The sequence below is a fragment of the Ziziphus jujuba genome, chromosome 4 (assembly GCF_031755915.1).
Source record: "Ziziphus jujuba cultivar Dongzao chromosome 4, ASM3175591v1".
Taxonomy (NCBI): domain Eukaryota; kingdom Viridiplantae; phylum Streptophyta; class Magnoliopsida; order Rosales; family Rhamnaceae; genus Ziziphus; species Ziziphus jujuba.
In genome coordinates this window covers 7661337-7722284 of record NC_083382.1, presented here as the reverse complement: position 1 = coordinate 7722284, position 60948 = coordinate 7661337, and the positions used below count along the sequence as shown (strand labels likewise).

At 29.8% G+C, this 60948-nt stretch overlaps 2 protein-coding genes, 1 long non-coding RNA gene and 2 pseudogenes across 3 annotated transcripts; 2 read left to right on the top strand and 3 right to left on the bottom strand.

Annotated features, from left to right (window-relative positions):
* Positions 1–3384: 3384 nt before the first annotated feature.
* On the bottom strand, positions 3385–6673 carry LOC125423751 (uncharacterized; annotated as a pseudogene).
* A 6113-nt stretch (positions 6674–12786) lies between these two features.
* LOC107416592 (phytoene synthase 2, chloroplastic) lies at positions 12787–16765 on the bottom strand. The gene is made up of 5 exons (XM_016025108.4): positions 16171–16765; positions 15097–15147; positions 14068–14240; positions 13727–13962; positions 12787–13310 (listed from the first exon to the last, which is right to left on the bottom strand). Exons 1-5 carry the CDS (start codon positions 16541–16543, stop codon positions 12941–12943), a joined length of 1203 nt encoding a protein of 400 aa, XP_015880594.1. The 5' UTR covers positions 16544–16765; the 3' UTR covers positions 12787–12940.
* Positions 16766–34980: 18215 nt separating this feature from the next.
* Positions 34981–39005, top strand: LOC107416586 (protein JASON). Its single transcript, XM_048472301.2, has 7 exons — positions 34981–35365; positions 35826–35871; positions 35998–36077; positions 36476–36723; positions 36983–37766; positions 37845–37927; positions 38630–39005. Exons 1-7 carry the CDS (start codon positions 35165–35167, stop codon positions 38736–38738), a joined length of 1551 nt encoding a protein of 516 aa, XP_048328258.2. The 5' UTR covers positions 34981–35164; the 3' UTR covers positions 38739–39005.
* Positions 39006–41507: 2502 nt separating this feature from the next.
* LOC112491300 (uncharacterized) lies at positions 41508–43255 on the top strand. The gene is made up of 2 exons (XR_007240453.2): positions 41508–42837; positions 42922–43255. It is a non-coding gene; the product is annotated as an uncharacterized LOC112491300 (long non-coding RNA).
* Positions 43256–46655: 3400 nt separating this feature from the next.
* On the bottom strand, positions 46656–56869 carry LOC107416585 (uncharacterized; annotated as a pseudogene).
* Between the last annotated feature and the right edge of the window lie 4079 nt (positions 56870–60948).

Here is a 60948-nt window from a genome sequence, read left to right as displayed (position 1 = left end):
TCATGGAACTTATAGATATAAATCTATCATCAGCCATGTTTTATATATGATTAATTTTCTGACCACCATCATTAGTTTTTGAATCCAACTCCAGCTTTTAAACCTTTATGCATCCATCTAGAAGGTTTAATTTTAGGCTCTGTAAATAGATGGGGAAAAAAAAAATCGAGGAAGGGTAAATTGTGAAGTCAAAGAAGCATTATTTGAAACACTATTGCGTCAGTTGAATCAATTACTCCTAGTGCATGGACATATACATTCACTTTTTCTTTTTTTCTTTTTCTTTTTATTTGGGGTTGAAACACCAACTTTAAAAATTGTTTGACAAAATAAAATTCAAAAACAACATATAATGTTCCTATTCAATTAGACTCGTACCATATGGACATGCGTGCTTTTAAGAGTTTAAATTAAAAAATGCATCAATAATTTTTTGGATTTTCATTTAATAATATTTTAAAATTTTACTAAATTTATATTATATTAAATGACAATCATTGTAATATGAGCCAAACATTGTAATATGAGCCAACATTATGTGTTCAATTCGTACATATAATGTGAACTAAAGGTGCCGTATGTGATGATTTAGGCAGGAGCGAGATATATAAAAGGGTCCATTTATGGTCAAGAAGTGAAGACTTTTGTGAAAGAAAAAGAGGTGTGGAAACCTGCGGATGACACTTCCTCACTGGTAAAGTCATAAATAATAATCAAGGTCTAGTACTCGCTGGAATCTGGACCAATTCAACGGTCTAACATTTAACATCCATTTTTGATTCTTCACAAGCCGCACAAAGTCAAATTTGAGCGAGCCCATACTTTCCAAGTTGAACTTCTTCAACTAGATTCAAATTCAAAGAGTTTGTGATTGATTTTTCCTTTTTCTTTTTTTTTTCTTTTTTTTTTTTTTTTCCTCTCCGAGTCAATTTTTTTTTATCATTAAAATAAATTTTCTTTTATTTCAGTATTTTAAATCAACTACTTCATGGTTATAAATGTAAATGACTGTCGAACTCACTTGATCCTAGAAAATCAAGTTTGAGCTAACTAATAAAACATGGATTAATTTCAGACCAAGTTCGAACTGTGTTACAAATCCACTTACAATACTGATCAAAATACTAAAGTGGATTAGGGATGTGAGTGAATTTTTTTTTTTTTTTTTTTTCCAATTGAGGATAGAAATGTTTTGTTAGACTACTACGTACTATACAGCCCACTTTCCATGTTTAAAAAAATATCCATTAATTTTTGGACTTTACGAAAGCCCAACAAGCAAAAGATTTTCCTTTCAATTGGATCTTACGTGTTTGGGAAATCAGAAGGTGCTTCTTTTTACACTGTATTTTTGCATAAAATTACTAAAAACAACTTACTATTTTTATTATAATTTTTACACGGCATTTTTGCTATTTGAAGCTTAATCTCCTTCTTCCTCCGCTTAATCGCATCGGAAAACAGCGAGACTGTAGAGGTGGGCATAAAGTCCTATATGTGCCTCTCCATTTTCTAAGAGTGGAATTTTTTAAATGGAAAAGAAGGATGGTTTCCTCCATTGTTACAAATAAGATGACAAATGCAAATTAAGCTTGTTGCTGATAATGGAGTTTGGTTTTGCTCCTTTCTCAATTAGATGGAGCTTGTGTGGTCTGCTTCGCCTTTGAGTCTTCATTGCACTTAAAAGTGAACTAAAATATTTTAAAAAAAAAAATTTAAAAAAAAAGGTTTTAGAGATTAACTTTTTATAAAAATGCAGTGTAAAAGGAAAAATGGATCGTGTAAAAAAAAGCACCGAAATCAAAATTTTACTTTACAATGTTTTAAATCAGAATTTGTTACTATTAGTTTAACATTAATCTAAAGCCCAAACACTTTTTTTTCTTTTTTGGGATTTGAACTTGAAATTTTTGTTCGAAAAGTAATAGCTTTCCTTTTGAATAATAATAATAATAATAATAAAAAGAGGAAAAGAAGAAAGTAATAGCTTTCCCAAGCTATTCCTAAGATGCCAAAAGTTATCCTTATTCGGTTGATTTTTATACATATTGTATAATCAATATATTGGAGGGATATCCATGATGTTTTAGTACTCTCCATTATCTTAACAAAACATACTTTATCGTATTTGGCAATATTATTTTTGGGGGTAATTAATTGAAACGTGTAACTTTAAACCTTAAATTGTTCAATGATTTCTTTTTTTATTGATCCCTTCCATAAAACACTATAAAGTGTAAATCAAATGTGGACCATTACTACTCCAATCAACATCAACATTTTCAAGAAAAATGAAAACCTTATTCATGAGATTGTTTATATCTATATATGTATGTATATTATAACAATTCTCTTATTTATAATTTCAAATTTACTATATACGTACTTTGTTCATTAAAAGAATTAAGATATAAAAAAATAAAAATAGGATATTCTATGCCAATTAAGTATCAAGTTGCCAACGAGCTCCAAACTTTGGACCCATCTAAGTGTTGTTACAATAAGGCACAAGCCTATGAAAACCAACAAAAACTTTTGGGTGTAATTGATCAAAATAATTAATTAATGGCAATGATGTTATGGTTTGGCCATTCATTTTATTTTATTTTATTTTATTTTATTTCATTTTTATGTTGATATATTATGTTTTTGTTGTGATTATGGTAATATCTTATTTTTATGTTATTAATATTATATATGTTAGTAGCCATATCTCTTTCCGTCTCTCTTCGATTCTGTGATCTAACTTATGTGAGGGGGCGTTTGGTACACAGGATAGGTCCGGATCGGACAGGATAGGTTCGGATCGGACAGGATCGAATAGTGCAGTACTGTGTTTGGTATAGTTCTGGACTGAATGTTGGACTAGTTGGCCCATGTTTGGTACAGGATCGGACTGGATTGGATTATTTTATAATTATAATATTTATTTTGTTATATATACTGATTGATCACACTGATTCAACATTAGTTGTTGGGGGAAAACTTTTTTTTTTTTTTTTTAATCTCTCTGGGTCTGAATTGATCAATGAAACTGATTATTGGTTCTAGCCAGACATATACATGCACAACATAAAATTAAATAAAATAATTCAGGTTTTTTGGTGATGCACCAAGTTCTTCAGTTCCTTTGGATTAAAAGATATGAAAATTCATTAACTAATTCAAGTGTTTTCTTCAAAAGAGTTGAACTGATATTTTATTGAGGAAAAGAGAAGAGCAGATGGTGATGAATTTATTTTCATTGGAAAAACATAGAATTTTAATGCCCCAAATCAAAGACAATCTATTTACCCAAAAAAAATATATATCATAGACAATCTTAAAGGACAAACCATTGCTCTGACTCAATATTTTCTGTTGTTTTTCATGGCAAACTTACAAGAAAGGAAAATTTTAATCTTGAAATTCAGTTGTGATAATAAAATTCATACATTTAAGGTGATTAAATAAAAGCATTCTGCACTATCAGCTACCAAAATCAGTTTCAACACTAAGCTAATAAAGCATTATGAATTGTCCTATGCTGCAACACACATCTCTTTAATGGTGGTACTAATACATTCATATGACTGATTACTCGTTAAAACAATGGTGGAGCTGTTGTAAGAAGTGCTGAGCATGCAGATACATTTCTTTAAAGATGCAACAGCCTTGGAGGGTAGGTAACTGTGGGCGGGTTCGGGATGGAATCATTCAGACCAAGATCATCAACAGGTGGTCGCTGCCTATGGTGATCAGTGACTGATTGGTAAGCCATTGCCAATGCAAGAACCTGCATATGAAAAAGATGGTATTAGTTGAGTTGGAATTGAAAATCAAGTTGTCTTTCTTTTTCTTTTCTTTTTTTTTTCTTTTTGGGCAGAATTAAGCTTACAATGCTGTCTTGGTAAGGAGGAGCATAAATGCCAGTGGTGACAGCAGTTCTTCGTAGACAGTCAGTAGAAGGTGGATTAGATATGTTGGTAAATGCTGTTGGTACAACAATCACAGGCAAGCCAACAAGATTTCCCATGCAAACTCTTTCCCAATCAGTTGCACTGCCAATCAATGCATCGACAGTAAAACTCTCTCTAACCTCTTGAATCAACTTTCCTCGAGATCGCTGTGCCTGTTTTAGGTGTTGCAAATGGTTCAAGAAGTAATAATCATAAATTCAACCTATAACAGAAAACCTGTCAAATATGAACCCCCATATGTTGTAATTGAAATTTCAAGTTCTCTTCTCCCTTCTTCTACACCTCGTTATGTAACTTTTCAAACCATCTACACATCATGGAATACAATTTTGGATTCAACTTCTAATAACCAGCCTCAATTAGTTTCTTTTTCTCTTTTTAAGTCTAACTTAGTTTCATTTTTTTCAGATTGTCATCAATTCCAAAAACTTAAACTGTACATCAAAACCCAAAAAACAGTTAGAATTTACCATTGTTACCAAAAGATTAGTTAAAAAATGAATATGCATGTATATAGTATATAAAGTTTACACGAACATATACTTAATATATTTGATATTTAAGCCAAATATGAAACTATTAACAGAAAAATGTCTTTAGTTTCAAACTGTAAGCATATGTAGAGAAAATCCACTGTCATGAAAGTTATCCAATATTTTTAACATGTTTATATGATAAAACATGAGAAGAGACTTACGTGAATCAATTAGAAAGCAATTTTCAAAAAATAAGCTCCTAAACACTAAAAGCTGATTAAAAAGTAGACATTAAAAAAACCTGCACATAGTCTACTGCTGGGAATACACGGGCACGTCGCAGTTCAGTAGGCCATTGATCTTGGCTTTCATAATCATCATCCTGTCCCAACCGCTGCCACTCATCAAAATGAGCCAACATATCAACGTCCATAGTAAAGTTCACAATGCCTTGAATAGAGTCAACCGCATACTTCAGCTCGAAAGGGACCATCTTAACACCTTTTGATGCAAGAACATGTACAACCTGGAATGTATTTCCGAATTAGTATATTTTTGAGATCCACATAGTGGAGTAACAGAAAAATAATATATCTTGGATTTAAAAAAAAGAAAAAAGAATTATTACCTCCATATCAGCATCATCAAGATAACCAACACTAAGTTTTGTAATGTCAATCGAGAATTGATCATCAAGGGAAATGTCTTTTGATGAAAGATCATCTGGATCTTTTCCCCTAATAGCATCCAGAATAATTGCACAATCTGTTGCACTTCTGCAGAAAGGATACACTCATCACACCGGCTCGACTAACAATGCCAAATGTTGGGCGCAATGCTGTCATGCCACAGCGAGCGGCAGGCAGAGTCATCGAGCCAACTGTTTCTGATCCAATTGCAAATGGAACCATACCTGTCAACATTTCTCTAGTAAGTCAATGAATACTCCTTAAGAGTCACGTGGAATGTGTTGTACCTTAATCAATTGTGGGTTTAGCAAAGGTACTAAGAAGTGAGCATAATATTTAAAGCTCAACTTCTTTATACGTGGTTGGGAATTTCCACTATAAACTCAGAACTTCCAGCATTATCAGTAAACTTAACATTGCATTAGAACTTGGTTGTTTAAAATAGTCTTGTGCTTTTGACCTCATTAACTCCTGCTAATGATTATTTTTCTGTCCATGTTAAGAGGGTCTCCTGATAGCTTAAGTATATTTTTTCATAATTTATTAAACACCATGAAAATATTTTTGAAATCTAGAAAGATAAAATTCTAAACAGCTGAAAATGATACCAGCAGAAGTACAGGCAGCTGGTCCAGCTGATGAACCTGTAGAGAATTCCTCAATGTTCCAAGGGTTCCTTGTCCTACCACCAAACCATATATCATCATATGCCAGTGATCCAGAAACAAGCTTCGCAACAAGAATTGTTCATGTTTAATTCAAAAGCTACTTTCATATGTCATTTTAGTATTTTTTTAGTATGAATAAGTTGCAATCTTTATACAAATTTGTTCGAAGACTAAGTTAAAATCTTTTATAATCATTTTTAAGTTTTCTTTTTGAACTTTTGCAGCAGATTAACAAGAGACTAAGACCAGCAATATCGATGTAAATTGAACAAAATGCCTATGACAAAGCAAAAAACTTATTTCTCATATCTAGATTTATGGAGGTTTTTGGACTGTAAACGAGACACCATATTTACCAGGTGATGATGGCAGATCGATGAAACAGAGGAAGGATGCAGCAGAAGATAAACTCACCGGCCAGAAATGCTTCGAAGGGTAGTTTGCCTCCAAAATCAAGCTTCTTCCTCCTGAATATCAAATCAAGCCCTAACATAAATAGATCGAAGCTTATTTCGCAGATCAACAAATGACATTTCCCAAAAATATTTCATAATTTTTTAGCTAAAAATTAAGGTAAAAAACAAAGAAAAATAACAAGATGATGATGATGGAAGATTGCCGAAATAGAAGAAGAAGACATGCTCACCGGCCAGATGCTTCGAAGGGGATGGTGATGCGAGATCGACGATGCTTCGAAGGGGGCGGCCAGAGATGCTTCGAAGAGAGCTCGGTGGGACAAAAGTGACCCAGTCTCCAGATGGGTCAGATTTATCCCCCTCATTTGGGATAAAATGATCTACGGGACAAAGCTGTCCCCCTCCCATTTTCACTTTCCAAACACCGGACTGGGACTGGGTCCTGTCCTGACTTGCCCAGTCCGGCGTAACAAACACGCCCTGAGTGTCTTGCTGGATCTCTGAACCTCGTCTAATGGTCCTTTCGAAACAAAGACAGGAAGAAACGTATATAGTACAAGCAATAAAAATAAATTAAATAAATAAATATGTTCAATGAATACTTATCCTAGTTCAAAAAAATAAAAATAAAAATCACAATGCACCCTGCAATGCATACAATTACTAAAGTAATACTTTTTTCAGAAATTAAATCATTAAGTAAACCGCCAAATTACTCTCATTCTGGTTTAAAATTTTTCACATGTATTTTATGTTTTATAATAATTTTATGATATACTTCTCTTTAGAATTATGAATTTGTTTTAGCAAACACCCTTCAATATTAATTAATGCTGTAAACAATTTGATCACTCTAGCTAGCATCACTGTTTTTCCTAAAAACTTTAACTTTTAATTATTATTAAGATGTATGTCCTAAAAATTTTAATTATTATTAAGATGTATGTCCTAAAAATTTTAACTTTTAATTATTATTAAAATCATATACGTATCCTCTTTTAATTATTTCAAACTTCTAAAATATATCATTTTCTTTGTTTATGTATATGGATGATGGAAATCTGAAATGGCAATACGACAACTTTTCTTTTTCTTAATATAGGTGGGTGAATTTGAATTTGAATGTTTATATGAATAGAAAATAGTAGTTTTACAATTCCATTGTCACCAAGGGGATCAATATGATAACTTAATTTCATTTGCAAAAAAGAGAGAACTTACTAAATATATATGTGACAAATAATTCATTATTCAGATTAAAATCTTTTATATAAAGTGAATTGAATTTAGTTGATAAATCATTTATGCTTATATTGAAATGAAAAAGGAAAATTATTGTACTTGTAAGGGAATATTATTGTAAATGAGAAAAAAAATATTTTAAAAATATTAATTAAATTTCAAAGGCTACTTAGGATAAATTTAGTTTTCTTTGAAAAAAAAAAAAAAAAAAGGACATGATAAAAAGTTTAGATCCTATAAATTAGACCTCATATTCCCTTCCAAATAAACATTTTGAAGATAGCAGGAAAAAAATTGTTAGAGTTATATAAGGACCAAACTTGTTTGGGGAAATTCATGGTTATGATGATGGGATTCGTAGTGTTTACATCAATTGTAGCGAAAGCATTTATTTCTCCTCCTCCTCCCTCTTCCTATTCCTCAACCTCCCTATCTTCACCTTCTCACCTTCATTTGATGGCTCTAAGTACAAAAGGCTTAATTTTTTTTTTTTTTTATGTGTTTGTAATAATTGTTTAATTACAATAAGTTGCATGGTCTGCTCTGAACGCTGTGAGGAAGTTCATCAGCAAAAATTTGATTTTGGTGTAATTATTCTCCTCCTTATTTATTAATTTCTAGCCATATAGATATATCTTTTATTTTCCTTAATAACTTATATATATATATATATATATATACACACACATGTAAATTGTTTACCAAAAAAATATATATCGGTAAATTATAAAAAATGGCACTTCCGTTCTTTTAAAAATAGATTATTTTCGTTTTTCTCATTTTCATGATTCATTATCGTACATGAAAGTTTAAAGTTGAGGGTTGTAGATCTAAAGTTAAAGCTTTAATAATCAAGAATACATGATTTATTAACGCTTATATTTATGTTTTTGATTTTTTTTTTCTTTATTTTGGTCTAAGTTGAGAAATAATAATGCATCATCTTGTTAAACTATTTAATGTCTATAGTACTTTTATAGATATATATATATATATATATATAATATTTTATAGACATATAATATGATGGATGTTTATATTTGATCACAATTTTCAAAAGAAAAAATATTATTTGTCATTATTTGTTATCATCATTAAGATTCATATATCATTTCCTAATTAAGTTTTTTTTTTTTTTAAATATTAGTAATTAAATACTATTAATTAGCAATTGCGTAGATGCAATAATCTCATTCATGATCACCATCACTTGTAATACATAGTAATTTTTTTTTTGAAAAATTGATAAATATATATATTTGCTAAACTCTGGATTCAATCCAAACCCATATTTGAGTGATCAATTTTTCAATTTAAGAGAGAGGTTGGAAAACACATACTTATGCACGGTGATCGATTAAAATATCTAGGTCTGGCAAGATGTCATATTAAATTATGTTCGTATCATATAGTGTCATATTCGTGTGGAATTAAATTAATACAAACACGATCCGTTAAGCTTTCGTGTGAAAATAGAGAAATCCAAACTCATTCGATAAATTATCATATAAGCTATCATCCAACCCGTTAACCCATTAACTATAAATACAAATTTGAAAATTTAAATTTCACTTAGTTTTGAAATAATAAAATAATATATTTTTAAAAAATTACAAAAACTCTTGTTTGTTTTTAGATTTTTTTAAAATTAAACTAAAAAATAACAAATTAATATATGTTTAACAATAAATTAAATAATTTTAATATTATAAAACTTATATAATTATCAAAATATCCTTTTTTAATAGGTCTAATGGATTTATCGTGTTTTATCTATTAAAACCCGTTAATTTATTAAATCTTATTAGATGACATTGATAAGGACCGGATACAATATCATCAATCCAAACCCATAAATTATCGTATGGATTTGTGTTATGTTATCGTGTCATGTAAGATTTTGCCAGATTTAAAAATATCCCTTAATCGGTCAATATTCAATAGCTTGTCTTTCTTTAGTTGATTGACCCTTCTCCTGGCAAACAAAAAAAAAAAAAAAGTCTTAAACACAATGCTATTTAAATCTTTCCAAATTCATATTGATAAATTAAGCGTATATTCTCACGACCATGCCATTAAAATAATAAAAAATTATCTTGTGCTTTGCGCTGGTCCCTATAATTTTGTTTAATTAGGCTATTTTTCGTCTTTAAAATATAACATAAACTCAGCGATTTTTCAGTTAATTTTTATTGATATATATATATATATATATATGTGAGGTAATTATATACAACATTTTATTGACATATAGGTACATTAAAACCTCTTTTTAGTGATTCCTTGTATTGGTGTAATATCTATCTAGTTATAAAACATTTTCATTTCAATTTGAACCAATTATGAATAAGAATAAATTATATATCATTTCATTTTAAATAACTTTGCCTCCTCATTATAATAATTATATATATATATTATAAAAAAATATATGGTACATTATATTAAAGATTTAAGATGACATAAAATATATTTATGTAACGTTGTTTGAAATTATTTATATTACATTATATAAAGTTGCTTGGGAATTATTTTTTTGAGTTGGTAAAACATGCAGGTATGCTAGGACTAGCCGATGTAGATACCTTCTTTTTGAAACTAAAATGCTTAAATATCAAACTAAGCTAGTCGTAGATTCTCTCCTAATAATGGAAAAGTAACACTTGATTGATTGAGGATTACATATATTGTATTAGATAATAAGTTATAATTTTGTAACTTCATTTCTACTAAGTTATAATTTTTTAATAATTATAATTAATTTGATCCCAACCTTATGATTATAAAAGGTTTTATTATAATTATATGCAAGGTTTATATGGCAATTACCACTGTGTTAACCCAAAAATAAAGGATATAGGATTTGATTGCCTAAGTTAGAAAAATCACCACTTTCTTAATTTATTTTATGATTAATCACACTTTAGTACCATTTACATATAGGGTTTTATAATTTAGGCCCTCACTTTTCAAATGTTGCGATTTAGGTTTTCAATTTTTAAAATTGTTGTAGTTTAATCCATTTTCCAAATTTGACCAAATAAATTGATAACAGTTTTACCCGGAAACTTATAGTAAAGTTTGGAAAAAGAAGAAATTAAGATGTTGATAAAAAAAATAAAAAATAAAATAAGAAGAAGACAAAATCTCATAAGCAATTTAATTGATAAAAAATGAGGATGGAACCAATTTGTAACAAACTTACAAATTATAACCCTAAATTATAAAAGTAAAAAAATACCAAAATACAATTAATGCTAGATTCTATATATAGGCCCGCTACCGTGGACGAAGTCATTATCCCCCTCTATATGGTGGATAACTTCCCTACCATAACATTTTTGAATATCTACATATATATATATATATATATATATGTCCATGCACTAATTTTAGAGCCTTCATATTTATTTGTATATATATATTAACTGAGTTAGGATTAATTAGCAAGTCATTCACACTTAAAAAGTTATGGATTCCAAATACCAAATAGAAAAGAAAATTATTATAAAGAAAGGTGTTATTGTAAATGATTAAAATATATATATATATATATATATATTTATTTGTGTCTATGTGTACTGTATAGTCATGTATAAAATAGCTAGCACCATCATCAATACGCGAAAAGGTAAGCCAAAGAAACAAGAAAATTAACATTAATATATATTTAGTGGCTTATTATATAATTGGATCAAAACGACATAGAGAGACGTCTAAGATACAGGAGAATAAGCATAAATGGGGATCGACAAGCATGCAATATTGAATGGAGGTCAATTTCAGCTACCACAAAAGGTTGTTCTAGATCATGTTAACATAGTTTAGAAAATATTATTACATATTTAGTTATATCGATAACTATCCATACTATATCTAAATACCCATTGTTAATGAAGCTTTTAATCATACTATGACACCTCGATATATTTAATTATTAGATAGTGTTTGTATATATTTAAATAACCATAAGTCTTCTATCTTGTTACAGGATTAACTTTATCCATAAAGATTAACAAAGTTAAGAATTCAGTTGTAAGATAACGAAATTCTGATAATCTTTTGGTAGTATCCAGGACAACTCAATTAGCAAAATCATTCTATTCTCAAAAAATCATCCAGAATTTTGAATCCCCATCCCAAATAATAAATAAATAAATAAATTGACAACAATTTTATATAATAATAGCTTCCCCCCCTTCTTAGAGGATACCGGTTGGTAAAATTGTTCACTCCATATTTAAACTTAAACGCAATATCAAGATTTTATTAATATTAGAATAATTAGAAAATGCTAATCATCTTCCAGCTTCTAACCTTTTCTTGAAATACTCATTGAGATTTGCTTCTACCTCTACACCATGTGTTTAAGAGAAAAGGTTAAAAGTTGTCACTAAGGCACCGCTATATACCTAAACATATGTGTAAATTAATTATCAATTATTATATGTCCAAACAAAAAATATATCAATTATTCAAATTTTTTTAATGTGGCCGGTTAACTCAATATGGTAGAGAGACATACTTTATGAATTAATCATGGGAGACACATAGATTCACAATAAAGTGGTATATTATTATAATACCAACTGAAAAAAGAGATTATTAGAAAAAAGTTCCTAAGAAAAAAAAAAATATATATATATATATATATCGTATTTAAATTTTTATTAACAAATTTGGTGGCCTAGTATTATTATTCCCCATATAAACAGAGTTTTTAGATTATCCTGCTTTACCTTTTATTCTGACACAATTTATGAATTGGTTTTCTCCACTTTTTTTTCAAAGTGTGAGAGGTAGACACATGTGACAGGAGACAATGAAATGAGCAAGACAGTGTGGGATAGAGAGAGGGAGACATAATTGGAGGTAGAAGAAAATGAATACATGGGAGAGACTCGAAGTGAAACTTGAAATATTTATGCTGAATTAATATATATAATATATATCACATTTCATCTTCCAGGATAAATGGAAAACACAATACACCATCATGATGACGATGATGATGATGTAAAAAATGCTAATCGTTGTTCATCAGAGTTTTAGTTTTGAATTATTAATCGAAATGTTACTCATTATAAGTCGAGATAGTATATTTTCCCTCAAAAAGCTAAGAAAGTTTCTAGAAAACAATTACAATTTTCATATATATGGATAGAGACAGAGAAGGGTGGAGGGTTGAAGTTATGAGTTTGACGGCTGTAGTGGGAGACAAAGTGGAAGTTGGACAAAGAGAGTGGGAGAGAGAGAGAGAGAGAGGATGGAATATGATAAGATAGAGGGAAAGAATGTCGGAAGAGATTGTGTTAGAAGCAAAAAGGATGGAGTGGTAGAGGGAGAAAGTTGGAAATAATTTCATTGAATGAAATTTTATATAAGATTTACAAATTTTTATAAAAGACTCTACTAGATTTAACCTTTCTTGAATCTCTATTAGCAGAAAAATTTACACGTTGGCAGATTTTTCTTTTTAACTACCAAATTTCATCTTGTTACTGGCTCAGCAAGTTTTGAGGACGCCATAAGTGCTCTACCATAGGCCACAGGAAGTGAGAGTAACTTCTTAGCTTTTCCAACATAAGCCCTTTTTGTGAAATTATCATAATCATTTGCTTCAATGGCATCCAATATCTGCCTATATAGCAACAAAGATGCCCATACCGGCCATCTACTAGCTTCATTCAGCTCTGCAACACCTTTCTCAGCCTCATCAAAGAACATCCTTGCTCGTTTTATTTGACCCTTCATGAAAGTCCTCCACTTTTCGGTTACATTTCCCCGGAAGATGTCATCATCTGATAGGCCAGCTCGTGCAAGCTCGTCTTGTGGGAGATATATCCTTCCTCTCCTAGCACTAGCATGACCAAACCAGCAATATAAGGTTTCACATAAAACCACTTCAAAGTTTAGATTGACAACAAACAGAACAAAAACAAATGCAAATAAAGTTAATTATTACTCAATAGCTGCTATTCTCTTACCGTCAAGAACGTAAAAAGATTAAGAACGAAAAGTGTGTGTTACTAAAAATGCCAGTGCAACCATACTTAAAAGCCAGATAAACTCATTTGAAATGTAATCATGAAAAATGGAAAAAACCAGACTCGAGTTTTGTTAAATTTTAATGGACCAATTTCAGAAATTTTTGGCATCCAATTTTATGTAAACTAGTTGATGTCATGTTTATAATGTAGCATTTGAATTCAATACGTCTTTATTTTCCTACTTCTAGAAATCAAAGGCATTTTTTTTGCATTATAAGAATCTTACTCTTCTCCTACATCTCTGAGTATGTTAGTGAGCTGATTAGCAATCCCAAGAGCCAATGCAGCATTGTATACACTCTCTGTTGAAGCCTTTGATTCTGGAGATATCCCCATAACTGGAACACTCATAAGGCCAACAGTCCCAGCAACATAGTAGCAGTAAAGGTATAGTTCATCAAAGTTCATGTATCTTGATTTTCGTAGGTCTAACCTCATTCCTTCTATCATGTCCCTGAAAGGCTGTACAAAGAGAAAATTATGGTAATTTGATTAGCTTCTGGTACATTGAACACGTTGTAGCAAAAATGCATGTAAGGCAACAATGATTAAGATGTGTGATGATACCTGAATATCAACTGGATACTTTGAGACAGTATGAGATAGAGCAGCATCATACATATCATATGGACGGCCTTCAAAAAGATCAGACAATCTTTTCTCCCATCTGTCTAGAGCTTTTGGTGTGATGTGCGAAGCATTAGGTCCGTCAACCAGCTCATCTGTTCTTCTGCACCACACTACAGACAGAAAAATTCTTCAATGAATAATCTAAACCATCAAGAAATATCAAAGCAAAAATGCATGGAGGAATGAAAACGTAGACCAACTGACATCACTGATATATATTTGTATGCATTTTTTTATGTACATATTAATCCAGGAAATAAAAAATGATCTCTCTGAAAAAAACATAATATTAAACAAACTGCATCTACCATTTCATCAACTGTGGTTGAAACAAGGCCATAACTTATGTGTTTCTAATTAATACCATTCTACTAAACGAACCACAGGATCACAATAAATCTAAATCAGATTCAAAATATTTCAACTTCATACTTCATTCTAGCCATTCCAAGGGACAAATTCTCGAATAAAGTTCACTTTTTTGCTGCAAAAGAATTAGCATATATGAAACTAAAGTATATTACACTTAACAGCATCCATTATAAATAAAAGATGGTTAAAAAATATATATATATATATTCTATGCAGAGCCAATCCCCCACATTCTCAAAGAAGGGAGCATTCTGGATCAGAGTTAATTGCTGTTAAATGGCAATGGTAGTTCGAGTGAGGAAATTGTTGTATGCACCAAATAAAAGTATTGTTATATAAGAACAACATCATAAAACAAAAAAATAGAAGTAGATTCCACTTAAAACAAATTTTGCACATCTCAGTAAGACACCACCAAAATTGATAAGCTAACACAGGCAAATCAGAAATAAGGGGGCATTGAAGTGACTCATTACTCCTACAGAAATAGTCAAATATCAAGAACACTCAAGTCAAATATACAGAATAACTACTACAAACTACAGCCAAGAAACAAAAACTAAACTACAAGTTTAATGGGACGATTATACAAACCATATATGGCCCAAATAGCTCTTCTTCGTTCGGGTGTCATGAGCAATGTGCCTGAAAATTAAGGGAAAAGACAACATTAAAGAGTGCTTGCCAATTTCTTAATAGTGCATCGCATAAAAATAGTGGAAGCAAAAAACACCTCAACTTCATAGTCAAGTTGCAATATAATAATCAAGTGTAATTCTACCTGGGAGATTCACGTGAGCTTTAGGCATATGACCATATTAAACTCCTAGTCCTCAGCCAAAGAGGTAAAGGAAGGTATGGGTTTAGAGCAGTTCTATGGGGCCTAACATGAAGAAAATATTTTTATATAAAGGTTTATATAATATGAGGATGTCCTACTTGCTATTCTGCTCCAAAATCCATCTCTATATTCAATAACTTTGAAAGCCTTTCATTCCCTCATAGTCCCTCCAAAACTTCATGGACTAGTATCAAACTAGAACCTTTCAATTGCCCATCTCCTTAATCATAGATTCAGAATCCTTAATCTATTATCGCAACAATTATCTCAGCGATACAGCTGATGACAATTCAAATTCAACCCAGAATAAAAAAGATAGAATACTTTTTTTTTTTTTTTTTTTTTTTGAAATCGATACAAGCACTTTTTTATCCAATAACTTTTGGCTATTCCAAATTTTCTTGGCAACCAAACATGTTTTTTCTGGGAAATAACAGATGAACAGAACAGAAAAAAGAAAACGATATACACTGCAAACCAAAAAAATAAATAAATAAACCAAAAACAAAAACTATACATATATATATATATATATACACACATAATATCAACGTACTTTGGACCAAATGCTTATCCAAAAACGTTATCAAATTAAAAAAATGAAATTAATCAAACACTTAACCACCATTGATTTTTTTTTTTTTTTTACGTTACAAAAAATTGGAACAACACCATAAAAAATTATTTTGGAAAAAATTATAAAAAAATAAAAAAAAAAAAAAAAAAAAAAAAAACACAAACGGATAAATAAGCAGATAAGAAAAAAGAAAACCAGAGCAAATTATAACCACTCAAAAAAGACATCGAAGAAAAGAAAGAAAAAGTACCCAGATAAAATGTCTTGGCATACTCAGCACAGACCTCGCCACAACGATCATATGCTTCATTCAAAAGATCCCGATTGGTAAGACCGTCAGTTTCAATATTAGGCTTATTCAAGTCCAAAGCACCTTTATCTCTGTTCCCCTTCTGTTCTCTAACCAAAGCCGCTTGCTTCAGAACCACTTCGTAGACTTTCTCTTCCGAAGATCTTGATGGGTTTGCCACAGCACCTGAATAGGCAAAAATCCCAGTGGAAAAACTTAGCTTAGAGCAACACATTTTGGACCTCTTTGATATGCCATTGTTTCTGGGCAAAAGAGTGAGCAGAGAGCTTATGTTATCTTTTGGGCAAACCACCCAAAGCAGAACCCCAGACATCTCCACAACAAATAGAGAAATCTGTTTTCTGAAGTGAAAGCTTTGTAGAGCTCTCTCTCTCTCTCTCTCACTCTTTCTCTCTCTTATGGACAAGCTTCAGTTACAGGAGGGTAAGGTTCTTGTAAAGTTGTTCCTGGGTTGGCAAATCAGTGACCAGTAGTTTTTTTCTTTTATTTTTTTGGATTTTGACTTGTTTTCTTCTCTCTCTCTCTCTCTCTCTTTGTAATTTTTTTTTTTTTAACACAATTTACTAAAAGTTTTTCAGTTTATATTGGGATGTTTCCAAATGTTAAGGGATATACTTGGATTCAGAGGTGGAAAAAAAAAAAAAAATAGCCAAATTCAAAGAATATGCTCCACTTGCCCACATCTAACACATGGATGGACTTGTGGATGACCAATTAAGAAATAAATAAATAAAACACATGGACTTGTGTGGACAATAATGTTTTGTATTTGTAAAGACGTATGGTCCTAACAATGTTTTTTTCCTCTTTTTTATTTTTCATCATTTTTCTCATCATTAATTTTACGGGCACGAATTTCAATTCCATTTACCATGGTATTAGATAATATCTTTATCATTTTACCGTATTGGATTTTGGTCAACAAAATTAATCATGTAGCATTTATTCTGATTAAATAAAAGCAATGCTACACATGTATCAAATTTTTTTAAATAATTAATTATATAGTAATTTTCTAATCATGTTAAATTAATATTATTTTATATATATAAATTGATAAATTATTTAAAAATTATCAAATTATAAATATTAAAATTTTAATAAAAAAATTTAATCATTTTAAATTTATCATATAATAAACAATGGCAAAAGGTGTAACGGTCGGCAAAAAGTTTCATACACAAGCAAAATATGGTTATGACCGTTTAACTTCATTTAGTAATTATTTCCAACTTTTATTCAACAATTCGGAAAAATTAAAGAAAATATATAGTTTTTAATAAGAGATAGTTCAAGAAGACGATAGGCTTGTCATGAAATTAGTCTTGGACTTAAGGCCGAATAGAAACAAATAGGTACTCTTAAAAAAAAAAAAAAAAAAAAAAACCAATTCTTATTAGAAGCTTCAAAAAAGTGGCATATTATTAGTTTGATTATATTGAATCAAAATAGAACAAGACAAATAACAGTTACATATCCATGACCAAAACCTAACTATTTGACCATCCTTTTTTAATTAGTAAAAAAAAAGTAATATATAAAAATAGAAAAATTGAAACGAAAAAGAGTGTTTATAGTACTGGCAGTGAAAGGTGTGTATTTTGTAGAAACAAAAGGTTGAGGGTGCATATTTTAGTAAATTTGGCACTACCTAATGTATTACAAGACGTAGGCAAGTGGGGGATCGGGATGGTTTTGTATGGTCTATAATGGTGGGGGAATGACATGGAAGTTTGGGACGTGGGACCTCCAAACATGTGATACGTGGATGAATAGCATTCATTCAATGTGCAATTATGAATGTAACCTTCATTTTTTTTTTTTTCTTTTTTTTTTTTTTGTTTAACTCATTAGAGTCTCGTCATCACCATTTCTAGCAATTTTCTCTACCTTTTACCCATCTGATTTGTGTGGTTCTCTACAAGCAACCCGCAAAATTCTTCCTCTCTAAATGAGTGAAGTATACCCACACACCTTTAAGATCGTTCAGAGGAAAAATTTTGACATTATGCTCCATTTGATTCCCATTTTACAGGAATCTATGCGTTTATAAAAATTATTTTCCAACATACCAATAGTGACATGCAATAGACACTATGTTTAGGTATTTACATATTAAATCTATTTTTTAATCATTTAAACATTTTGTATCTATATAATTTAATATAATATTAAATTTTAAATTTTAATTTAATATAATATTAGAATCTAAAATTTAAAAAATCTTAATGACTGTTTTGTATGGAAACTAAACACAGAAATAAAATAGTTATTTTACAATATTAATTTGTTTTTAAATAAAATTTGTTTGTTTTGCGAGGAATATTTGTGGATTACACGATATTATGAATCCTGTAGGCATCTCTTTTGTTCTTTTTTTTTTTTTTTTTCCTTTGATTATGGTAATTTCCAATGCTCGTGGCCAGTGTTCATTACAAAAAAATACCAATTTTTTTTTTTAATAAAAAAAAAATTGGTGGGGAATTAACAGCTATTGAATGAAGTGGCTTATTCATGGACTAAAAGAAAAGTCAAAAAATTGAAATTGGCATTGCCGATGAGCCAGCCAAAAATCTCGTTTTCTCGTTTTGAATAAGAGCTTTCTTTTTCGTCGCTTTCCTTGACACTATTTGCGACGATTTGCATTCCCACCCTCTTAATGTTAATTCATACAAATATTTTTAAAACAGTACTATATGTATCAAATTAATTACTAAATACCATTAAAAATAATTTATTATTTTATTAATTTAATATAATATAAACATAGATAAATAAATTTTAAAATATAAATTTATTAGTAAACAATATATAATATATGGACTGATAAGGAACTTTAACTTTTATAAAAAAATAATAATAAAAAAAATTAAGAATAGAGGTTCAAATCCTATCGTCACGTGGTTGGAAGATTATCCACGTGATGTGGTTATTTAATTTTTTCATTTTTTGTTTTTGTTTTGAATTCACCTTATATTAAAAAGAGTGGGAAAAAAAAAAAACTATAATATGAATGTGAAGGGTTTACCACTAAATCAATATTCATGTACCTGTTATTAGTAATTGTACTATTTATAAAATGTATTCTTAAATACAAAATGTAAAACACAATTACATGTTGGTTAATTTAAATATTATATTAGTAATGATCGAATGTTTTTTGAGGGTCATCATCGGTAAAATGATTGGGAATGAGAATAGGAAGGTTTAGTTCCTTGATAAAGAATGTTTGGCTAATAAGGATACCGAGCCGAACAAATGGAATGAGGGAACTTTATCTTTTGGCATTAACAATGAACAATTGCATGATCTTATTCGTAGATTTGATTTGGTCTAAACGTTTGAAAATACACTTAGATTTAGGATTTAAACTTTGAAAGAATACATTGGCTTAAACGTCACATTCTTAGTTTGAATATTAATAAAATCCAATATATGAATGTATTTATTTGTTTAGTAGGTATAGAATGGTCCAGATTAAATGTTAAAACATCTTTTTCAAGGGAAATAATGTAGTACTATATTAAGTGTAGATTCAATGTTCATTGGCAAAACTGTTTGATATATTTGACGTATTTTATAAAAAAAAAAAAAAATTATTTGTTATCATTGGTGAATGATTATCGGTGATATTTATATATTAAATAATAATTTAAATAGTTATTATTAAAAAATTAATTTTTATAATTTTAAAATAAAAAAAATTAAATTAAATTATTTTATAAAAATTTCTCATATAGAATAGTGATTGTTATCAATGATGGCAAGTAAAAAAGATTTTTTTTAAGATATCGTTTGATAACATATTTGGTTTGTAGTTTTTGTTCGTTTTTCTCTACTTAATTTTGTGTAATCTGTTTATATCACGTTTTATTTAATGAAAATTAAAATTTGGTAACATTTAAATTAACTATAAAGTCAAATGAAAAAAAAAAAAGTAACATAAAAACATTGAACACAATTTCAAATTATTATTTTTTTCTTTTTTTCTTTCCTTGAAACTTATAGTTGTTTAAAGTGTCTAATAAATTATAACTATCATTAACACTTGATATTAGCAAATTATTCATAGTTAGGTAAAAAAAAAAATAATAATTATATTTTCGAAGGACACCTTAACTTATTCATTTCTCTAATATATATAAATAATTAATTTTATGAAGTCGTGTATTGTGGAATACATGGATAAGTCTATATTGGATTAAGAATTGATCTTTTATAAAAAAAAAAAAAAAAAAAAAAAGGTTTAGCAAAAGCTTGTAAAATCTACTTATTAACCATTGAAAGTTAGCATGCAAACTTGGGTATGTATTTTTAATTTGACTCTTGAGGATTAAGAAAAGTTAATTAGGCTCCTCCCAATAATTGCAATTTTGGAAAAAAATAATTACCTCACTTCTTTATCGTTTTCTCACTAAAAAAAATAAAATAGACATGATCTAAAATGAGTTAAGTTTTAAAAATAAAAAATAAAAATTAGCAATGAGTTGAGTGTTAGAATATATATATATATATATCTATGTTCAATTTTAAGTAATGTTAATCTTTCACAACTATTAAATTTTTATCTAAAAGATAAGATTCAGCCGATAGATAAAATCTAATGATTTCAAAAATGAATTTGGTTTAATAAGACAAACTGAACTTTACTTAAGCTTCGTTGCATGCGGATATAATATATATATATATATATATTTGAATAAAGAAATATATGTAATTCATGAAGAGTACAGAGAAAACTATAATAAATATCAAATGTATATATATGTAATGTGTGTTTTAATATAATAATGTCAAAATTATTAAAATATTTATCTAATTTATTTATTAAATAATATCATAATATTTAATTTATTTATTTTTTGATTTATTTATCCATTTAAAATTTAAATATCTATAGTTAAAATTATACAATTTTGTCAATAAATAATATAAATAAAGTTTTAGCACTGTGGAAAGCATTCCAACAAATCCACGTGTCGGCATCCAAGGCCTAGTATACTGGGAAAAATATAATGGAGTCGTATTTGGACTAAGGCAGGGAATATATAAATTATAATGGACCAGCCAGTGGAGTAGTACGGTACCGTTTGGTGAATGAAAGCGTAGTGAGTGCGTGCATGAGATGGTTTGGTCTAAAGGACGGTGCGTTGGACTTGCATAAAAGCAGAGGAAGTGGGGGTGAAAATAATGGATCGTGATGTGACCAATTGATATTCACATGAAATAGAATGTGTTGTCTAATTGCCATTGGAAGTTTATGGTCTAAAATGTCCATATATAGTGGAAAGTTTTTTAATCAAATACGTGAGTGGTGGTCGGCTGATTATAAGACATTCATTTAACATATAATATTAATTTGTTGATTAATTATAAGATAAAAAGCAAAAAAATAAAATAAAAAAATTATTGATTATAAGATTGAAATGCACATAAATATCCACTGATTAAGTGTTAATTGGAAGTTTGAGGGGTTCAATTTTATATTCGTGGCTATAAGAAGATTGATCACATTTAATAATGATGATTGTTCAATTAAGATCTTTTTCTTTTGAAAACAATGAAATCTCCTAATTTGAAATCCCCAAAAAAGGAAAAAAAAAAAAAAAAAAGTAACAAGAATGATTTAGTGCTAGAATTATAAGAAGCGTGTTGACCTCACTTTTGCACCATAGAGAAGATGAATGCACTTGATGGGCATGAATCTTCAAACTATTTTGTTTTTTATGCGACAAATATTTGTACATGTCTCTTGGCCCATAAATGAACATGGACAATTCAGAAAAAAAAATAAAAAAAATGAACATGGACAAAGAAAAATATATCACAAAATTTGAAATTTGATATTCGATTGAGATCTTTTGTTATTATTATTATTATTTTTAAATAACATGTTTGTTAAAAATAAAATAAAAGTGGAATATATAAAGTATGAGAAAACACTACTTCAATTGAAAACTCAAGTTTCTATGAAACAGCCAAGCGTCATATAATGGCAGATCCACATGGGGTCCCTACCCTTCATAATTCTTTTTGCCTTTTAATTTTTTCTCCACATTTATTGTTATTTTTTTTTCACTTTCATTTTTATAGAACTATAATTATTTAATATAATTAAAATATTTATTTACAAATTTTTAGTAATATAATACTTATTTAATTAATATTTTTATAATTCGTTGACAACAGCAAATTATGTAATTGAAACAACAACAAATTTATGCTTAGTGTAAGTTATCTTCTTCTTTTTTTCTTTTTATGTTTAAATAAAAAGATGTTGGGCTGAAAATTCGTTGTTTTTAATTACATATTTCCTTTGTTTCATATATCTTTTTTTTTTTTTCAATTTTTCAATTTACTTTGGTTGATTAATTTCTAACAAAACCGCTTTTATTGTTTTTGTTATTATTTTTTTTATTTTGCTTCAAGAAGCATGTATATATATGTATATATTATAACCAGTTTATTACAATTCTCAAAAACATTGAATTATATATATGTATATATTTACTAAAAATTTTTGCAATTTTTTTTTAATTTTTTAACCCTACAAAGTTTAGTGAATATTCTTGTATATATTGTCATTTGTAGAAACAACTTAAGAATAGTATATATCAATACTAATTCAAAGTGTGTATTTTGTTGTATAAAATTCATATACATTAATATAATTTTTTATATATTCATTGAGAGACGATAATTGCGCTCCAAACAAATCTTCTTATATTCCCATTTGGTGTTTGGTATTTCAATTGAAAAAACTACCTTCAAGTTACTACCTTCAAATTTTATAAGATTGGAACGTGCATAGATATGAATCAATCCAGTAATAATAATAAATAACAAATCGTGACAATGATAAATAGGGCTATTAAATCAATCTCGGATCTAATATAGAATCATATCAAAGATATTGAAATGACCTGATCTAGGACAATTTGATGATGAATTTATTAATTAGTAAATTCTACTTCTACATTTCTTAAACCTATTTTGTTTTTAATATAACAAATTTTTTTTTTTGGGTGAATGTTTCCAATATAACAGTTGTTGTAATTGTAATCTGATCTCAACATGACCTTAAAAAATTAGCAAGTTTCAAATTTGACAATTGAATAAGAAATATTTTTTAAAAATTGGGTACAAAAAAAAGGGTGGATGGTTTTTAAAGCACACTACCTAGATAACAAATTTATTTCTTGTTCATGTTTATAAGTGCTTCTAGAGCTTCAACAGTGTTTTCAGGAAAAACTATATATATATATATAACTGTATATTTATGCCATAAATTATTTGTAACATACTAAAGATTTTATTCATAACTGTTTATTTTGTTCAAGTTTCTTTAATTAGACTGGATCCATTTTTTTAAAATTAAATAAATAAAGTTTTATCCAATAGATTTTTAGTATGATATCAGTGAACTCGATCTAATAAAAAACTGTCATCAATTTTTTTTTTTTTGGGGAAAAAAGCTAATTAACATCATGTTTATAAATGTATGTATACATACATATTTTAACCATGACTATAAAAATAATTTTAACAACTACTTAATAGTCAGAAAATAAAACTTAAGTTATATATATTCCCCTTAAACCACATAAATAATTTGTTTTATTTTTTATTTTTCCCTATCTAACATGAAATATATATATATATATATATAATTTTTTGCTGATGATATATCATCAAATATGTACAATGAAAGGGACCTTTTCTTGATAAACTTAAAGGGACCTATTTGTTTTTGACTTAATACGAGGACAACAACTAAAATAGTGAGACTGGAGGTTAGGATTGAGAACTTGATAGAATTTGATTAACAGTCGCGTTTCAAAGGGAGCCACTAAGATCCGATCTTTTTTTTTTTTATTATTTCAAAAAAAGAAAGAAAGAAAGAAAACCCAATCTTTTTAAAAAAGGAGCACTTTTTGGTTGCCCTTTTTTGTGCTGGCGTGGAGGATGCTAAAGGGTACGAAAAGAATATCCTATTCCTATCAAGACAGCACTTTTGGCTTAGGATAATGACCCTCCTTTCTTCTCCTCCACTTAAAAACTATTTAATTATGAAATAATTTAGTGTTTGTTTGTTTGGTAATGTTTTATTTTTTTTTATTTTTTTTATTTTTTTTATTTTCTTTCTTAAATGTTTTATTTTAGTTGTATATAATTGGCTTGTATTTTGAATGATAATTTATTAGATTCGTAGCCTACCTACAAGTTTTATCTACAAGATTTAAAATAAAAAAATAATAAAGATAAAAACATCATATTGAAAACCCATTCAATTTTTTTTTTTTAATAAAAATGATATAAACATTTTTATTTTTAATCGTCAAACGAGAGATACTTATTTATTTTTCTGGACAAGTAAATTAATTGAGAAAGCCCAAACCATTTCCCTTCTACGGCTGCATTTGCTTCCAAGTCTTTCAACGCAAATAGAGCTGTTCTACAAGTTTGAGTGGCTCTAAATATTTAAGTTGCTATCATCTATATTGTATCTATCACTTCACTTGCCAACAAAGTAGTCTACCTCCATGAAAGTTCTATTGCGCTCCGTGCCTAAATTCTTCTAGTGATCTCCACTCTCTCTATTAAATTTTTCATTATTTTTCTTACGTATGTACAAGATTTAAACCTCAAATAATATATAATAAATCTGTGTTTATGCATGCATATATAATAGAATGTTTATATATATATGTGTGTGTGTGTGTGTGTGTGTTTGTGCAAATAAATAACAATAAAAAATATGTGAGTTTATTATAAGTTCGATTGGATTAATTAAATTAATTTGAGTCATTCTGTTTAATATGTCATATATTTTTCAACGTTCAAAAATATAAAAATACAGTCAAATTCTTTGATTAATCCACTTAAAATTGAAGTCGACTTGTGTATATTAACCTAAATAAGAAACTATAATTGTTAGTTGAACGGTTACATAAAAACTATATTATATATATATATATATATATATATATATATATATTAGAAAACGAGAAAAAAAAAAAAAAAAAAAAGATAAGCGAGCTACACGAGTCAACTCGTTTGACATGAGTTATATCATTATATGGGAATTGTCAATAATTGATTTTAATGCTTAGCAATCTGCTGTTTGGAATACAGAAGTGTACACCAACCAATCTGCTTGTACCGAACATTTTAATGTTTATTTATTTTGCTAGCTATGTGACTATGTCACACTTTCCCTGTAGCCATAAATATAATAGATATTCAAATCCCCTACTTTTATTTTATTATTATATGGTCCAATACTGCTTAGCTACTCATTTCCATTTCCCATGAGGCATGTATCATCAATCGGTCATGAAATCCCACTTAATAACTAATATTATAATATACACTAATTTATTTTTTGCAATCAATATATTCATACTATATAAAAAAAAAAATTGGTCTAGTTAGGTCGCAATTAATGTAACAAGTATATCCAGCTGCAAAAAATGAATTGCCATGTAAACTTCACACATTGAATTTCAGAAACCAAAAAAACTAATAAATGTTACCATATAAACATGCTGTAACGAAAATAAGATTCTAAAGGGGTTTTCATTCTTGTCATTCTATTTATATTATAGGGTCAATAGCATTTTGCTCTCCTAATTTATACAATATACAATGTCGCACTTTATCTTCCAAATAATACAAATCTTTCACATTGTTCCAATTCCAAAATTTTTTACTTTATTTCCAAACTTAATAAAATCATGCATTTGATTATGAAGTTTATAAAGTTATCTATAAAATATCAACCACCCTTGTTATAAATGTTTTTATGATTTTTATTTTATTATTATGCAATATGTCAAAATTTTTAGACAAAATTGCATAATTCGAGTTAAAAAAAACTCTAGTTTATAGGAGTAATATAAGAATTCCTGTTTTATATATAGGATAAAGTGCAAAATAAGTAATAATTGTGTGAAAATGTTATTCAACCACCTCATATATTTGAGGAATTATATTTTTCGTACAAAATTGTCATCCATCGCTAATGACTGAATGGGCAAAACTTTTTGTCATTTTTTAATATATGCTGTAAAATTAACTAAACGTCATTTTACACAAATTTTGAACCCTAAACCTATAAGATTAAACATCCCTACGAAGAAAAGTTTTATCATGTCAATCAATTTGACAATATGAAACAAGCCCTTCTTAATGCAGAACAATATCTAACTTATTTAAATCTTGTCTGAATAGGAATATATTAGTAGCAAAGAATATATTACTAGCAAAACCACTCGTCCATCTCAATATCTTAAAAAAAAGAAAAAAGAAAAAAAAAAGTTTTATTTTTTAAATAAGAAAAACTTGGACAAATTTCAAAGACCCATTTCGAATGGCCCAAGCTAGTCAGATGGGCCAGCAAGATAGCTACAGAAGGCCGGAAGCCCTTGTAAAAGAAAGCTTGAACATGTCCCAATAATTTAGTCCAAAAATTCTCATTCATCTCCTTAAATGCCCCCTTTCATGTTCCCCATAATTCAAGTGATAAACCAAGCAATATACATTGCGAAAGCTACAAGGATTTGTATTTGCTTATTTTTATTCGTTTCTATACTTGATTTTTAATTGGAAACCCCCATATATATATATATATATATATCTTTAAATATATCATCCGAGCACTTCGTATAATTTATAAAATGTTAAATACTTGCTAATTTGTAAAATGTTAAACACTTGCTTCTTTTATTTATATATCTATCTATATATATATATATATACATATACATATATTATGCTTTTTTCTCTCTCTGAAAATCACAATGATGAGTCATCACTTCCTGGAATTTTCAAATCCACTGCCAATGTCCTCGGCAAATGTAGCATGTTCTTTCTGTGGTCAATGTTAAGCCTAAGGTATACCTACTTTCAGAATTTGAAATCTGTTGGATAAAAATGAAACAAATTAATAATCATTCGAACATTTTTCAAAAATTTAGATTTTATACTCCAAACATTAATATATGCCGATGTCACATTTTCATGATCAATTAATTAATAGTTTTATATATTTACTATATATAAAAATAAGTAAGTATAATAGACTTTTTAGGAGTACAAAAGAATATTTGAATTCTGAATAATTCCAGATAATAAATCCATTATCAATTTCTGACCTAAAAGAGCCATGGATCTAATAGAGATAGAAAAAAAATCCAAAACTATATTATATTTAAGATGGATTAGCTATTGTATATTAATTATATATCCACAACCTAGGAAATGTTTTTTTTTTTTATCCCCCGCCCCCCAAAAAAAAAAAAAAAAGGGAAATGTTTTGACCAAAAGGGAACTCTGGAGAGGAGGTATTTTGGACCAAGATAATCAAGGCCCAATATCTCTTAGGTCGTTCTTTCTTTGAAATTCATCATTGAAACGAATGCTTGAGTACATGGAGAGGCATCTACAAAGCTAGGATGATGCTATGCAAGGGTGTTTGTTTCCAACTCGGTTAGGATAGACCCTTGGACTGATCCATGGATTCCTAATCCTCCAGGATTCAGTTCACTGCCAAGTGAGGGAGTAGATGTCTTGAGATGGAATAAGGTGGTTGATTTTAGGGATATTAATCATCTGGATGGAATGAGACGCTTGAAGGAGTATTTTTGATCCGCAGTCGCCAGATAATATTCTACCTATATCTTGGCCATTGACACCCTACCAAGACAAACTCCTTTGGATTGATAACAACTTAGGGAATTTTTCAGTTCGTGATTGTGCAATTGCTATATGACCTATCGAATGGAGAATATGGTGGAAGAACCTTTCTAGAAGAAACTTTGAGAGCTTAAAATTCATGAATGGTTGAAGATTTTCTTATGGAGAGTATCAACTAGTGTCCTCCTTACAAAATTGTTGATAGCATCATGAACTGGAATTAGAGATATAGCATGTAGCCTATGTGGAGAAGAATCGGAGTCCCTCTTTCACCTTTTCAAACAATGTGTTATAATGAAACTTATCGCTTTTGCCAGCAAATGGAGTTTTAACTTGGACAGATGGCAAGTGGACAGTTTACAAGATTTGTTGGAAGCGTGTATCAATCATTTGAGAGGCCCAACAAATTTATTTTCTAACAAAAATCTTAGTATGGTGATTTTGATGACGTTGCTTTATAGCATTTTGAATCTCATAAATAAAGTCTTATTTCAAAGTAAGCAAAATGTTTTGGAAACAATAGCCCTATATAAGAAGTTGGTTAATGAGTTTTATGCAAAAGGTAAGGAAGAAGTAGTATCTGGTGAATTGGAAGAGTTGAAAAAGGATTGGTCACCTCTGAATAGAGGAGAATGGAAAATCCATGTTGATGCTACTTACAAAGAATGTAACAACCTGTACCAAAATACCTCATTGTATAGGTTTGACCAAGAAGATTATATGTGGATCCTAGGTTGACTTTTTCAATGGTCAATATTTTTGGTTTGACTGAGGTACCATTGTGTAGAGCTCGTCAATACGAGTTCATAGATTACCAGCACGATAAATTCTAAGAAGTTTTAAGCATCAGTTTTATATTAGTGTCCAGACCAATCCTAAGTTTTTGTCTGTTAGTGGCTCAAGGCTGACAGCCTTGGAAAGCATATCAAATAGGAGACAAAATCCCAAAATATCCATTTTGTCCCCCAAACCCCGAGAAATTCCTCCCCAGACCCGTGGGTCTGAAACGAATCGTTTTGAACCCGTTTATCGTCCAACTGGATCATCACCGTTTTTGCCCAATCCAGCCACCACTATATACACGTGCCACCTTAGGGGGAAGCTCACATAACGGCAAGCTTGACCGTAAAATTTCACGGCAAACAGTAGGCGAATGCACCAAGATCGGACCGGCGAAGCTCACGACGGTCGACTAAGTGGGTCACCGGATTTTCGTGTTTTCCGACCATTCTAGGATCTTTTGAACTCATTTCCGTGCTTCTTTTGCCCAGATTTTTCACAGTTTGAGATATAATACAATAGATAGTTCGGCCTAGATTTCAACCAAGTTTCCCGGCCACCGGAGAAACTTTTGGACGGAGGTACTTGAGTTGAGCCTGGAGGCGATCTTGCAGGAGAGCATGAGTGAGCATCTATAATACTGTGAGTGTTTATATTATTTTAAAATGTTTTGGGTATATAATATGTTACATATGTGGTTAAATACTTTACGTATATACCATTTGGTAGAATGATTTGTTTATGAATACATAAATATCTACTTTTACATATATGTAATATCATTTAATATGATTTCTGATAATATTTTAAATGATTTTTCAATTCTAATGAGTTTATAAATGGAGTTGTGGTATTTAAATATCTTGGTATTTGAATTGAGTTTTTAAATCATTTTGTAAAATAATTGATTTGAGAAAGTAGATTGAAAAGTATATGATTTTAAGCATGTTCAAATACTTTATAACTTTATGTGCTTAAAATTGGTTTATGGTAAATATATTTCACTATGGTATTTCTAGTATTAGCATGAAATGATGATATGAAAATTTTGAAATATTTAAATAAGAGGTTGAATTTGAATATTAAATTATGATTTATAATACAGTATTGTTTGGAAAAATATATATAATCTTAGATTGTGTAAGGTTGGTTAGTTTTAATTGATGTACCATATAGTACCAGTGTTTCGGTTCAGTATTATATTATTGCTCATAGACTTGCCATGGTGTCATGAGATTGGGTTCATCCTGACGGTTTATTATGCCACAGTGCCGTGAGGTTGGGTTCATTCGACCTCACGGCACTGTGGCATAATAAACCGTATAGTACATTATATATGTTTTGAGTATATTGTTGGTTTTCAAATATGGTGATTATTACTATACTTTTATAATTATTTCGTGACATTGTGTTTGTAATATTTATGTTCAATATTTATATCTTGATTAAAATATTTTGTAATATTATATTGATTGTTCACTTTATATCCTTTGAGCATAGATTTTAAGATATTAAATTGGGGTACAAATTTGGGTTTTATGAAATAATTTTTAAATGGAGAACTTTTCAAACGAGTGGAATGAGAAGTTTTGAAAAAAAGTTTTATGAAAATAAATTATTATTATTTTTGTTATACTATGCCACTCAGTGAGATTTCTTTATCTCACATTTTATTTGTTTTAAATTCGTTCTCCCAGATCCAAGTAATTAGTAACAGTCTACCTCGCGCACCGCTTGCCACTTTGTTCTTTCCACGACAGCAACATTATTTATCCTTATCTTTCTGGACTCATTTATTATTTATTTGTATTTCTAAACTTTGTTAATACTTTTGGACTGCTCTGATCTAATTATTGGACTCAGTAGAATCTATATTATATGCGTGTATAGCTATGATATGTAGTACGATAAGCTAGTTGTGGGCTGTAATTGTGGAGTTTTATGTTGTTGTGGTTCTGTATATATATATATATATATATATTGAATTATTATTGTTAATGCTTGTGTTTATTTGATCATATTTTTTAAATGGAATTTTATTAGATATTTTTTAGGAATTGTCTAGTGAAATTTCACTGGATAAGATCATCCTTAAGATCCTAAAAGAATTTTCGGAATAGATCCTATCAAAGAAGGACAAGCAACTGGTGCAATGGTGGTGCGTGATAAAAGCTTATTTTCATTGCTTCACACTATTTCCAAAGTGTCCCCCCATGCACTTGAAGTTTACTATTTGTCCTAGGTTTTTGAGGTGGCAGCTCAACAAGAATGGAAAAACCTCCACTGGTCAACTGATGCTAAACTAGTTTTTAAGGAGATTAATGACGACACTGACCCCTACAACTGGAACATCACAAAATATCCTCTGTGCTAGATTGGAAACCTAGGCTTGCTAATAGGCTAGCTGATATGATAGCCAAGTAGTCTTTATCTTTTAATGGTAACCTCTCTTTTGATCTGTCCTTTATGCACTCTCTTCCCTTAAAATTCTTAAGACTAGTAGATGTTGATGTAAGGAGGGAAAAGCCTCTCCTTTAATCCTCCTTTATGGGAGGCTTTTTTGTGCATATCGCAGCTATTATTACCTTAACAAAAAAAAAAAAAAAAAAAAAAAACAATGTTAATGTCCCAATTCATTTTATCTTCCTAAAATTTTAATTTTCACTTATTTTATTTAAACTATTAAAATATCTTTATAGTCATAATAACCATTTTTTATTTTTTATTTTTTGTCACGGCGTACGAATGAAAGAATGAGTATGCCAATGTTTCTATTAGAGTTTTCTAGCATGCCACCACTCATAAACTTAAAATAATCTACCCTACTCCAAAGAGCACTATGGGCCACCAGCAAAGAAGGGAGTAGTGTTTGTGAAGTACTAGAATCGTGCCTTCAGAAAACACAATATCTATAAATATATTTAATATTAATCAAAAGACTCAGTGTCTCTTTCTATGTGGATTTTAAAATTTCCTAACCTTTTAGTGAAACCACACATTTTGGCTTGGGAGTGTGTTTATGTTCATGGTTTTAATTTCTTTTTTCCTTTTTTAAGTTAGTGAAAATATCCTTTTTTAATATTATTATTCATGTGACTTTGATGAGAAAATAATTATTATTGGAATAATAATTGAAGACTCAAATAATAGATATATAATTATGATAACTCATATGCTGTTCTGTATTTTCATGAATCTAAAAATTTTAGCTTGCATTATATCATTTGCTTTATGTATCAAAATTGATAACATTTCTTGTTATGAGATGAATTATAACCTTAAGTATTGCAATCATACCCACTAAATTTTCAGGAATTAATCCTTTTTTTATTAAATATATATGTATATATATATATATATATTTATATCAATAATAATAATAATAATAAACCAGAATAATACATCAGATTGGTTGTGAGAGGAAAAGCCACAAAAGCCGTTCTTCAATCCAGTATAAGGGCATCGTTTAGAGGCCTAACATGAAACTACCCACTGTTACAAATGACTATATAAATAAATCATCTTTGTTTTCACCCAAAAAAAAAAAATAATAATAAATAAATAAATTATCTTTGTTTAGCACAATGTGGTGTGTTTGTCGAGAGTAAGGTGACACTGGGCCCACTTAAGGCATATAGATTTTTTTTTTTTTTTTTCCCCCTATTCTTGATATTACAATGGGAGAGAATTCCAAAATTCCAATTCATGAAGTGATGCTAAAGTGGTTATACAAAGCTTGTCCAATTCTAGTTTCAGCTCCTTACACTGGTCTGCTGAAAGTTTATTCTATTTGGTCAAGGACCTTTGTTGTCATTTTTCTTCTATTTTTCTTGGTGTCCTAGGATTATGAATAGGCTGGCTTGTATTCTTTGCCAACGGGCAGCCAACCAATTTGTAATGAGGGTCTTCACCCTTGTCTTTTATCCCAGGACTTTATTTTTTCTATGAACTAGGAGAAGGACTCCCCATCAATCTCTTAATTTGGGGCAGTTTTTGGATGCCCTTTTTGGTTCAATAAGTTCATCTTTTCCATCCCAAAAAAAACTTTTACTCAAGTAAATAGTAGCTTTATTATTAGGTTATTAAAACATATATAATCAAATGGATAAAAATTATCAACAGACTATACTATCTTTTTGTTTTTGGAATGGGAGGGGGACTGAAAAAAAAAAAATAATAATTCTCTAGGGCTACTTATATATATATATATATATATATATATATATATATATATGTGTGTGTGTGTGTGTGTGTGTGTGTGTGACTATGCAAAGTAAGATACCTAAAAGCTCAAAAGACATAATAATTTGGTTAGGTCATATCACTCTCAAGTTCCAACGACTACAATGAAAGCAATCTTTTATTTTTTTCTTTTATAATGTTGTTGGTGACCATTGCTTTTCCATGTCCTTTGGGTCCATATGACATACCACCATACCACACCATAAAACCATCATTGGCATTTAGGGAATGCCCATCCTTTTCTTTCATCTTTTTTCTTGTATTCTTTTCTCTAATAAACCATCTATATTTTACTGTATTTCTGCAATTTCAACTTCAACAAGATTTGGCAATTCAGGATATTCTAATCAACACGAATACATCATATACCAAACAAATTGACACCAAGAGCTCATAAGATGGATGGAGTGGATAATCTTGACATCAAACTCCATTTTAAATGTCACATTTTGCATTTTGGGTCATGGTGGATGATTTTGAAAACTATCCAATAAAAAATAGTTTTCTTGTTTTCAATTTACCATATCATTTAGTAATTTATTCAATGAATATTTTGATAAATTTAGTGTTATTGTAAATTTTTTAAGATCAAGTACAAATATTTTGCTTCGTATAATTATTTTACTTTTGATTATTAAGGCAATATAAAAAGAGTCATATATATGGATAGTAGCATGGGACAATCTTGGTTTATCCATTATATTATTAAATAGGAAACCTATTTTGGATTTTTTTTTTTTTAAGATCAATATAATAACTCTCTTTTAAAATTTGGTGTTTTGAACCTACAACTTTCTACTTCCCAATTGTATGTGTGAGTGTTTTATAAATTAAGTCAACCCTACTTGATAAACTATTTTGAAATATTAACAAATATTATGTCTTATAAGCTTTTTTTTTTAAAATTTTTTTATTTAAGTATGTCATATGAGGTTTGATTCTAAAAATAAACTATTTACCAGTAGTTGTAATTATCACTCATTAGTCCGACAGTTTATATAAAAGTATAAAAGTATAATTTGGTGAATAGAATAATTCAATAATAAATTATTTCTTCTTATCTGAATTTGAATTGCTTCACCTCAAGATATATATATATATATATACACATATATAAAAAAAAATGAAGTATGATTTATTTATTTATTTTTGTGTTGGTTGATATTTTAAAACTTAAAAAACATTTAACAATATTCTCCCCAAAAAAAAAAAAAAGATATAACAATCTAAGAATATATATTTTTTAAGTTGTGTGACTGTGAAGTTTATTCAAATATATATATATATATATATTTGAGGTGTGTCAAGTGTACTTCGAGCCCCTTGAGTTTAGTAACAGAATAATATTTTATTTCATATAAATGGTAAAACAAAAAAAAAACAAAAAAAGGAAAAAGAAAAAAAAAACTCTTTTCAATTGTTATTTCCATCAAAATCTTTGATTTTATTAAAACAAATAATAATAATAATAATAAAATCCAATTACAAGTCCATCTTTCCACACCTTGTGTGAAATTTGAATTTCGATTTGGAGGTTCATTATTCATGCAAAGTCTGAAATCACTTATCTTATTAATTTTTGGATCCTTTTTGACGTATTGCATAATTATAATAATGAAAGCAAAATCTTGAATATCTTTGTAAATATACACATTAATTTGCTTACGTATTTAAAACAATATATATATATATATATATATAAAAGGGCAAAATATTAATACAAAGTAAGAGCAAAATTAGACGTTACGAATCCAATCCATTAAAAGCCCGTAATGATCACAGAAACATTCTTTGCTTTCAACAAAATCTTCCCCACATTCACATTCAAAATCTAAACAACACGCGCGCTCTTCTACTGGAAAATCAGCAGTATCGAAATCACCAATTTATCCAAATTTCAACACGTGGCTATTTTAAAAGAGCGAGTACAAGCTTTTTAGTGGACCTGTTTATCGAGTAGTATAAGAAAAAAAAAAAAAAGGTCAAAACCCACAAAAAAGTTATTATTATTTTAGAGAGACGTACCTCTTTCCCTCGTTTTTGTTAGTTCAAATTTCAAAAACGACCCAACAACTCTCTCTCTCTTTTACATCCACAAAATCTCTGATTAAACCCCAAGAAAAGCTAGGGTTTTAATTTTCTTTTTCTGATTCTTTTTCTTTTTTTTTGGAAATCGAATTTTCCAAATTATTGATTTTTTATTTTATGAAAATCCATGTTATGCTCGCTGTTGAACCGTGATCTAGGTTCTGTTTGTAGATCGGTGGTGGGGTTTCTTGACAGATCGATTTCAAGAGCAATGGGCTGCTTTTTTGGTTGCTTTAGGGACAAAGATGACCGCCGCCACCACGACCACCACCATCGACACCGTTGTAGAGCTAACCTCGTCTCCGAAACTTCTCGTTCTATACCAACGGTATAATTCAACGATTTTATCTTATCAATTCTTTCTGTCAAGTTGCTCGGCAAATTCTTAAATGAAATGAAATAAAATTGGAGTTACGTTTTTTTTTTTTTTTTTTTTTTGTTTTTGTTTTCCCCCCTAAGGTAATTGCCATAATTTTTTTTTTTTTTAAATTTTTTTCCAAACCACTGTTTGGTTGCTTAGTAAATTGATTAAAAGTTGAGAAATTGTATGTTGAAATTAGCAGAACAGAAATAAAAGGGAATTTCTTAGAACAAAATGAAAACTCTGTCTCTTTGTTGTCTTTTTACGTTTTCCAGCACAGATTATTGTAGAAAATTAGAATTCCGTTCAGTTTACGCCAAAATCGTGAAAGTAGAAGAAAAAACATATTCTTTCTCAGCCGCCAAATAGAGGACCGGTGAATTCTTATATCGCTTTCTCATTTTCTTTTCTGTTTGGTTTTATTCAGGAAGTCGTATCACAAAATCGTTTGTCGTCTCTATTCTCTTCCGAAGGTACACCACTTCTTTCCATCATATTTACTCCCACAGTTTTTCCCTGAAAATCAAATCTAAATTGGTGATTATTATTATTATTTAAAAAAAAAAATTAATCTTCGATTTTTTTTCCTCATTTTAAAGACAAAGAAGATTCTCCATGTAAGGATAGCAAATCTGCTTGTTTTGGTTCTCCAACGATTGATAACGAGCTCAAAAATGAGGTATCCAGATGTGATTTACTATTATATTTAATTTTCTTTTCGTTGTTTTTTGTTAGATATATTTTCCATCTCTGCACATGATTTTATGAATTGTTTATACATTCATTCCTGTTGCTTGATAAAGTAATTGAAGAGTTAATTTATCTCAGTTTGACACAAAATCGTGGTAGCTGCTTAGGGTAGTAATTTTTTGTTTCCTTGCTGATGCATTGCTATAAAATTATAAGAGAAATTAGATGTAATGGAAGGAATCTCTTAAAGTTTAGTCACTTTTGCAATTAGTCTGGCTATCCTAGAGCCTAAAAGGGGAATTTTTGGCTTTTGGTTACTTTTTACTAGATTGAATTGTGGGTTTTTTGGAAGTTTTATCTATTTGACATATAGAATTTATTCTGCAGGCAAAGTTTTTGAAAGCTTGTGGTACTTTGGTGGAGACTCCAGTAGAAATTCGGAAAGCATCGAGGTTGAATGGTTCACCCCTTCATGATGGAGATACAGCAGAACATTCAAAATTTAATTCATGGCTTCACAACACATCCATTAAGAAGCTTCAGTTGGAGAATCAGCCAGATCAACCCCCCACACCCATTAAAATCTCTGAAGAAAGGGGCAAGGGGTCAGATCTTTCAGAGCATACACCTAGCAGGTTGTACCCCAAACTTTCTATATCCTATTGAGGCCATCTCACCACTGTCTTTTATATGATCAATTTGAATTGATGGTACAGAGTTAGAGTCATCAGATCCAGTTTTTGGTTTTTTTGTTCTTTTCAATTTCTGTAGGCCTGTCGCATGGTATATGTCATATGGATGAAATTTGGCACCGAGTGTTGCATTTCTTACATATAATTTTTACACATTTAAGTGGATCCTGATTTTTGTCCTCCATTTTTTTCTTTTCCATAGCTGTTTATCAAACGTACAGAGTAGTGGAAGTGTCTCTAACAGCTGTGAAGGCAGTGGAATGAGTAGTGTTCATATGGCGGCCAAGGTGCATGCTAATGAGACCGAGAAGATTGCAACTTTGGTGTCGCCATGGATTTCAGCCACAGATCAGTGCAGAAGCAAAACTGTGCGCTTCGAATGTGATTTTGATTTATCGTCTTCCAGAGATTCTTCATCTGAATATTGTAGCCAAAATTTAGGGAAGTCTGAATCACCAGCTAATCAGAGCATAACAAAGCCTTTACCTTATCCAACACCACTAAAGCTTTCTGATGAGATGCAAACACCTGGAACTGTTTTCCCCGCAAACATGGAAAGTTTTCCAAATGGGAAGTCTCGAATCAGGTCCCAGTATGTGTATTCAGTTTTGAACCCAGTTCAAAGTTCCTCACAGTGGAAAGCACTGAAAGAAGATGACTACAACTTCGACCAACTTTCAGATGAGCTAAGAGAATCTCTTGAGGAGGCTGAAAGTGCAACCCCTAAGTCAAAAGAGGGGGTAAAAGAAACTTCATCTGGGAAGGAGCTCAAGGTGGAAGCTAGTTTATCCTCTTGGCTGAAGCCAGTATCATCTAATCAAGACCGCAATCATCAGAATTTTAGGCCTCATGCTGGTAGAACCCCCGTGGACAGACCTATTATTGGGATGGTAGCTGCTCATTGGATTGAAGATGAGCCCTCTCGTATCTCACCAAAGTGGTGGGATGGGAATGGAATACCAAATTCCACCAATAAGTACAAGGAGGTATGTCATGCTACTCTCTTTACTCTTCGTGGCCTTTAATTTTTAATTAAGCATCTAAAGTCCTTGTTACTCCTCCAGGATCAGAAAGTGAGCTGGCATGCGACCCCATTTGAGGAGAGGCTTGAAAAGGCATTGTCAGAAGAGAGTGTGGTAACTCAGAGGTATGGCGTAGGACCATCATTTTGTTTCCCTCTCTTAATCTCTTTCTTTTTGGAGTGGAAGTGTTGTTTGGTAGAGGTATTGGCATGCCAATCAAAGTGCGAATACTGAAAAATTTTCATTTCATTTTTTTGTTTTTTAATAATTGTGTTCTCAATTATTCATTCTTGGTTATGATTCACTTGACCGTATGTTACATTTTCATTGTATAGGCTTCACGAAATCGTACTTAAAATGGTGAACATGAAGTTTTGGAATGACTTAAAATAGTGAACATGACCATCCCGTATTTATTTAGATGGTCAGATATGCTTTATTTATACCTATGTTTGTCTATAGAAGAAACTTTACAAATGATTTTATCCCACCGACTTATTCAGTTTATGCTAAATGGAAATGTGGACAGATCAGAAGTTAATGTACTAATTATTGATAGGCTTTGTCGTATTCCCGCGTATTTATATACAAATGAATGAAAAATGACACCTGCAAGTTTTTTCCTCTTGGAGAATGATAGTTTAGGAACTGCAATTTCTAGTGTTATTGATTTTGTTGGTTAATTTATCAAGGAAAAAAAAAAACTTATTTATCATCCACTGCTTCTAGTAGCCTTCTGTTTCTTTTCCACTTTGTCATTTTCAAATTTTGAAGATCATTGATTTCTATGTATTGGAATTCTGACCCTCTACTTGTTTGGTTAACAGGAAGCATGCATTTGGAAACCCTATTGTTTTCGACGAGAACGAAGAAAGTGATACTGCTCTTTCTCAATTGCAATCTTCATCCCATCCAAAGTCAGTGGTCACATGTTGATGAATGATGGTGGTGTATTTCAATTGTGTTGTTGAGTTTGTTTTACATCTGCTGGTATGTTATCGGTGTTAGTTGAAGTTGTCGAAAATCTTATTTTGAAGTAAAAACCACATGGATTTTTGTGTATGGTTTGATCCAAAAACACAGAGAGATGGAGCTGGTTCTGGAAATTCTATTTCTCAATCCAAGTCATTTCAGCAGCATATGGAACTGCTTCCATTGTACATAAGTAAAATGAAAATCCTATCTCAGGTTTTTGTTTGACCATCTCTTCGTGTCTGATAATTTATATTATATATATATATATTTTCATTTTTCATATTAATTAAATCTCAGGTTTGACATTATTCGATAAAATATATGAGGGTGCATGTAATAGGTGGAAGAATCAAATTATTATTTTATTGGATTTGTTTTATCAAATTTTCCTTTTTTGTTTTTTTTTTAATCAATATTTTATATCTTTTCTACTTCTGCAAATAATAATTTACAGAATTTTTTGAGTACCCAAACGGAAAGAACTGTAAGAAAAATCGTTTAAGTTTACCATGGTTTTAGAAGAAGTTTAGTAGATGAGATGGGCTCGAGAACTGTGGTGGTGGTCCTTATATTCAAATGTAATTAGGAATGTTGGATGCTTCGTATTTGTAACCCTCAATTACATTTAATCACTGTCATTATTTCTTGTTAATTATCATTTATCCCAAAATTTGTTACCTTTGAAGCCTTACCCTTAGCCATTGAATATTATTGTCACTGGAGATTGGTTATTATTATATAGAGGTATTGACAAGAAGGAAAATACAAGCGATAGAAGAGAGTAAAGTACGCTAAATTTGTTTTAATTTGTTTTTCAGTTTTATTTACTCTCTCGTTAATTCTTGATATGTTAACTAAAAAAATAGTTCTTAATGTGTTCAAGTATCAATAAAATCTTACAATTATGTTACTGTGACTATATTACGCAAATTTCTGTTTTTTCTTTTTTTTGTATTGATCGAATAATATTTGAAATGTACATTGTGAGTTTTATACTATATTGACATTTTTGTATTAGCCAAAATAGTTTCTTTATATTGTTCGATTAATTTTTTAGCAATGACAATTCCTATAAAGTTGGAGTTTATATTATTTAGGATAATGCAACTCTTTGTTCCAAAAATTCCAATTAATGGGAGGGATAGGGATGGAATTAATTCCTATCAACTATTTATAATCAAGCTCAATAGCTTATTCTTTAGTCAAACTCACTTCTTTAGGTTAATCCTTTTAAATAATGGATAAATTTTACAGACTTATAAATTTTCGTTTGGTTATTTATTGAAAAACCAATTCGGGACTTAAACCTTAGCCTCATCCTCATGTTGGGTAATGCTTCTATATAAAATCCCCTGCAAAGGTGCATCCATGGGGATTTGAGACGATCAAACTGTTTGTCCCAAAAATTACAATTAATGGAGTGAACAATCAATCCCTACAAAATATATATATATATATATATATATATATAATTCAAAAGTGTACTCTTTAGGTTCTAATCGCTTCGTCTAAGTCAATTTACTTTTTGAAAAAATCCAATTACATAATGATCATTATAGATTTATATTAGGCCCTTTTTGGAAAGACCAATCCAAAATCCAAGGCAAGTCCACCCTTATGTTGGGTAATGCTCCCATATAATTACCACTGTTGATAGTTTTGACAACAATATTTGTTATGGATACTTAATGTTAAAATCTTCTTTGATGTAATGAATTATGGTAGTTCTATAAAAGAGGAAAATGGTGCATCCCAACGGTACAATGCGAAGGTAAATGATTTTCTTTTGACATCATATTAATAAATCATTGAATATATTATTGTGAAAAATCTCATTACCTTAAAAGGAAAAATATAAAAGAAATGCATGACCAACAGAAGACAGTTTTTTTTTTTTTTTTTTTTGGGCTTATTTTTTGAAACAAAAAAAATATACTAAGATCATTAAAGTTTAAATTCAGAAGGCTTCTTCAAATACATTCTTCTGCATCCTATAAACATTAAAATAGAACCGAAGTCAACTTTAATTTATAGACCCATCTACATTTTGGTTCGCCGTTCATTGACAAACAATATGGACTATTTTATTAACCCTTTTAGAAGATCACACAAAACAACACTTTACAAACTTAGAGATGTACAAAGAGATCTCTTTGAAAAACGGAAAATTGTTATGTTATCAAAGATTAAACATTTCTTTTGACCCTTTTTATGGTGGTAAGGAGATCTTTTATAAATCATTCACTGTTCAATACTTCATGGACATGACATGATGTCTGAATAAGATTCACTGGTTTTGCACGATCATTTTGGAATGCATAATTTTTTTCCTCTTTTATGGTGTTGTTGCCATCATTTGTTGCATCGAGTTGGATTCCAGCATTAAGTATTCATGACAAAATAATTTTTGCTAGAAAAATAACAAATACTGTAAGCTCAAGATTTCCCTAAATCTTTAATCAAATAATCGAAAAAAAAAAAGAAAAAAGAAAAAAGAAAAAAGAGCAAGGTATACAAATCTCCATGGGGACTGGGAATTGAAAAACAGGTCCACTGCCGACTCGTTGCCACTCTAACTTAAGTGGGCATTGCGGTGATTTTTCAAATTTGGGGCAAAGTGAAAAATGTGCAATAGTTTAGAGGGCAAAATGATATTTTGCCATTTTTATAACTTAAACTACGAGGCGGAAAAAAGTGCATTTTAAGGGGCTAAAATGTTATTAATGAAAATGATATATATGTAGATATAAGCAGGAAACTTTTTTGGGAATTAGGTAAGGGTTTTTTAGAGTGGAGTAAAGGAAGAGAAAATACTTGAAGCGGCAAAAAGTTTCACAGAAGATGTGGATACGAAACCAAAACTGAGGGGGGAATAATGATGGCCCTTTCAATCTGATATAGTTTTCAATCTGAATTTTGTGTCTGCATTTTGCTGCTCGTATTCTTCTTCTTCTTCTTCTGAGATTTACTGTCTCAGCTCTGCTCCACTCTGCCCTTTGGACCTCGTGATGATGATGCTCTGAAGGTTCAATCCCTCTCAGTTTCTCTGTGCCTTTAGATTCTTTGCTTTCCTATAAGCTGTCCATTTCTAGCAGCCAATATAATATTTTCTTTTATATATATATATATATATATATAAATATTTCTTTATTCCTAATTTCCCTAGTTTTTACATGGGTAAGATCTACATTGTGAAATAACAAAAGGGTTTAGGATTAAAACAATGAGATTATGTTTTGAAAATTGGGTTTTTGTTTTTTTGTTTTTTAGGGGTAAATCAAAGGTGAGATTGAAGTTGCAATTTTCTCAGTCTGATTAACTCTGCATTAAAGATAGTGAATAATGATGGAATGGAATGGTTTTTATCAGCTGTGAATGCAGTGGAATGGATTTATGATAATCAGAGTGAGAAAAAATTGCATCTTCAGTCTCAGCTTTCAAGATAAATGCAGTGGAATGGGATTTTACTGGAATGAGTTCCCAGTTCTGTGTTTTCGGTTTTTGAATGGAAAGCATTGATGGAATATGATTGTTAGTTTTCAGCTTCCATCAACCTTCAGTTGAACTGGGCGAACATCTTGATGAGACTAAACTAGGCTGAAAGAAAATGTTAAAGAAACTTCCATCTAGGCGAAAGCTGTTTTTTTTTTTTTTTCCCTTTCTGCGGAAGCCACTTAACATCCAATCAAAGATGGCAATAATCCTAATGCTGGGGCTCTTTCTAGCTTTTTAGAGATGATTGCAATGAAATTTATTGATTTCGTTTCTCAGGGTTTACTAAATTATAATTTAAGATATATAATTTTATGGAGTAGAATGAATACCATAAGCTTGAAGATTTAATTTTGTAATTCTAAGAAATGGCTAATGCATATTCGAGAAATCCACAACAATGTTGCACCTGGCTTTTCTTACTGGAAGAAACCCTAATGCATCGTTGCCTGCTTGATGTTAGCCTGTCTCTCACTGCTTGCTGTGAGAGGCAATATGATGGTTGAAGAACCGAAGTCTCTATTTTATGGGCTTCTATCTGTGTAGGAATTTAGAAGATTGCAAAAATGTTGGTAAAGTGATATGGTAATATGGTTGGCTTCCAATTTTGTTTATGTGCGTCAAAATTGATGGTGATATTATATTATTGTAGGTTAATAATCTTCTACTGTTGCAGTAGCTTTTATATTCAAAGTGTGGCTTTCTGGAGGAGTTTCTGTCTCTCAAGATGAAGAATTTACTTGTTGTGTAACTTTCTGTACCTTAAAAACATAGAATTTAGACAGGCACTAGTCAAGTCTTTTATGTGCTTTCTTGTTAGCATTTGTTAAATCTCTTTACCATTTCCTTTTTCCAAGTCTCTTCTTAATGTTTGGTAAGTGGGTTTTATATGGTATTTAATGTTTTGTAATTCTCTATACTTTGATATTTGTTTTTAAGATGTCAGATAGATTTGAGCAGTTGGTAAAGCAAATAATCTTTCACAATTTTAAAGCTTTTGTATTGATAAGGTCTAACCATGTTATGTCATGCTTTATGGGTTGTTCTTTCTTTTTTAGTTTAGAGTTTTGTAAGGCATCAAATATGTAGGCAGCTGTATAAAGAAAAGTAGTTCGTGAAGTAAAATAAATTTGCAATTGAAAGGTACGTCAATGTTATATTATGATATTTTAGTGTTCAAGGTTGATTGAAAGTACACGTCTTTTTGTATGGTACTTAAGGAACCAACTGATATTTGACCTATTTTATCGGAAACAAATAAGAGGAAGAAGAAATAATTCTACATCAAACATACCAATACGAATTTATGAGGCACTAAAGACGAAGATATAGCTGCCAATGAGCTTGACGAGAGCACCTAATCTTTAAGGTCCATGGTTCTCTCCTCTGGTCATTTGGGATCAAACTTTTTGGCTGTTGCCACAGCAAAATAAGATCGCTTCAAAAATCTACAAATGAATGCAAGTAAGCAATCATAATTCATAGCCTTCTACTTGAAAATAATGCGTTTCTTATGCGGAAAACCAGCATTTTCCCATCTTTAACTGCAAGACTTTTAAGTTGTGTTCCTTTGATCATAACTACAAATTTTTCATATGAATAGACAATGTATGATAGTTTGTGTTATTTATTCCATTTATTTGGGTCAGAAAACTAGAAGCGTTGTTGTCTTTATTGAATATGATGGTAGGTCTTCATTCCTAGCCCATTGCCAAAAGAAGGAAGAAACAGAGCAATACATGGTTGTGTATGTTCAAATCGTTTATTCAGTGGTAGTGACTAAATTTAGGGGAATTTGGTCCAATGCCCTCTTCAGAAGGGCCATGACGATATATACCTTTATATTGGTGAACTTTTTTGTTTTATCCTTTAATATCCATTACACCTTTAAAAAAAAATTTAAAAGATTTGGATGTCTTTTATTTTAAATCTAATACAAGGAAACCTTTTGTGGCTCCTTCGATTCGACTTCCGGATTCTCATTCAAAATCAATGCTGAAATTAGAAAGAGGACCAAATCCAAGGACAACAAGTTTGAGTTCGATGAAAGCAATGCTTAGATCTTTAGGCTAATGCTCGACGATGCCCATCTTCAATCTCGCCTTTATTTCTACGAGTATTGGAATGCTTTTACTTTCTCTCTTGTGGTTATTTCTTCTTTACTTCTTCAGAAATACTTGAATGGTGGATCGGAAGAATCTGGGTCTTTAGCAAATGGCGGTGTTGTTCCGATTCTACTAGGATTTGTGGGTGTTTTTAAGTTTTTGACGTTGCTCACCAAGGTTTCTTTTGAAAAATCTGCATCAAGGAGGTCGGAGAAGCAATTGAATGTTCTCTTTGGGGCTTTGGGAGCCATAGCTAGGAATATGGTTTGCTTCCTAATTAGTCCTTTGGTTCTGGATTTCAATTTTGGTCGACTTGATGGTTTTGGTAGATCTTCAATTGCTGTTTTAATGGCAAGCAATGTCTTTTGGTTTTGGATTACCGTAGGGCCTTCGGTAATTACCGATGAAACCTACGATAATCAATTTGTAGTTGCTGGAAAAATTACTGTAGGTTTTATCGGTAATTATCGAAACCCCTATGGTTATCATATTTTACCCATTTTTTGGCTCCTACAAGTCTCCTAATGTGTGTTAAATGCAATAACATGCAAAATATACATTCTTCAATGATCTTAAAGACAAAAAATCCCAAAAATTCTAAAAAAGTTCTCAAATTGGCACACAAATTTGATTACCGTAGGGCCTTCAGTAATTATCGACGAAATCTACGGTAATCAATTTGTAGTTGCTGGAAAAATTACCGTAGGTTTCATTGGTAATTACCGAAATCCCTATGGTAATCATATTTTACCAATTTTTTGGCCCCCACAAGTCTTCTAATGTGTGTTAAATGCAACAACATGCAAAATATATATTCTTCAATGATTCTAAAGCGAAAAAATCCCAAAAGTTCTGAAAAAAGTTTTCAAATTGGCACAAAAATTTGATTACCGTAGGACTTTCAGTAATTACCGATAAAACCTACGGTAATCAATTTGTAGTTTCTGGAAAAATTATCATAGGTTTTATCGGAAATTACCGAAACCCATATGGTTATCACATTTTGTCAATTTTTTGGCTTCCACAAGTCCCCTAATGTGTGTTAAATGCAACAACATGCAAAATATACATTCTTCAGTGATCCTAAAGAGAAAAACTCCCAAAAGTTCTAAAAAAGTTCTCAAATTGGCACAAAAATTTGATTATCGTGGGGCCTTCAGTAATTACCGATGAAACCTACGGTAATCAATTTATAGTTGCTAGAAAAATTACCATAGGTTTCGTCGATAATTACCGAAACTCCTATGTTTATCACATTGTACCAATTTATTGGCCCCCACAAGTCTCCTAATGTGTGTTAAATGCAACAACATACAAAATATATTTTCTTTAATGATCCTAAGAAGAAAAAAATTCCAAAAGTTCGGAAAAATATCTCAAATTGGCAAAAAAAATTTATTACCGTCGGACCTTTGGTAATTACCGATGCAACCTACGGTAATGTTATGTGATTACCACTGGAATTTCGGTAATTACTGAAGAAACCTACAGTAATTTTTCAAGCATGTTATGTGATTACCACTGGAATTTCGGTAATTACTGAAGAAACCTACAGTAATTTTTCAAGCATGGACAAATTGATTACCGTAGGTTGCATCGGTAATTACCGAAGGTCCTACAGTATTCAAATTGGTAAAATATGATTACCACAGGGGTTTATTTATGGTATGGTATGTTATGTAGTTTGAGAAACATTGTAATTTTTTTAGTATTTGGTTAATAAAGGAATTAGCCTAGGAATTTTGCTTTTTTTGCTTGTACTTGACAGCCTCAAAAGTGTATAAAACATTGGGGTATTATTATTTTATTTTGTTTAAGAAGTTATAAAATTCTTGAGAATGGTTCAGATTATATTAGTAACAAAAATTAGATATCCATCATGTTGGTGTGGGGTCATCCAACAGCGTTATTTTTTTTTTTTCCATGGATTAATAAAGTTTTTATTAAATATTTCTAGTGCTCGATCATGAACTTTCTTTGTGTATGAGATTGGAATTGGATTGCACCTTGTTATTTATTGTTTCTGGTGTTGGTTTGATCACACATACCTAGCCATCGCTTTCCCTTTTTTGGCTTTTTTTTGAAATTATTGTTACTGTTGCCTTGCCTTTCGTCAGGGGACTTAGAGCCCAAGAAACAAAGCACAAACCCATGAGTTTAGGCATTAATTAACCATTTCTTTTATATATACATAAATTATATGTTTATTTTCCTTTCTAAGTACTTCTTTATATCTATTTATGCATAAAACAAAATAATGGGAAAGGCAAATATCAAGAGCTACTTTCTAATAATTCGACGATATATTCATAATTATCATGATTAGATTCATCCTCAGTTTTCTTAATTATACAATAATGATAAAAATAAAAATAAAAACTTTCTTTGCAGCATTAATCCATTTCCATGATCTGAGAGTAATGCCAGGCTCATTGGCAACGCTGGTTGAAGATGTGGGTTCATCTTTTTGTACAGAATCCACGTTGTTGGCATCAGCATAGAGAGGTGCTGTAACCATAGGAACTGGTGCAACAAGAAGTGCAAAAATAATCAAGTAGACTCCTACCGATACAAATTTACCAGGAGATGTTAATAGATATAGAAAGAATGACTGGTGGAACTTCTCGAGAAGGTTGTTTACTGAGCGTATGACTCCTTCAATTAACCTGCATCAGCAAGGGAATATTTTTCAGCCAGCTAACCAAAATGATGCAAAAAATAAGAGATATTAGCAGCTAAGTACCCCGAACTTTATCAGGATTGACACATTACACTCTAAACTTTTTTTTCTGGCATTATGCATCCTAAACTTCTTTTTTGCTTGCACCGTGGGTACTTCTGTTAAAAATGCTTAACGGAATGATCATGTACTGTGCACGTGCTAATTAAGTGAGGATAGATCAAGTAATTTCATATTTCTTGTTCTTCTTCTTCTCCTTCGTCTTTTTCTTTTTCTTCTTTCTTGCAAAACTTGTTCCCCGTTGCACACAAACTCCAAATTCAAACTCTAGATCTCTTTTTCTTCTTTTACGCTTACAAAAACACAAACAAAAAAGAGAAAAGAGAAAAATGCCACCTTTCCGGTCTCTTTTTCACCTTCTCTTTCCTTTCTTTCATGCTTACCAAAATGCTCATATTGAGGCAATTTTTGTTTTTTCTTTTTTTTCTTTATAATTTATATTTTCTAATTATTATGTTCTTTTATTTTTTGGTTGTATACTTTGCCTCCCCAAGTGGGAAACTCCCATGGGTGTGAGAAACATATATATGTATATATATATATATATATATATATATAGAGAGAGAGAGAGAGAGAGAGAGAGGTTTGCTTTGGAGATGGAAATCCCTATGTGATTGAGTGGGTTTCGTGGGCAAAAAGCAAAATAATAAGGGATAAAAAATATGATTAATTGCAGTGATGAACAAGAAAATCAATTTTAGTGATACCCGTGAGGACCTCTCTTCTGTATTAGATTGGAGTTCAAATTTGGTGGTATATGTGAAGAAGAAGAAGAAGAAAAAGAGTATGTGAAATTACCTTATCTACCCTTGTCTGATCATTCCATTAAGAATTTTTTACGGAAGGACTAACAGTAAAATTCGGGGTGCTTAACTGCCAATATCCTAAAAAAAAATTTGTGAGGATATTAACATAGGGTTTTTTTTCACCAGCTATAGAAATTTTTATTATGATTTACCATAAAAAATTTCCAAACCACCCAAGCTGTTCATTTTGAATTGGCCATTTGCATAACAAATAGTAGACAGTGTTCAATGGTCGAAAAAGGCGAGTCACAACAGTAATGGAAAGAGATATAGTAAGAACTTACCGGCCACATCTTAAAAGAAATTCATTTCTCCTGTTCTTGCTATCAAAAGAAGCTCTGGATGAAATTTCCAAAGTTATTGCATCGACTTGGTAATCACAAAAAGCACCATGTGGACCAGTGGGAACACCCAAAGCCTAACGTCAGGAAAAACACATAAGTAAGCATAAACTCGACCATCAGATAAGTGATAAAACACTTATCTCCCGTTCCCTCAATTTTGATCAATAGGCAAAGAATGACAATCCCCACAGCAAAAGAAGAAATTAAAAAAAGAAAAGAAGAACCACCTGGTTATACAATGAACTTGCAAGTGTAGTAGTGTCTTCAACATAATCAGCTGCTGGAATACCAAATTTCCATTGGGGTTTAAGGATCTAGCCACTTGTCCTGCTGATTCCAATAATTCTCCCAAAATCTTTAGCCATTTGGAGTCAAGTACAGACCACATCTTGTCCACTTTGCCCGCAACCCTTACCTATGTACAGCTAAATAGTTCACAATATTTATGAGGTCAAGGTTTGGCATCTGCCCATTTGATGCCTCGGCATAGATGCTAAGGCTGTTCTCAGATTGTTCCTTTTTATCCACAACCTTAATGACAAGGGCTGCAGCCATAGTCCCAGCACATCAAAATTCATCGTATATCTTCCTTTTAGCAATTGGGCTCTCTTCCACTTCATGCACATTATTAATTTCAAGACATATTTCCACATTTGCTGTGCGCAATCTGGTAAATAGTGGTGTGTGATATTCTTTTAGCCATGCAGCAACTGCTGCATATTCTCCATGCTGGGAATCAGCAACCAGCCAGATAAGATCCTTGGCCAGCCAAGTGACACGGGTGAGCAAGGAAAATACTGAGTATGCAATGCCTAAAGACAAAGCCTCGCCCTGATTAATTTTCGCTGAATTGAAAGGTGTTACAAGGACAATTGCTTCCTTCCCATCACCACTTGGTGCTCTTATTATTCCAACAACATTGGTACCATATGCTGAACAACTGATATTCTGTTCAGTTTTTCTAGAATCTGGACCAGAAAAAAAATGCAGCGGATGAAACTGAACAGCTTGAGGCTGGAACTTGTGATAGTTAACTTCAGCACCCAAGTCTGACATATACTATGCTATCAGTCTTTGCCTCTCTCTGAATCAAAAGATTTAAGAGAGAACCAAGTAAGAACACACTTGCATAGGATTTCTTCTTTTCCTAGGTTATCTACGTTATTAAGTCAAGCTAAGGGAAGCAATAGAAACGCATTTGCAACAGAGAACACAAAAAATATCCCAGGAAATAGGAGAGGTCCCATAGTGCAAAGTGCATATAATTTCCTGCAACTATTTTGCTAAATGTCTTGAGAAAGTTGAATAACAACGTATTAGAATCTCTAATGCACTAAGTTACAGCAATAACACCTTTAATATACATCAGCAACACAGAGAAAGAATTAAAAAGAAACATTAAATTTGTTTAACCAAATTTCCAAAGCATGTAAAGAGAAACGCACTTCAACTGACATCAGATCCCCTAGATACATGAGCTTGGCTACGACAAGTTGATCTAGATACTTAGAAAACCAAGCTAACTTCAATCTTATTGTTCAACAATCTTAGAGGTGGGTACCCTTATATATATATATATATATATGCATGTCCAGTAATAATCATATAAAAATTTAGAAAATTTGCTAACATCGTATAGAGGATTATTCAGTGCTAGAGCTATAAAACTATTTTAATGTAATTTTCTAAAAAAAGGAACTAGCATTGTTTCATACTGCAGATACAAAATTGAAGCGGTTAAATTAGAATTCACAGAATTAAACCAAATAAGGAAGCACATACATTCCTGCACCTTGAGATTTGGAATTGAGAGCAATTACGTCCTTCACCCATTTATTTGCCCCCGATACATCCTGACTAGAGAGCATGGGATTCCCAGAACCTGTTCAAGTTAACATTAAAAATAATTCGAAACAATCACCACAGTTAAGCAAACTTTAACTGCACTTTGATTTTGTTCTTGGCAAGAACCAGAAGCAGCAAAAGAGCCAAAACTACAGCAGTACAGCAAATGACGCTGAAAGCACCCAAAAAGGAGGAGGAAAAATCCCACGTCTAATCAGAATATTTTCGGCACCATATTAAAAATTGGATCTCAGTCGATTAAGAAAACCAACAGCATACAAATAATAAAGAAGAAAGAGTACCTGAAAAGGAGGCTGTGTGAGAGAGGAGCAGGCTCTGGGTTTTTTGGGGGAAGTGTGAGGAAGGAGAAGAGAAGAGCCAACTCTAGGAAGGAGAAGAGAGGAGTCGGCTCTGGGGTCTTTTGGGGAAGGGTGAGGAAGGAGAAGAGAAGAAAAGCACTTCGAAGGAAGTGAAAGAAAGGAAAAAGTAAAATTTGATACAAGGGTACTTTAGGAATATTTAAAAAGAAGAGGACAAAACAAAAATAAATCTGTGGTATATATCGTTAACCCCCTTTTAAAAGGGATAATGGGCTAAATTCCCCCTAAGTTTATTGTATTGAGAAATTTTATCTTACAGGAAAAGCACCAACTTGGGAGTTTAGATAACCAAATATTCGGGTCTTATATCCTCAATTTGCTAAAGTGGCCCAAAAGTTTATCCAATAGTTTTGATACAGGGTCTCAAAGCCATAAAATTATTTTCACAAGGTTTTGCATGTCTAGTTGCTGATTACCAATCATCCTTGTTATTGACTGAATTGCCTCCCAACTCCTGCCTTTCTGAGACTTTGGAACTTAGGGAAGGTTTGCAGCTAGATATCTACTTGGACTTGTATATGTGTTTCTTCATTGAGCTATTCAAATTCTCAGTATAGGTTATGCAGTGGGCTTTGCTTGGCTCTAGAGCTAAAGAGTATGAACTTTCTACCCTTGTTGCAATTGTTGTAGCTCACCAATTTGCTCTGTACGTCATTCGTTTGGCTGGCATGAACAGCTTACATGCCTTCAGAGGAGTCTTTTTGTATTTCTGATGTTGTTTGTAAGGATGTTGCATTAATTTAAAATGTTTGTCTATAAATGAGAATGAAAAAGTAGTAGGAAACTAGAAATTTGATAATTTATTTACAGGGAAATTGTGATTTCTGTTAATACGAGGAAAATTTTCATAATGGGACCCTTTTTTTATTTTTTCATATATATTTATATGTAAATATATTTATATTTGTCTTCTTTCAAGTGAAAATGGAAAATATATAGATGGAACTGGTCCCGTTGAGAGGATAACCCAGGTAACAATGATTACTGATGTTAATCCTAGATTCTGGATTGGATCAAGTTTTGAACTAAAAAAAAAAAAAAAATCTCCCACCTTCAATTTGAACAGATGTTAAAAATTGTTTACAAGGTTAATCAAATGTAATAATTGATGGCAAAAGAAATTCTAAAACGCTACGACACTTTAATCCAAGTCTCTATCTGAAGACTAGTTGAAAATAAACCCATTAATTCAAATTAAGCAACCTGGCGTTAGTTTGCATTCGCAGAATATTGCTACACAATTTAATTATTGTCTCTGAGCAGACCGTTGCCCCCCAAAAAAAAAAAAAATAAAATAAAATAATAATAATAATAGTAATAATAAAGGTAAAAATGTGTAACGAGACTATAAACTTATCCATTGATCTTGATCTGTTTACCTAGAAATTTTTTAGTGATAACAACGGTGGTCTTGTTTTGTTTGAAATAAAATTTTAATTGTAATTCTAATTTTTTTTAATAGAAAAAGTAATTATTAATATTAGAGCCTTCTACAGTAATTCTTATAATTCATAAACTCAATTTCTTATTTATTTTTCTTTTTACCGAAATTATAACCAAAAAAAGGCCATGCGTATTTGTCATCTATAGCAGTGTACTTTCTTTCATTTTTCGGTTAACTTCTGTGATAATCTCTTTCTGGTTCTTTGAAAAAGAAAAAGAAGGAAAAAAACTTTCTGGCTATATTTCAGGGACATTCATTTAGTGGAAAGGTGACAATGAAATATCCGGAATTGACCCTGTTATTCAACAATAGGGTAGTTTTATCTGGTGGATCATATACTTTGGAAATTAATCACCTATTGACTGTCAAAAGAAGAATGCCTTTTTCAGCCAGCCAACATTATTAGACAAGTGTTTTACTTACTTTTGGCTTGGAGACTGGATTAAGTGAATGTGATAAACAAAATCTTTAAAAAATGAAAAACGAGGGAATTAATTGTTAATCCATAAAGTTGATTTGTTTGGTAGAGTAGAAAAGCAGTAGAGAAATAATTTTTTATTTTTTATTTTCCTCTTTGAGGAGATAAAGTTGTAAGTTAACTAATAGTTCATGTGTTTCGCGAAATAAAAAAGAAAATTCATATTCTTAGAAAATACAAAGGAATATAAAATTAGGCAAAGCATTCATGATAGATATTTTCAAAGAGGAATAACCCTTTTGTTCTTCAAGTTCACACTATTTAATTAAATTTATGTATCATATTGTTTGGACAAAGTCTAATTATATGCTATTTTTTCCAACTTCCACATTTGTGACATCTGAACCTTTTTGGAGAACCTTTTCAATTATACTTTGGGTTTTAGAGTAGTCATGAAGAAAGATATAAATTTTAATATATAGCTTGTTCAGTCAAAAGTTTTGGTTCGGGAACCAGATTTGAATACACTTTAAGATTCAGGTAGCTATCACAACGATAATGAAAGAAATTTAGTCTCAACAACTTGTCATTGATTTGTGGTCAATTATTGATTATTCTACAGCTGATGTTCTCATGGTAACTTTTTCAATGCCTAATATGATCTTTTCTCTCCCATTTTGAGATAGGAAAAATCTTGAACAAGAGTAAGAAATTATCCATATTAAACCTATTAATTAAGCAATCCTCTATCTTAGATATGTTTATACTTTTTGCTCTTTTTACTTAGACCAAAAAATTCGTTTAAATTTTAAAAAAAAAAAACCACAAAATCCAAATTAATAATTTTCTCTTCTGCCTCTTTAGAGCTTCAAGTTTTTTAGAATCGTTTTTTTGAAAAAAATCACATTTTATTAGTTTTAATTAAAGACTCATTTGGAAGCTTAAAGCTCCTTCAGAAAACTATTGAAACACCCTCAACTGATTTTGAATGTTAAAATCTAACAGTATTTAGAGGCAATACCAAATAGAAGTAGTATGTTTTAAGTTATATAGAATGACAAAATTGGACAATGTTTTTTTAAAATAATAATTTTGAATTCAAATTTCTAGGATTTTTTTGTTTGTTTGTTTGTTTGTTTGTCAAAGAGTACCGTAAAGCTTGCTCGTGTCTTAGAGAGGATGCTTTGGCCTCTAAATTTGCAAACAAATACAGAATAACCTAAAAATGTGAATGCATGATTAAGTGGCAGGTAAAATGAAGTCCAGCTTACAATAAAATGGGAGACACAAGGGGAGACAAATTACTTCATCTTGATGTTACGTGTACGATTCATAGAAAAGAAAAGATTGATATCATGTCTTATCAACGGATAAACATCTGAGTAATACATTGGTCGAATTTTGTATTGTAGTTTTTTTTTTCCTTATCGACTTCTCAATATTATACCTAAAAGAAAAAAAACTATGCATTTCTCAATTTTAATTTGCTATTTCTGGATTTCTGAATTTTAATTTGTTTCTACACTTTATAAGCTTTTGAATACTATCCATTAATGGTGTCAATTTAATTTTTTTAAAACAAATTTCACTCCACTTTATAGTAATAATTAAATATTATTTTTAAGCTAATGTCAAAATCAATCTTCCACGTGAGATTATATTTTACAATCTCAAACATGTGTGAAGGGTATATATTTTTGAAATTTATTTTAAACAATTAACAACAGAAATAATTATTAAAATACTTACATATTGACTTTAGACTCAGGACACAAATTTCTATGAAGGCCTCCTTTCTTTTACTTCTAGTTTGTTTTTTCTTTTAATAAAAATCTATACTACAAACTGTTCAATTTCCACATGGAGTCATCTAAGAAAATTTGTTCATATGTGCAGAAAATAATTAATGTAGAGATGTACGTAAATACGGATCGTCATCAACGACTTATGTTATTTTATTTTATTTTTTTGTGCTGAGTCATCAACGACTTATTGAAAGCTTTTATTTTGGTCAAAGAAATGAGATCTAAATGACTTTGAGGAGTAATGTAAGGACTTCTTTTTCTAAATCATACATTTGACTTGCCACAATGCACATATATATATATATATATATATATATATATATATATATATATATATATATATATATATATATATATATATATATATATATATATATATATATATTTGTGGGGACTAACTAAGGCCAGCTCCCCCATAAAAATTGATGCTTTAATTGCTAATTAATCAGACTCTTCTTCTAGTTTTATGTTGAATTTGTGGCAGCTTCTAGTTTTCTACTCAAAAGAGATAGGTATGCGGAAGGTGCTAAGATACCGCAGCCTAGAATTTTTGTTAGAAATTTATAAGCTTTTAATAGTAGCAGGATATTCATTCTCTAGAATTCTTCTTATTTATTTTTTATAAGTTAATCTATCCCCATCTCTCTCTCTCTCTCTCTCTCTATATATATATATATATATATATATATTCATTTTCTCATATGAAATTCTAGATTTTAATAGGATTTAAATAGCATGTGTTTCCGTGGGATTACACATAATTATGTTATCTGTATTTTATTAAAATTTAAATATTGATAACGGGATTATTTTCATATATATATAATTTTAAAATGCATATGTCAAGACAGTTTCTAATTGTTTTCTAACAAGTAGAAATTAAGATCGATTGCATTTTAATATCTTTTAGTTTAAAAATTTTATATTTTTAGATTTTGAGTTTAAAATGTTGTAATTTAAGCTCTCAATTTTTAATTTATTGATTTAATTTTTTGACAAATCAATGGTTGTTAACTATCTCATTTTGTTAATATTAAAATATAATATATTACAATTCAAACTCTTTAATTTTAACTTGTTGCAATTTAAACTATTAAAATTTAAAAATTTATATTTTAATATCTTCAAACCGTTAACCATACTGAAATACTCAATTTGACCAAAATGCAATAGAATAAAATTTAAAAATTTAAAATTTTGAATGCCCAAAAAATGCACTACTTTTTTTTTTTTTCAAATTAAAGAGTGATAAATGCAATTTAATCATAGGAATCGTATGCATATATATTTTCAATAAAGTTAGGAAAATGAAGTACACTCTGTATATATATTTGGTCGTGCGTGTACAGGACTATGCATATATCAGATTGACGTAATCATCCAATCACAATCTATATATATGAACGAGAGTTGATCATTTCAATTTATATACGTGTATTATATATATATATATATATATATATATATATATATAATGATCTAATGATATAAATCATATAGCAGGAATTTTTATATGGGATCAAATATATGTAAGACACTTGGGGTTGATGAAAATGAAAGGTAGACTTAGAAATAATGTATAATGTATTTTTAAAAGTCCATGCATTAATATTCATTAATTCTTTCTTTCATTTACGGCAAGAAATCCTTCGCATCCACACCGAGTCTTTTGTTTACTTTCATGCAAGAAAACCAGCTGATAGAGATTTGGGCCCTTTCAATTTCATGACTTTTATATATTTATTTATTTTTTGGAAAAGGAATAGTTGGCTTTTTTGTTTTTTTTTGTTTTTTCTTTTTTTTTTAATTTTAATATTAAAAGGAGGGGATTCCAACTGGATCATTGTCTAGGAAAGGGTGATTATTATTACTGAGCTGTACCTAGCATTTGATTTAAAGTTGTTATTATTATCATCATTACTTTACACGAAATTAGGGGATCTAATCCAAACTTGTAAATTTTGACTACTCTTAGAGAACAATGACTTTACCGTTTTGATATCTCTTAAGAAAGGCCATTTAATTCATGACTTGATTAAACACCTTGGCCAAAATCATATTTGAAACGTTCTTTGTATATTTTATTTTATGTATATATTTATACATAGTGTATATTACACGGATAAATAATTAAACAACTACTCCTTTTAGCTTGTTTTATTATATTTTTATTTATTTTTCACATATACCTTCTAATCACTTCTAGAAAGTTAAAGACTATTTGATTTCTATATTTTTTAAGCAGAATTTGATTTTATTTTTTTTATTGTTCTCTTAACGTTATCCTTATTTAGCATATTCAATGGCTCCGCTCATTGTGAAAATTTATTTGCAATATTAAAAAAATAGACAATCATTTAAAAAAAAAAATAAAAGAAATAAAAAAAAAAACCTTCTTCAATATATTTGTTTAAAAGCCCTATTTAGCCGATGTGTCAAAAAAAAATAATATCAAGGTGAATGCCTATTAATGGAAAATTCGTTAGACTGAATAAACATTTAACAACATGCTTATCAAGAAAAATCAATTAAAAATAGTCTTTATAAAAAAACAATTTTTAAGAATAAAAATAATTGAAATATTATTAATTAATTAAGATTTAAAGAAGACTATGAAAATCAACTTTTAAGTTGTCTATTCAGTATATATTTATGCCAAATAGACCGAAAGTCCTTCCAATCCCTGTGCCATGTAGATAGGAAACACAGCCATTACAGATGCTCTTATAATGATTGTCGTTATTCTTTAAATATTTGTATTAATTATAATCAAAGCATGTAATAAATTTTATAATTATTATAAGTTTTCAAGAGTAATGCATAAGATAAGAGCATTTTTAATCACCTTTTGTAATAATTAGTAGGTTATTTGCATTTTGATATTTTTAATTTTTAAAGTTTGATGATTTTGGCCCCTAATTTTTAAAATAGCGATTTGAACCCTCAGTTTTTCAATTTGTTGCTTACTCAATCCCCAATTTAGCCAAACTAATCGATGATTTTTAATCACCTTTTGTGATAATCAGTAGGTTATTTGCATTTTGATATTTTTAATTTTTAAAGTTTGATGATTTTGGCCCCTAACTTTTAAAATAGCGATTTGAACCCTCAGTTTTTCAATTTGTTGCTTATTCAATCTCCAATTTAGCCAAACTAATCCATGACATTTTCATCTAAGTGAATGCTTTCTTCTTCTTGATCAACACCTTAATTTCATTTCCTCTGCTTTCAATCCATTATAGAAACAAGTTTTTGAGCGAAACTGTTAGGGGATTGGACTAAATCTACAATACATTGAAAACTTGAGGACCTAAATTGCTACTTTAAAAGTTGAGGATCTAAGTCATAAAACTGTAAATTCTAGAATATTAAAATGTAATCAACCCTAATCACTAATATTACAATGGCATATATTGATTGATTTTATTAATTAATTTTTAAATTTTTAGACGTGAGCCACTCCTATATAAGGCAACCACATCATCAATTGTATAATGTTAAAGAAAACTATGAAAAAAATGATAACTTAACTCCTAATAGTTTAAGATTTTGATGGTAATTTAACTTGGTATTAAAGCCAAAAATTCATGAGATTTTAGACTCAAAACTCAATAAGTTCACCAAAAAACAAAAAACATATATAAGAATTTAAAAAAAAATCCAAAATAGGTCAGATTGTTAAAAAAATATATATAAAAAAATTTATGATCCACCTTTGAATAAGGTAAGATCTTTATGGTAATATTCTATATAAGAATAATGTCTACGAACTCACCTCAACATAATAATAATTATCTGTATATTGCAAAAAATATATGCAATGTTACATTAAATATTTAAATTGAAATAAAATATTTATTTAAAGTTGTTTGAGACAATGTATTTATAGAATTTACATTGAGAGAGATGATGCAAAATTTAAACTTTTAAGATTTACCCAAAAAAAAAAAAATTAGACTTTTAAGACGACTTTGCATATTCCCAACACTATATAGATACATGTACTATTTTTTTAAAAATTTTGTCTATCTTTTTTTTTTTTTTTAAATTTTTTTAATCAATGTCTATACCTCGTACTTAACATGCTACATTAATTAATTATTAGTGTAGTGCATACTTTATTTCTATACAACTTGCACCAATGATAATAACGTCAAAATAATAATTTTTGTAACTACACCTCTATAAAGTTATAAACTCCTCGTAGTAATAAAACTAATTTGGTCGTAACCTTATGACTAAAGAGAGATTTTATTGTAGTTTAAGTTTTTTTTTTTTTTTTTAAATTGATAATTCAACTTATAACAATAATACTATAAACACCAAAAATTTACCAACTATATTAAGCAACTAATATAGCGAATGATATAGTATTATTTTATTGGCTTGTAAATCTTAACCAATACACACTTGGTAAACAAATTGACGCATGGTTGCAGCACTATAGATATCATTTTCAAAATTATTAATTTTTCATATTTTATAATTTCTGTTTGAAAGCAAGATATATAAAAGCGGCATTAGGTAGTTAATTTATTAAATAATTTTTCTGAAAAAAGGAAGAAGGAAAATTAATTTTGAAAAAAAATGATATATATGGTTAATTATGACATCGGTAAACGCCAAAAACTTACCAACTATATTAAGCAACTAATATATCAAATGATATAGTATTATTTTATTGGCTTGTAAATCTTAACCAATGCACACTTGGTAAACAAATTGACGAATGGTTGCAGCACCATAGATATCATTTTCAAAATTATACATTTTGTTATAATTTTTCATATTTTGTAATTTCTGTTTGAAAGCAAGGTATATAAACGGGGCATTAGGTAGTTAATTTATAAAATAATTTTTTTGAAAAAGGAAGAAGGAAAATTAATTTTGAAAAAAATTGATATATATGGTTAATTATGACATCGCGGTAATACTTATTGTTTTTTTTTTTGTTTTTTTTTGTTTTGTTTTTTTTTTTTTTTTTTTTTGCTTCGATGAGCTTGATAACTATAAATTTGTTCATCAAATTTTAAAAATTTTATTAGTTTAACTTATTTATATATTCAAACATATATTGGTATCTAGAAATCTGTTAATAATAATTACTCTAAAGAAATTTGGCTGAATTCAAGGACAAGTTGGTGAAAGGGATTGGCAAAGAGAGGCTGATTCAATGTTAACCTGTCTCAAAGATGAAGCTTCTACGAGACTGACTTTGTCCAAAATCAAAGACTCGGACTTTTTCATCATTAATTTGTCTACTAGTATACATATTCAAAATCGGTTAAATTCTTTCCTTACTTGTTTGACTTTGAAATTTGTCGTGGTCGTAAATGTTTATCAAAAAGAAACTAAGGCTATTCATCAATGGTGATATGGAAATGGAAGTTAATACGGTGATGAGCCCTGTACAAGTATCATATAAGTTGTATTTTTTCCATGTAAATTTCATTTTCAAAATATTTAAATAAAAATTAATAATCACCCTATAAATTGTCATGTAACCGTTAATTTTTACTTTCGAATTAAAACCCCATGATGGTAAAACCTTTTATCACTATTATTATTGGATTGTTTAAGAACTGGGAGTTAAATATGTGATTTGATGTTTTATATGGCTGTATGATGAATACTAAAATTCTATGAGACCAAAATATCAACTAAATATCAATTATACAAATTTCAAAAATATTTTAAATTTTCAGTTTTTAAAGTAATCCAATAACTATTAAAAAATATCATATAGCTTTTCATTAGAATAGTTTTGACATGAGAAAATCCACCTAAACCATCATGGTCACAAAAAATCATTTTAAACTATGTAAATTATAAATAATTAGTTAGTCTTTTATCAAAATATTTTAATGGAATAACCATTAAAATCCCTATTATTAGTTATTTAATTGCTTTAAGGGTTAAAATTTAAAGATATTTTGGTGGTCTAAATTAGTTGCACGTTGAAATAAAAACAGTAAGATGGTAAAGTGACTCTTTTCATGGCTCACTTAAATCATAAAAATAATTTTATATCTCGAATATTTAAAAAATTCGAAAACTGAAAAGTGAGATCATGATGAAAAAACCATCAAAATATTTTAATAAGAAAATTCTCCTATAAATAACCCCCTTCCATAGTAAGATGGTTCAAATTATTGTAATTTTTACAATAGGTTTCTAGGGGGCAAAAAAATACTCTCATCGTATATTATAATATCTATTATATTATACTACATTAAAATTTAATAATAAATTGATAAATAATAGGACATTATGATTAACTAATATAACATAAAATTATGCTCACAGTATACGTGATAATATAATACATTTTACAATAAGGTTTAACTACAAAAAAGCCAAAAATTTAGATAATAAGAGTACGAAAATTTAAAAGATTTTGAAAATTAAGTAGCCAATATATAATTAATGAGCTCAAAACTTTTTTGGCTGTTTCTTAAGATGATAAATATTTATTTTTCAATACCAGATAATTTGTATACATTTAATATTTAAATTCTACTTTAAAATTGAATACATAATATTTTATTTTGTAAAGATATCATAGAAATATAAATCATTATTGTTTCTTTCTTCTTCTTTTTTTTTAATTTTTTCATACTTTATATTTTTATAAATAATTACATTATTTAAAATACATACACATAAATGGATTTTCATTATTATTCATATAATTCTGAAAAAAGATATTACATTATTCATGCTATATTTAATTTTTTTATATTATTATTCATGATAATAGTTACACTATCAAAAGTTATATAGTATTAAAAG

What these genes read in the sequence shown, in the direction of transcription:
- LOC107416592 (XM_016025108.4), bottom strand. Translation starts at nt 16,543, where the DNA reads ATGTCTGGGGTTCTGCTTTGGGTGGTTTGCCCAAAAGATAACATAAGC. An exon ending in TGCCAAGACATTTTATCTGG is followed by an intron (nt 15,148 to 16,170) that starts GTACTTTTTCTT and finishes CTTAATTTTCAG; the next exon opens with GCACATTGCTCATGACACCC. An exon ending in CTCAGAGATGTAGGAGAAGA is followed by an intron (nt 13,311 to 13,726) that starts GTAAGATTCTTA and finishes TGGTCATGCTAG; the next exon opens with TGCTAGGAGAGGAAGGATAT.
- LOC107416586 (XM_048472301.2), top strand. Translation starts at nt 35,165, where the DNA reads ATGTTATGCTCGCTGTTGAACCGTGATCTAGGTTCTGTTTGTAGATCG. An exon ending in ATAACGAGCTCAAAAATGAG is followed by an intron (nt 36,078 to 36,475) that starts GTATCCAGATGT and finishes TTTATTCTGCAG; the next exon opens with GCAAAGTTTTTGAAAGCTTG. An exon ending in CCACCAATAAGTACAAGGAG is followed by an intron (nt 37,767 to 37,844) that starts GTATGTCATGCT and finishes TTACTCCTCCAG; the next exon opens with GATCAGAAAGTGAGCTGGCA.